At 38.7% G+C, this 72,089-nt stretch overlaps 1 long non-coding RNA gene across 1 annotated transcript; it reads left to right on the forward strand.

Annotated features, from left to right (window-relative positions):
* Positions 1-28,107: 28,107 nt before the first annotated feature.
* On the forward strand, positions 28,108-44,276 carry LOC105876571 (uncharacterized). Its single transcript, XR_001156555.2, has 3 exons — positions 28,108-28,464; positions 39,106-39,198; positions 44,138-44,276. It is a non-coding gene; the product is annotated as an uncharacterized LOC105876571 (long non-coding RNA).
* The last annotated feature ends 27,813 nt before the right edge of the window (positions 44,277-72,089 follow it).

Consider the following 72,089-nt stretch of genomic DNA (forward strand, 5'->3'; position numbering starts at 1 on the left):
GTCATTTGTTGCATCTTCTGGCTTTCTCCATGACTACTCATTCTCTTGGGGAAGTTTGTAATTTTCAAATGAGCTTATCCAAGTGACAATTGTTTTCCATGGGCATCTCACTGGTGCCCTGGGTTGGGAAGGTATCCTTATGGGGTGAGTTCACATTTGCCTCTGCAGGGCTGAACCAATTTTTTTTTTTTTTGAAACAGAGTCTCGCTTTGTTGCACAGGCTAGAGTGAGTGCCATAGCATCAGCCTAGCTCACAGCAACCTCAAACTCCTGGGCTCAAGCAATCCTCCTGCCTCAGCCTCCCGAGTAGCTGGGACTACAGGCATGTGCCACCATGCCCGGCTAATTTTTTTCTATATATATTAGTTGGCCAATTAATTTCTTTCTATTTATAGTAGAGATGGGGTCTCACTCTTGCTCAGGCTGGTTTCGAACTCCTGACCTCAAGCAATCCGCCTGCCTCGGCCTCCCAGAGTGCTAGGATTACAGGCCTGAGCCACCGTGCCTGGCCTGGGCTGAACCAATTTTGATGATAATTTCTTGGTTTGGGTAGGGCCTCATGTGGGCAGGGCCACCTCTGATCACACATACACACACACACACACACACACACACACACAGTAGGGATTTGATGTTCTGATTTCTTAGAAATAATATATATTTCTATATATTTATAGAATATAAATATTCTATATATATATATATTTCTATATATAAATCTCCTTTTACCCACCTGCTTACAATGTGCCCCTAAACCCAAAGGGCAGGTAGGTCAGTTTCTAGTCTTAGCTCTAGAGATTTCATAGCTCCCAGATTTATTTTTTAATTTATTTTATTTTTTTAGAGACAAGATCTTGCTCTGTTGCCCAGCCTGGAGTACAGTGGCATCATCATAGCTCCTCAAACTCCTGGGCTCAAGTGATATTCCCACCTCACCCTCCCAAGTAGCTGGGACTACAGGTGCATGCCAGTATGCCCAGCTAATTTTTCTTATTTTTTGTAGAGACAACGGTCTCGCTATGTTGCCCAGGTTAGCTCCCACATTTAAACAGGAAAAGCTTACATCTGAGGCCTCAGTTTGGTTCAGAGGCTGGATGGCCTCTCTATTTGTCCTTCTGTTCAGAGCTCTGGCACCCAGTCCTGGCTTTGTTTAAAATGTGTCTGAGAAGTTTCTTCCCTCCTGTGCACTCTGGCATGCCTTTGAAACATTCCATTCTTACATGTTATCCAGAATTTTCATGTTTTTGAGAGAGTGGGATGTTTTTTTCCCCACTAGCTCAGTTCACCATATGGACTGGAATTCCAGTTTTGCCATTTGAAAATGAAACCTTGCCTTAAGAAAGATAAATTAGAAGGAGATGAAGCAAGTGATGGCTGTTGTTGGGTGGGTGAGCTCCGGGGTCCAGCATCTCCTGAGCCTGGACTAAACAAAAGAGAAGTTGTCCACTGTGGAGGTATGACCCAACAGCCCGACAGCTAGCAACATAGTGACACTCTGTCTCTACAAAAATTTAAACATTAGTTGGGTGAGGTGGTATGCACCTGTAGTCCCAGCTACTAAGGAGGCTGGAGCAGGAGGATTGCTTGAGTCTAAGAATTTGAGGTTGCAGTGAGCTATTATTGTGCCACTGCACTCTAGCCTGGGCAACAGAAAGAGATCCTGTCTCTACAAAAAAAAAAAAAAAAGAAAGAAAAAAAAGAAAAAGAAAATGTCTGGTAACAATGGTAAAAACATATTTTGGTCTCCGTCTCTTTCCTCTTCCTCTTTCTAAAGAGGGTGAGAGGAAGGGGGAAAAATTGGTTAAGAGCCTGGCTTAGCATAGCCAAGCACAATGATAGCTTCTAGGGAAAAAAAAACCTAGGCATCTTACATTTCTAACAACGAAGAAAAAACAAAACAAAATATGCCAGTTAGTATTTTGGTAAAAAGAGTGAAGGGCGGCTCTTTGTATTTTATTATGAAAGGAAAAATCTTTTCCACGTAGCCTATCTGCATGTACTGCCAAGGTGGACACAGGGCAGAAGGGGCAACTGTGTGCAGAACACACATCCCTGGGGGAGCAGGAGCCCAGCTTGTAAAATCGTAGCTAGAATATTGGAAAATTTCAAGGAAAACGATGATGTTAACTTAGAAAATCGCCTCAAGTCGGAAATTTGATGTGACTCTGGGGATTATGAAAATGAATTCTTTTCATATATGATTATATGGGGAAGAGCCTGGTAGGCTCGTATTTATATTTTTTGGTCTGCTGAGAATGATATTGTATCATTACATGTTCTCTCTCTCTCTCTACCAATCTCTTGATCCCCCTATTGAATAATCTGAGTTAATTTTTCAGGGAGGAAAACAATGTTCAAGACAAAACCATTAATGACTAAATCAATGTGCGCATGCATTAGCTTTTATCTACCAAATTTTCAGGTCTTTAGGGGCAAGCAATTGCATGGCGTCTCCACAACACTGTATTTACTGGCAATGAGACCTCAAGTGAGCCATGTAAGCTGTCTGTGCCATGGTTTTATTAGCTACAAGATATGAATAGTACAGTTCCTACATCATTTGATTGTTGTGGTAATGTAATGAAATGACACGAGTGAAGTGTGTGTGTCGTGGTGCCTGATCCGTGAGCTCTGACATGTGGCCTGATGTTTGTAAATGTAGCACTGGACCTTTCACTCAGAGGGCCACATCTCTGAAAGCTTTTATCATCCTACTTATATGAGCTTTCTAGGGCTACTATAAAAATGTACCACAGACTGAGTGGCTTAACACAACAGAAACTTATTGTGTCACAGTTCTAGTGGCTAAAGGTCTGAAATTAAGGTGTTGGAAGGTTCTACTCTCTCTGAAACCTGTAGGAGAAAATCTTTCCTTGTTACTTTCCAGCTTCTGGTGGTTTGGTGTCCATTCTTGGTGTTCCTTGGCTTGTGGCTGCAGCAATTCAATCTTTACTTCTATTATCACATGGCCTTCTCCCTGCCTGTCTCTCTTCTTATCATAAAACATCATTGTATGGATTAAGGACCCATCCTACTCCAGTATGACCTTATCTTAACTGATTACATCTTCAATGACCCTATCTTCAAATAAAGTCACACTCAAAGATACCTAGGGGGTATCCTAGGGGTTAGGACTTCAAAGATTCCTAGGGGTTAGGACTTCAATATATCTTTTGGGGGACACAATCCAATTCATCACACTACTTCATTTTATGTTGATAAAATGACCATGAATGTTAGTTCACAATCAAATTAACTGTGAAAGAGGAGGTTGTTTAAATTGCTCAAGATGATGGAAGATGGAAGTTAAGTTCTCTGCTTCACAGCTCTTTCCCTAAAATCAAAACCTACCTGCAGTTATCTAACTATAGATAAGTGAAGAGCAAAGGAAAGGTCAGTTTTTTTTTTGTAAGCAATTGCTTGATTTACATATATTTACACATATTATGTTGATTTTAATCTTGACTCAGTGCCATGGCAAAGCAGCAAACTAGAGATACAGTAAATGGTATTATGAATATAACCTGGTACTGATAAAGCAGACCAATGTGACATTGAAGGCTTTTGTCAAGTTGTTTGTGTAGGGTTTTTTGTTGTTGTTGTTCATTTGTTTATTCAACCAAGAAGGAAAGAAAATTTTCCCAGCAAAAGACTACAGAGGGACTCCAACAAGAAGAGCACATTTTGGAATCTTGATGAGGTCAGAACTTGGTTACAACGTCCAAAATTGCCAAAGCTCACATACAGGAGAGCAGCGTACACGTTTGACTGGCAAGTGACCTGTGCAGTTCCAAGACTTGTTATGGATGAGGATATAGAGGTGCGCTAAGGGGCTTTTCTGAGGTTCCCAAGCAGAGCACAGTTAGAATGCTGGACTGCAGACCCTTTGCTCAATTGATCCTCTTGTGCAACTTCTATTTGGGACACTCCACCAGCCTCCTGCCTGGCCTGCTGCTTCTACGACCTCATGAAGCTTTCTCAGTTCCAGATCTTAAATTAAGGTCTCTCAAATCCCACCTCCTCAGAGAAGATGTCATGACGGATCAACAATTATTCTATCATCCTTGTTTTATAGTTGCAGGATATTTATTGAAGAATATCTGATTTCGATTGATTATACTCTGTAGGAATTAACTTCATTATTTGGAATTCAGTTCAAAAGCCTACAGAAGAGCAAGAAGAACTATGGAACATATTAATTAAGCAATGCTTATGCACTAGTCATTGACCTCAGTCCTTTTTACCCATCCTTAGGACTCCCAGAAACAGAAGTGTTTTACTCCCATTCAGAGATTAGAAAGCAGACTCAGAGAGGTCTGTCCAAGACTTCTCGGAATGAAACCACTCAGTCTGGAGTGATCTTAGGATCATCTTGGCTCTTAAGTGTCTCTTTTCTCTTCTGGAAACTAGCTAGTCCTAAGGCTCATGTTGATCATGTTTTGTGTTTGTTTCAGTCGCTCAGGTGACCATGTGTCTAGAATGTGTCTTAGCTAAAAGAATTTAAGTATGTCTCAGGTGCAGTGACCATGCTAGCTGCTCTCAGAGTTCCATCTCACAGGGCTGCCCGGTTGCTCCTGAGAAGGCATCTCGCTTGCAGACAATCAACTCCAGAGGACGTGGTGCCTACTGTTATAAATCTCTGCATTTTCTAGCTGTATAAATACAAAAATGTTCCAAGGAAAAGCACACAGTGTTTTTGAAAACCAAACTTTTGTGCAAAAATGAGGTTTTCCAGTTTTCTCTGTGTTGCTGGCTGCAATTCTTTGGAAGTTAATTATTCCACTGAATGATTGTTAGCATAGAACATCAAGGCCATCATGATCTCATCTTGCGCGGTCAGCATTTCTATTGAATCATAGATGTGGCATTCACAGCCTCAAACCATTTTTGTCTTTCTGGCATTTGCCTGGAAGACTAAGTTCTGCTGCTTGTTTTAATCATCTCTCTCTCTCTTCGACATGTAATTATTCAGATCTTCCTTTTTGTGGAAAGATGAACAGTGGCCTCTATGCTGAGCTGCTCCAGCCACGTCTGACAGTGAGGGAAGGTGGTAGCACGTGGGAGTTAAGTGTTGAGCTCTGGGTCCAACAGAAAGTCGAATCCCAGCTCTGCTTCTTTATTGAAAATTGCTGACTTTATTTTGGGCTTGGTTCACCCATTAGTAAAATAAGGCTAATTTGTCATTATACCTGTTTCTTAGAGTTTTAGTGAAGATTAAAGGAGGTTGATGGGGGAAAAACTGTTTTTCCTCTTCCGTACTCTGATAACACTTCTGGTCCCCAGAGCATGTGGGGATGTCTCCTTTATCAAGGAATTTTCCAATTCTCTGCAGACACCAACTGGGTGTCCTACAATTCAATTCAATTCTGACACTAACAAGAGTTGGTGCATATCCCACAGGTTAAGGGCTCAGTCCCTGAAGACTGCCCCCAAGTGAGATGCCAACAGCAAGAGGTGGGTTCCCCAGCCTACCCACAGCTTCAGACCTACCAGTGACAAACTGGAGGTTCTCATGACCTCCTGATTACGTTTGACCATTTGCTAGAATGGCTTGCAGAACTCAGGGGGACACTTAATTTATAGTTACCCATTTGTTATAAAGGATACAACTCAGGAAGAGCCAAATGGAAGAGCTACATAGGACAAGGTATGGGGAAAGGGGCGTAGAACTTCCACGTGCTCTCCAGGTGTGTCACTCTCCCTGAACCTCCATGTGTTCAGCAACCAGATGCTCTCTGAACCCTGTCCTTTAGGGTTTTGCTTTTTTGGAAGCTTCATTATATAGGCATGATTGATTAAATCATTGGTTCTTGGTGATCAAGTCAACTTTCAGCCCCAATTGAGGCTGAAAGTTACAGCTGTCCAAAGACATGGTCAGTTTCCACAGGGCTGTCTTAAGAAATTATGAATCATATTTATGAATTAATCTTGAATTCAGTTCCAGGAACACTTAGTGACCATTTCTAGGACACCGGGCACTCTGCTTGGCGCTAAGAGTAGAGAGGTGGCTAATCGTGAACCCTGCTCACAGGAAGCTCACAGTCCACAGAGGAGATGGCTACAGAAACAGGGTTGTAAATGGTATTTGCAATGATATAGGGTCACAGTAGGTGCAGAAGGAGCACCAGTTGGTTCTGATGCAGCTCCCAGGGAGAGATCACACACAGGAAGGGCACTGAGTCAAGACCCGACTCCTCCGCCTCCCCCTTGGCTAGTGCTCCATCCATTCCCACCACATTTGCCTGGTAGACATCTCTTGCTGCTCCACACCATGTCAGTGTCCTAGTTCAGATGCTTTGGCCTGGACTAGTGCAGTGGGCCCCGTGTGGTCTGCAGACTTGCTCCTATCCAATCCATTGTCAAATAAAACACAAGTTGGGACTTACTAAGGAGAGACTTTATTCAAAAAGATTATTGAAAGGTGGGGATGGGGGGGCAGGGAGGAAGGACCTACGGCAACAGGGGGAAGGCTCTGACCATGAGATCTGCAGGCATCACAAGGGAGAGGAATACACAAGGGTAGAGAAAGAACCGGCTGTGAGCAAGTGGGATGGTTGGGAATGGCCTGACTGCATAGTAGACCCGAGGACGTCCTGATGCCAGCCTGTTCTCAGGAGCACTTTCTAGGGAAGGCTGCAAGCTGGGCCAAAGGTCAAGGAGATGGGGGAAGGAGAGAATCTTCCTCCTTCCTCCTAGGGCTCAGGTAAGTTCCACATTGTCACCATCTTCTGCCCAGCTATAAGAAATTTCTTTCTTTCTTTTTTTTTTTTTTTAGACAGAGTGTTGCCCCAGCTAGGAGAGTGCCATGGCATCAGCCTAGCTCACAGCAACCTCAGACTCCTGGGCTCAAGCGATCCTTCCGCCTCAGTTTGGGATTACAGGCTGGGAGTAGCTGGGACTACAGGCATGCGCCACCATGCCTGGCTAATTTTTTTCATATATTTTTAGTTGGCCAATTAATTTCTTTCTATTTTTAGTAGAGACAGGGGTCTCGCTCTTGCTCAGGCTGGTTTCGAACTCCTGACCTTGAGCGATCCGCCTGCCTCGGCCTCCCAGAGTGCTATTGTCAAATAAAACACAAGTTGAGATTACAGGCGTGAGTCACTGCGCCCGGCCAGAAATTTCTTTCTGACCGCAGGTATGGTCGTATGGTCAAGTGACTCTTTTTTTAAACATAGCTCAGTGGCTCTCATCGCAGGACAAAGTCCATTCTAATTGCCTTTGCCTGCCTCTCTTGCCGTACCTCCAGTCCTGCACCCCAGCAGCACCAACCTGCTCGTTGTGTCTGGCCTATGACGTTTCTGATGTCTGTGCCATTGCCCATGCTGTCTCCTCTTCCCCTCCTTTCTACTCGATTACTCCCAAACTCCTAGTTATTCTCCAAGTCCCAGATGAGGCAATGTCTCTAAGAATTGGGTATTCTCTTTGTGTTCCTGCAGCATTCTGAACTTACAGCTCTTTGTTCACTTAGCATATTGTAATAATCATTTTCTTACATCATTAGCATCAGGGACTGTATTATAAACCTTAACAGCTAACATTTATTTAGTGGGTGTCTACTTCTTTGCCAAGTACTATTAACTCAATTACCTCCATTTTTCAGACAAGGAAACTGAGACTAGGAAGAAAATCAACTTGTCATTTATCATTCGAAGACTTCACATTGAATAGAATGGACATGCTCTTGTAAGGTTACTTTAGAATTGCATCTCTAGAGTTCTGTAGGGGTGCCTTGTGCCCTAGTGGTGACAGGATGCTCGAGCACGGAGGGATTGCGGTGCTCATCCAGTTCATTGCCACCAGGGTACAGGTATTGAACCTTGGGAAGGTAGAAGACACAGAACTTACTGTGCTTGAACAATATTGGTTGTTCCAGTTCCTGTTGAGGGTTTGTGATGGCAAGTTTATACTTCATCAGCACTGTAATATTCAAGCTAACGTGTGTGTGTGCAGTAAACACAGCCCTAGAAAGTTGATATCTTGATTGACAGTTCTGAACAGCATTCAGTGGCTACTTGGCTTTCACTCCCAAAGAAAACTTCCCCGTGTCACAGAGACTCCTCCCTTGCTGGTGCTCTGATAGTGGCAAACTATGGACTCTGTGTCCTTATTTATGGCAGACAAAGACCTTCTAAGAAATGCAGTGGTCATAGCTTGTTATTTCATTCATTCACTCATTCAATTAATTCTTTATTCATTCCTTAGATAACTTGACCAATACTTACTAAGTACTTAATTTGTGCCAGGTACTATCCTAGGCTCTGGGGATAAAGACAAAAATGGGGCACGGTTCTTCTCTTCAAGGAATTTACAAGCTTCTAGAAGAATCTGTCATACAAACAAATAAGCAATGAAAAGATACCAGTGGTAATTTAGAAATAATGTTGAGGAAAGAGAAGGAATAAAGGAGCTTTGTCAAAATAATACTTTTGTCAAAGTATTATTCATGGTAATTAGTGACCATGGGCTCCCTGATTAATCTAGGTCTCATGTCACTCAAGTAATTATAAAGATTGGAGCCAAATTACCAATCGGATTCTATTGAGAGGCAACATGATTCCATCAAAACGCTATTATGATTTTGCAGATTTGTCTGTGTGTATAGATTGCACATAGAGCAAAAAACATCAGGCCCTGGGTTAGACAGAGAACATGGATGCTGATGTTGGAGTCTGAACATAGTGCATGTCAGAGCACCAGCAATGAAACATCCACATTGCCTTGCTAAAATACCATCATAGAAACCAAAGGGCTTTGTTTGCTTTCCTTCTTCATCTCTTCTTGCAAGTGGTTGACAAGATAAACTCCGAAAGATCTTCTTAGGAGATTTTGTTTCTCATTTTTGTTTTCTGTCTGTTCCTGTCCCTCCACACTCTTGTCAGGGCTGTGTGGACCTGGGGCCAGCTGCCTTTTATCCAAGGGAACACAGAAAGGCTGCTCTCTGTGATAGAAGGCCTGGGGTTGGGGGGTGGGGAGAATATCAACTTACAAAGGAAATACTTGTGAAACTAAAGTACATGCAAATCCAGGAAATATTTCTCTTTCCTCATGTAGTTCTGATTCTAATGAGAACAGAATATGGTAACTTATTCCAGCTGCTAGTGCTGTCCTTGTCCTCTCTGCTGTGCTGAGCTGGTGAATCTTTGCAGCACTCCTCCAGAGACTGGGCTCAGGACCTGCACCACATACTAAGGCCACTTCCTTTTCTCACCAAGTGAGGATGGTAGTAGCTTTCTTTCTTTCCCTGGGGATAGGTTTATATTTGCAAAATCCAATAAAATTATCAGTTGTCCAATTTGGGGGAAATTAAAAAATGGCAATATAGTATAATATATAATATAACAATATAAAATATAATATTGACATGGCAGGTTAATTCTTTTCTTTTCACAAGGGCACCAGGGTGGAGGGTGGATTGTGTCTCAAAGCCAGATAGACCTGGGAATTGATGGATTTTCTTTTTTTTTTTTTTTTTTTGAGACAGAGTCTTACTCTGTTGCCTAGGCTATAGTGCCGTGGCATCAGCCTAGCTCACAGAAACCTCAAACTCCTGGGCTCAAGCAATCCTCCTGCTTCAGCCTCCCAAGTAGCTGGGACTACAGGCATGCGCCACTATGCCTGGCTAATTTTTTCTATATATTTTTAATTGGCCAATTAATTTCTTTCTATTTTTAGTAGAGATGGGATCTTGCTCTTGCTCAGGCTGGTTTTGAACTCCTAACCTTGAGTGATCCACCCACCTCCCAGAGTGCTAGGATTACAGGCGTTAGCCACTGCGCCCAGCTATGATGGCTTTTGTACTTACTAGCTAAGTGTCCTTGGGTTAATTTCTTAACCTCTTTCCCTCCTACATAATATAACACCATCTACAGTTGTAGGGTTAAATGTGGATAGAGCCCAAGAATGTTGCTAAACACCACTAAATGCCAGTAGCATACCTCCGCCCCCAAGTTGTGACAATCAGAAATGTTGCCTGGGTGTCAAAATCATCTCTAGCTAAGAATCATGGTTATAGAGAAGGGAGCCTTGGTCTTGAAGAGTGGAAAGTAGGTTCTTCTAGTTATTTCACCTACTAATTCTATATTCTGCTTTTCTCATCTTTAAAATGTAGAGGTTAAACAAGGTGATCTTTAAGGTGCCTTCTACCTCTAATAAGCTGTGATTCTATGGAAGGAAGAAATACAGATACCAGAGATTCAGGAAGGCATGGATGAGTAGGGGGAAATTGGCTAAGATAGGGAATGGTCAGCAAGGTTCTGTATTTCTGAGCAGACAAAATTGTGAGTCCATACCACCAACTGGACAGGATTGCCCACCAAAGATAACCAGCTAGGGAGCAAAGGGTCAAAAATCCAGACAAGGAATCAGGACTTCTATGGTGATGATGATCTTATGGTTATGGCAATGGCAAAGCAACTAACATGTTTTTAGCACTAACTGTGGGCCAGGTTCTCAGGCCAGACAGTGAGCAAAAGGTCATCACGTAGCAGGGCTGGGGAGGAAGGGTAGGAGTCATAGAGAAAAGCTGCAAGAGCCAGGCTGCTCTCAGATAGGAGCCAGGAGAGAGCAAGAGATTTGGGACTTTGGCACATGTTTTATGGAAGGAAATAATGACACAAGGTCAGTAGGAAATACATCCTTGCTGATGAAAATATTAATGGTTCATTATTAGAATCCAAGTGGGGTCATTTCTAATGGAAATAGAAGAAAGGGAACAGTGATAGGTAGGGAAACCTAAAGGTGCCAAGAAACAACAGAAGTGGTCAAACGACAAATCAGTCTCTGTAGTTGGAAATATTTCCAGGTCTTAACTCGTATTCTTTCTCTCTTAGGGACATTTTATTATTACATTACATTATATTTTATTTTGAAAGTTAATGGGTGAGGGAAGTTTATTTTGTTTGGGATTTTAGAATTAACCTATAGTTATTTATCAAAAATTTAACATGCTTTTGGAGATGTGCACACATTTTACATTGTCCTTTGTGAAGCCAGCCCAATTTCTCTTGAGTGCTGAGCAAATTAATCTCATTCTTAATTTCTTGCTTCATCAGACCCTCTTTGCTTGGCTTTCTGGAAGATCAGTATGTCAGGCTGGAGTTGAGATCAGTTGCCAAGGAGAAACTTTGTGGTTATATATTCTCAGTGCGCACAATTCATGCTTTTTTCAATTAATGACCAGCCTGCACATCCTGAGAAATCTTTCCACAATGTCCATCTTGGGCGAAAATGTTCACTACCATCGGCAATGTTTAGCATCCCATTTCTAAGTTAATTTTCACTGACGTCTGTGTTAGTTATCGATTGCTGTGTAATAAATTACATCCCAAACTTAGTGGCTTAAAACAACAAACACAGGTTTCTCACAGTTTTTTGTGGGTCAGGAATTTGGGAACAGCTTTGGCTGGGTGATTCTGGCTCAAAGTCTCTTTTGACATTGCTGTCAAGAAATTGGCAAGGTTGGCCGGGCGCGGTGGCTCACGCCTGTAATTCTAGCACTCTGAGAGGCGGAGGCAGGCGGATTGCTCCAGGTCAGGAGTTCGAAACCAGCCTGAGCAAGAGCGAGACCCCCATCTCTACTATAAATAGAAAGAAATTAATTGACCAACTAAAAATATATATAGAAAAAATTAGCTGGGCATGGTGGAGCATGCCTGTAGTTCCAGCTACTTGGGAGGCTGAGGCAGGAGGATCGCTTGAGCCCAGGAGTTTGAGGTTGCTGTGAGCTAGGCTGACGCCATGGCACTCACTCTAGCCTGGGCAACAAAGTGAGACTGTGTCTCAAAAAAAAAAAAAAAAGAAAAAAAAAAGAAAAGAAATTGGCAGGGTCATCAGTAGCCGAAGGCTTGAGTGGGGATGGAGGACCTACTTCCTTGATGTGTTGCTCACATGGCTGTTGGCAGGAGGACTCAGTTCTTTGTCACATGAGTGTCTATGTAGGGTAGCCTGAGTGTTTACAGTGTGTGGCAGTTGTCTTGTAAGTTTTCCCTTTCCCGTGCTCCCTAGCACATGTCACCAGATGATGAGCAGAGTCCCTATCTTGTTATTCTTATTATTACCTCTAGGAACTAGTATGGTACTTGCAACACACAGCAGGTGCTTCATAAGTTTTCTCTGAATCGATGGCTAATAAATTGTTCCCTTGTGAGACAGTTTTCCTCCTGACAGCAGGGTCAGAGCCCCAGGGCTATCCTAGCACCAACAGAGAGTGGATCCCCTGCAAAAACTCAGTCTCCTTCATTTTTCCCTAGAGTGACAGCCTAAGAGCTCAGCAGACTCTGATGACCATATGCAAAAGCAGGGCACTTACCTGGGTAAAGAAAAGAGACAGACAGAACTTGCTGTCTCTGGTCTAGAACAGCAGCCCCCAACTTTTTTTGGCAGCGGGGACTGTTTTCATGGAAGACAGTTTTTCCACAGACCGGAAGGGTTTGGGGATAGTTTTAAGATAATTCAAGTACATTATTACATTTATTGTGCACTTTATTTCTATTATTATTACATTGTAATATAGAATGAATTAATTATATAACTCAACTCACCATAGGTTGGGGATCCCTAGTCTAGAACATTTATTCATTCATTCAACATATATTTCCTGAGTGTCAGACAATTTTCTAGGCACTGGGGACACAGAAGGGGGAAAAAAGTCCCTTTTTTCAGATATCTTACATGCTAATGTAGAAAAAAAGACATATAGTGTCAGATTTTGTTGTTGTTGTTAGCAGATCTTGCTATGCAAAATCCAGGAGTTATGTCATTTAGCAAAAAATGAATATATAATTTATTCTTTTTTTTTTTTTTTTTTTTGGAGACAGGGTCTTGCTTTGTCACCCAGGATGGAGTGCAGTGGTGTGATCATTGCTCACTGTAACCTTAAATTCCTGGGCTCAAGCTATCCTCCTGCCTCATCTTCTTAAGTATCTGGGAGTATAGGCATGTGTCACTATACCTGGCTATTTTTTTTTTTTTTGTAGAGATGGGGTCTGGCTATGTTGCCCAGGTTGGTCTTGAACTCTTGGCCTCAAGGAAGCCTCCTGCCTCGATCTCCCAAAGTGCTGGGATTATAGGTGTGAGCCACCATCTCTACCCCTAAAATTTATTCTTATAGGATGCCTGGAACAAAGAAAAATTATTTGACTCCCCTAATGTAGTGGTTCTTACCAGCATGCTGTTTATGTATCGACAGATGTGCACATAGGGACTTTATTTCAAGAGAGTTTGTAGGGATACAAAAATCACCTGAAAATAGCTAATGAAAACAATCATGAATTATACTTGACTATTAGCCTAATAGTAATAGTAGACTAGCTTAAGTAAGTAATAGGGAGGGAAAAATAAAAACTCAACCCAATAAATTAAGAGTAATTTTTCTTCCATAGTAAGAGAAAAACTGGGATATTTCCAGGGGCAATTGCAAGGGTTTGCACAGTAGCATAGATGAAATGCTAGTATAGTGTGGCTAGGTGAAGCATTAGGCATTAGCATTTTTGGAAAATAATTAAAACTAAAGAGAGTTAGTAACAACAACAACAACAACAAAATAGTAGTAGTATTAGCCTTTTCCCTGAGAAGGACATTGGTGATTTTTAGTATCACTATTTCTTCATATCTCTTACTCTATATTTCTAGAGTAATAGACAAGTTGCACAATTTCAAGGGGTGATGAGAGATGTTATGTCTCTGGCCACAGTGAACCTGTATACTCAGAGAAAACCTCTCTTTCTTTCTCTCCATACTGTTGCCATCTCTCTCTATCTAAATTGTCAATTATTCTTTCCACTTTTTAATTATGGTAATTTATTGGTACAAGTTAGGGAATATGGAAGCATTTTTATTAGCAGAAGTAAGAATAATCTTTGGATAAATTTTTTTAATGAGGCACCACTTTCCCATAATACTGTTAACATAGTCAGTTGAAGTTCATCTTATGTGTTTATACTTCTCATTATTGAGCAGTAACTCAGGTAGAAAAAAAAGGTTTTGTGGGTCTTATGCTAGGGGTGCTTGAAATACTAACCCATCGAAACTACTTTCTCAGAATAACAAAGAATAACGAGTTTTGGCAAGTGGTAGAGAAAAGAAAGCATTGCCATTGGTTTTAATCCAAACACAAATAGGAAATATATACATTCTTCTTCTTACATTTCTACAAATGCAACCTGAAAAACCAAGTATGCTAGTTTAAAAACATGTAGGTATGCATTTTGATTTGATAGTATGGCCAATGAAAGAAAAACAAGCACTAAATGTACAGATTTAGAACTCATGTAGTTCTAAAATACATTTCAATCAGTTTAGCATTTCCCCTGTAATTCACTGATCATACTAAAAAATCGATATGAAAAAAGTTAGCATTCTCATAGAAATAGTAACTAAGTAAAGTGGCATGGTCTACACTAGCCATGAAAGCAATATTAATGCTTTACTATCAATATAAAGTGTCTCCTACCTTCATGGCAATTCACTAAGTTAAAGCTTTCAGCTGTTCAGCAACAGAAGTCATTTCAAGTCAAAAGAGGAAAAGAGCATTTGCCTAGGCCTAGCTGAATTATGCTACTGGGAAAAAGGTTTTCAATCTTTCAGCTAAAGCCTGCCATCGCAGGCTCTCATGCTCTCGCGCTCTGCCTCATGTGCTACTTCTACAAAAATGGCCTCTGACTGTATCTTTTTGGTTTTATCTTCCATTTTCTCATCAAGCCTCTCATACTTTCGCCAAGCTGAAGAATTTTTTTTTTTTGCCTCTGTCTCTTTATTAGTATGTTCTCTTTTGCTTAAAATGTCCATTCCTTCATCTCCATTTATGAAATCTTTTGCAGACATGAAGCTCACATCCTCCACTGCATCCTTTAGGTCTCTCTTGGTGCTTCCTGTCGAGCCTGTTTCCTCTCTTTCCTGAGAAGCAAGGCTGCTGTCATTGCTTACACAATGCCTCGCCCAGAGTGCGAGGCTGTGAGCTATGAGCTCGCCAAACATTGATTGAATGAATTATATGTGGGAATGACTGTAGCAGGGGCGGCATCCACAGGGCTTTTGCATCCCCTGTGGGATAATATGGGAGAAAAAGGAACAAATCCATCCTGGCTCAGAGGAACAGTCAGAGTAGAGGATAAGCTGCTGACTCAAAAAGCCCCAAAGGTACAATATACAGTGGCTTGCGACAGACTGAAGCTTACTTTTCTCTCCTGCAACAATCTATCTGATTGAGGCTGTAGGGCAGCTTTGGTCTAAAGAGTCATTCAGGGGCATAGGTTGCTTCCAGCATTTTCCTTCATTTCCCAGGGTACTGGCTTATATCTCAGGCATGCCTATGTCCAGTTGGCACACAGAAATAATGAAACAAGTCCAGGGCAAATCGTTTCCTGTTAACCAAGTGGAGCAGAAGTTGCATCCATCACTTCTGCTTGCATTCGTTGGTGAGAAATTGAGTCGTATGGCCATAATTAGCTGCAAGGATGGCTATAACATTTAGTTTCTAGATAATGCCCTGGAAGAAGAGGAAAATGGATTCGGCAAGGAGGACACTAAAAGTCTGCTTCGGTCAATAAGTAGGCCTCCAGCCCAGAGAGGATTTATTGAATTTGGAGGGGTTCATCCTACCCCAGGGGCCCAGAAACCCCCTCAATCAGAACTCCTTGAGAGGAAAGAGAAAATGGCACATGTAAATGTTGAAATTCAGTTTCAAAAGGAGAGAAACATTCAACAATATCATGAAGAGATGTACTAACACAAAGATAAACTTGACATGATGGGACATTCTTCATTTTTGGAGGTGAGAATGGAGAAAGTCAGAGAAGGACAAGGAACAGCAAGGATGAACTGCATTTTTTCTACCACTACATGCAATGTGGAGCCACTTGAGGAAGGCCGAGGATTGATTTAAATCCCTTTTTTGCAACCTCGACCTGTTTGAAATCTAACACCAATCCACGGAAACTGCTGAAGTGGAGAAAGTGGAGGACCAGTTTGTGTTTTTTTCCGGAAAGTCATGCAGAATTTAAAAATATTAAAATTCTGAAGGCTTAAGCAGCCAAGTGCATTGATAGAGAGAAAGGAACAATTTAACCCTTTGCACTCGCTTGCTTTTTTCTCGATTCCTTTATTCTACTAGGGATTTAATTTTTTAAATAACCCAGATTTTACAAAGCACTGCAGTAGAATAAAACACTGGAGTTTCTTTTCATACAAACTTATTTATTTGGATTTTTTTATATTTCAAATTATTGATACATTCAAAGAGTAATTTTAATCTCTATAATTTTTGCCAACCGACATCCAAGTGCAAATCGACATTTGAGTGCGAAGGGTTAAAGAATTGTAAAGGAAAAAGAGAATCCAAGTTACCCAGTGACAACCCATTTGGGAGTGGCATTTACACTGAATGACTTAGGCTCTGCAATGAAGCCAACAGAAATTTCCCCTGTGGACATTTATTGCCTATGGTGGAAGGTGAGAGCATTTTCAGAGTGCTGTTTTACTGATCTTTTTATAAATTGCAAAAGCAATCCAAAGAGCACTAAGAGCCATATTTTTTTTCCTATGGAATATAATAAAATCTGTAATAGCTTTACCTAAATTGTGGTTGCTCAGAGAACGTAAAGTGCTTCTATTATTACATCTGCAGGAAACCACGTGAGGAATAGGTACCCAGGGATAAAACTTGGAGAAGGAAGCCATATTTTCAAAAAAACCAGTTTTTATTCCTTTTGAAAGAGAAACTACATAACACATAAAATATTTCTAAATTATAAATGATTTCCTTACCCTAAAAATGACTGGAAACATGGAACCAAAATTCTAAGAAACTAAAAAGATCAGAAATATGCATACTATAATAAAATAAATCAAAACTAAGGCAAAGAAATGGAGATTTTGTTTTTGATATGAAATAGAAATTATTTTAAGGGAAGATTGGAGAGGCTGACCATGGAAAATGATAGTTTTTAGGAAATAAATGTATTCATGTCATTGACACATTACAATACAAGAGGCAGCAGTTGTAGGAAGCAGAAATTTAGGGGAAACAATGATTTCTGGACTCGGTATGTGTTTCCTGCTTCTGCACCCTCTCTGCTGTTGTTTCTGTCTCCTGAAATGTCTTGTTCACATCCTTTCCACATCTCATTCTCTTCTTTCTTCCATTGTCTGTAAATTCATCATAACTTTGCCCACAGAGATCTCAATCTCCTCTGAACTCAAAGTACTTATTATTTGTGACGTCCACTTGGTGGTTAGGATTTGTTCATGGTGTTTTATTTAGATTAGAAGAGCTTGTCCGGTCTCTCCTGACTGCCTGACTCCTTCCCCGGTCCCATCCTCCACCCATGGAGTCAGGAGCTAGACGGAAGCTGGGCTGCACTCAAGGAAAGATGAGGGTTAAATATTATATGGTAGTGACTGTGGGGAAGGAGAAAGATACGTTGAATTTGAGATACTGAGCCTGTCCACTGAGTGTAGATGTCTATTTATTTTATTGAACAAACACTGATATAGAGCTTACTATGTGTCAGGCCCTCTTCTTAGCACTGTACAAATAATATCTCATTGAATGCTCATAATGGCCCAAGGAGGTAGGTACTATATTTCCCTGGTAATATACACTGTACTCTCTAAACCTCATTCACGGAAATCATTTAGTGTTATTTTCCCAGCTGGTATGTGAGTCTGGGATGCATTCTCACCATGCTGTAGGAATGGGCAGTGGGCAGCTTAATTCTTACCATGATCATCCTCTCCTGTGTTCCCATCTTCAACCGCCTAACTTTCTTGAGACTGCATTGCATATACCAAGTCTCAAGGTGGCCAGGAAGCTCTTGTGCCTGAGCCAACATCAGGCTTCTAGGAAGAAAAGAACCAGTACTATTGTCTTCTCTGTGTAATCTTCCTCTAATGTGCCCATGCCCCCGAATTCTCTCCAATGCTGTAGGAATGGGCATTGGGGGGCGATTGATTCTTATCACGACCATCCCCTCCTGTGCTAGGCAAAGAATTCTTTTCTGACCCATTGGGACTTTTTTTTTCTTCCAGGTAGTCTTCCAAAGACCTTCTTGACCATAGTGGATAAGAGCTTTTGGAGTCTGACTGCTTGTGTTCACATCCAAGCTTGACTGCTTAATAGCTGTTTGACATTCTTATGTAAAATGAGAATAATTACTACTCACCCAACTGGTTGTTATAAAGATGAAATAAGTCAATTAAATGCAAATAATTTAGAACAGTGCCTGATCCAAAAGCTTTTTAGCTATTATTGTATTCTTTATTATAGTTTTATTACATTTGTCTTGTTGGAAACTCAATTTTAAACTTTCTTCAAAATATATTATTACTTATTCTTTATACCTCTTAAGCCCTCTCCAGACTACAGAACCCCAGCTATCCTAAAACATGCATAGTGAGAAGCACTGAAGGAAAGTGGGGAAGTCTATTATAGACTTTGAAGCTAACCTAACGCCGTCTTGGTCTCAGATCTACCATTTACTGACTAGGTGTAGTTTCCCTACCTGATAATTAAAATAATGACTAATTCCTATACAATAGGGTTGTTGAGAAAATTAAATTGTATATATATACCTGTGCTCATAGATATGTGTGTACATGCATGTGTTTATGTGCATACATACACACGCACATATCTCTATATAAAGTAAGCAGTTAATAAGCAGCAGTTATCTCATGATATAATGAGGTTGACATTTATTTTTCCATAGCCCAAGGCCAAGAGAGAATCAATATGAACAAAATGAATACACTAGCTCATTACATAAGGCTAATGAATTTAGCTGTGTGAACATCATTTTTAGCTGCAGAAGATGTCAGATCAGTTAGCTCTGCAGGAGACCTCCAATAAGTGATTTGGACTGTAGGATAGTTTTTAACCATCATGCCATAGAAGCAAACCTTTCTGTTTAAAGTGTGAAGTTGGCAATGTAACCAAGCATTCATGCTGATTATAGATACATTTTTAGATAAAGAGCTTATAAAATAAACTTTATCTTACTGTTGAAAGGCTTAGTGTAAATGATTTAATTTTCTGCTCTTCGAGCCTCATTAAATTATATTGTTTAGCAAGGAGTTTGCTGCTAACTAGAATTTTTTCAGGCTAAATCCTAGGAAGTGAAAAGTCAGTAATTTATTCATCTTCCTAAAGATGATGTCATGCTTTTCCTTTTTTGTACAGTCTGTTTGGCAATAATCACTTTTCTAAATTGTTAGGAAAATGGAATTTAAATGAATCGAAGCATAATTGCATTCACTGATAAGAATATATTAGGTTGTAGTAATCTACCATTATATTGCATATTTAAAATTAAATTTCTGGTGGCTCTAGGAAATAATACACCTTGAAATGAAAATAGAAATATGTACCTATCTACTTATTAATCAGTTCTGCTCAGAGCCAGAGGGATCTTGAGGTTACAGACAAGGGTTGTTATCTTTGGTTGTGGGTTTGCTTATCTGCCAGAAGCTTAGATACCATAATGTACCCACAGTTTTCCCTTTATTTTATCTTATCTTTTTCTGACTTTAACTTCTTTGATTTCATAGCAATAAATGCAAGACAGGGGGCATTTTCTTAGGCAGGTATTATTTTATTTGTGTTCTTTATGTGAAAAGATACCCTTGAGATGATTTCTATTTGATAATGTTTATAATTCCATATCCTAGTTTATCACTATCCCTGCTTCTCAGCATTTAGGTATTCAATAAGTGCATTGCCAATGAAAAATTTAGCAAGAGTGACAAGAATAGAACGTTGGATATTGGATTTGAGGGACAGTGAAGACGGAGGACAAAAGGAGATAAAAGAAGGAAAAGAACATGATCCCCTGTACAGGATTCCTCATTTTATTGAACGTTGCTTTATCATACTTTGCGGATATTACATTTTTATAAATTGAAGTTTTGTGGCAATCCTGCATTGAGCAAATTTATTGGTGCCATTTTCTATTGGTGCATGTACTCACTTTTTGTCTCTGTGTCACATTTTGGTAATTCTTGCAATATTTCAAACTTTTTATTTTTATTGTATGTGTTACAGTGATCTGTCATCAGTGATCTTTGATGTTACTATTATAATTTTTTGGGGGGTGCCATGATCCACACCCATATAAGATGGGGAACATAATCAATAAATGTTGTGGATCTGGCCGGGTGTGGTGGCTCACACCTGTAACGCTAGCTCTGGGAGGCTGAGGCGGGAGGATTGCTTGAACTCAGGAGTTTGAGACCAGCCTGAGCAAGAGTAAGGCACTGTCTCTATCAAAAATAGGAAAAATTAGCTGGGTGTAGTGGCACATGCCTGTAGTCCCACTCAGGAGGCTGAGGCAGGAGGATCACTTGAGCCCATGAGTTCAAGGCTGTGGTGAGCTATGATCTGGCCACTGCACTCCAGTCTGGGTGACAGAGCAAGACTCTGTCTCTAAAATAAATAACAAGATAATAAATGTGCTAATAGATTGTTGAACTTGTGTGATTTATAAAGGCCAATTTCTTTGGAATGTTATAATAATATCAAGATGTTTATTACCTGGCAGATATTCACAGGTGTAATTCCCATTTGGAGGCATGCACACTGATGGTCACAGAGCAACAAGCGTCTCCTATTGAAGAATACAATTGAGATGTATAAGGCATGGGCATTTCATGCTTGATTCTTTTCTCCATGGAGAATTCTGAAGAGGACATTATTCAGTCATTTAAATGCTTTTACAAATTACCATCTTTAGAAAAAATATCATAATGCCAAAATATTGTGGTCACTCTTACAAGCATCAGTAAAATTGTACTGTATGATCAATATCTACTTTCCTTGTAGTATTTTCCTTCTCTGAATCCCATGGCAATTCCTTATTTGGAATCATCTGTGCAGCTTTCTAATGACATGGTGACATCTCCTCATTTCCAGGTAAAATTACACAATATAATTTTCTGTGGCCATCTGTCTGGATTGAAAGGAAGCAGACTATGTGTCAAGATGCTTCGGTGTTTATTTGGGAATAAGAGTCAAGACTTGGGTAGATGGCATTGTCTGATTCACTCAGCAGAACATGCCACCCTGGCTGGATCCAAGGTGGGAATAAATGTCATAGTAGAAATGAGTGTCCTAGTGTCCTTCCACCTTTCTTTCCTGCTTCTTCTTCCCTTCTTTTTACAGTGTGTCTGTTGGGAGGGATCCAGGGTGTCATATGGACAACGACTGCTTCACACCCTGGGGTTCCATGGCCAGGGTTGCTGTCTGCTCCCTGCTGTCTTTCAAGATGGTCATCTCAGCCAAGTCCTGTCTTATTATTGATTTCTTCTCTAGAGGAAATTGAAGCTGAAATAACCACTGAAAAGTGGTTGCCTGGAGAAAAATACTATCTTGCCCACAAAATTGTATCTTGTGTAGCTTGTGAGAGGGCAAACTTGGTTCTTCTAAGGAAAACACTTGAGTCCATTGATTGAACTCCAAAGTAATTCATTCATTCAATCAACAAAATTTTTGATTGCCTAGTAGGGGTGAGGAAATACTGTTCTTGTCCATTTTGAAAAGTTTTGATGAAAACCCATCTACTTTCATTTTCCTACTTAGACAGCAGCGTGGTTTAGAAAATTATAGTGTACATAATTTAATGTACATAACTTTAGTTCTAGACACCATGAAATATCACTTCTTCCCTTACTCCAAATATTTAAGGAGTATTTTATAAACAAGCTGGCAAAATCTCAACTTCTCCTTTACGTTTAAAGATATTCTCCAGATCTGTATGAGTACTAATAAGTTTCAATCCACAGGATGTTTTCTTAGATACACTTGCCGGTAGAGGAGTTTATGCTGAGTCATATTCTCACACCAAATTTCCAGTTCACGTGTTTTATCAGAGACATGACAACTGGCTGGAATAGGGGGAAGAAAGGTAAGAGATTCCTCTACGTGAGGGAAGCCAAGCGATCCAAAATGGAATTAAACCCTTGACTTCAATAGCTCTGAGTTCTGACCGATAGAGCTAACTACGCTGGCCTTGGCCCCACTGAATTGGCTTGTGTGGGAAAAGTTAGTTCTGGCACTCCTTAACTGAAAGATTTATTAGCACACAATGGACACATTCTCTAGACCATGAGGTAATGCCCTCCTCTTTACATTAAATCATATCTCCATGTGCTTCTATTAGTGCCTGTCATTCCCTTTTTATAGCACTCAGTAGTCCCATTGTGTCACATAGTCACATATTTAATGTGTTTTCCTTTATTAACTGTAAACTCTAAGAAGGCAAAGACCCCCAGCCTTGGCTCACTGAGGGCAAGAATCCCAGTGTTTAGCACAAGCACTCAATAAAATTATACAGAATTTAGTTAAAATAAAAAATTGGGGCCAGGCATGGTGGCTCACACCTGTAATCCCAGCAATTTGGGAGGCTGAGATGGGAGGATCACTTAAGGCCAAGAGTCTGAGATCAGCCTGGGCAACATAGCAAGATCACATTTCTCTCTCTAAAAAAAAAGGCTATTTTATAGGCATGCATGACTCATAATTATTTAATAATAATAATCATCTAAATATTGTTACCTTATTCTACTATTACAAATTCATAAAAATTGGTTTGGTTGATGAGGATTTTAACTACATAGAACATTAACAAACGTACTATGCATGGAGTATTCCAGAAACGACCCTTTTATGTAAATGCTCGATATACAAGGAAAAGTATCTTTTAGACAGAGATGTGTTTGTATACAAAAAAGAGAACAGATTCCTTTTCAGAGGTAATTTAAGGATATATTGCCCATTGCCCCCTGTTCTCTATTATCTATTAGCATTAGCTCCAAAACACAACCTGCCCAGTGACATTTGTGACATTGTACACACCTGTCAAGGTGAAAGATCAAAGGTTTATGAATCCTTAATGATTGCCTTATCATTTCAAATGAAGAGAAGGCAGTAAGTCATAATTAGGCTTTTAGCTTTTCAGTGTCACACAGAAGGAGGTACCTAATTCTCATTAATAATAATATAATTTCTGTGTTGAAATGCCTACACACCAAGATGCATATTTACCTGTGAATACATGGTCTCTAAAACATGAATATATGTGTAAGATATAGATTTGGCTGCTTAATAGCTGTTTCTTCCAGAATATAGAATATAAATGATTTAGCAACAGCAGAGGTTGTGGGTTCTGAGGCACAAGAGCACCTTGAAGATTGCTCTGGAGAATTTTTTCTGAGGCGATTACCATTCCATCAGCCTCTCATTGGTGCCTGTTATTTCTACAATGATTAAAATGAAATAAACATGTTCCAAGGGGGTTTAATATAAATGTATTAATGGCATTGCCTGAAAGTTAATTAAAATTCTGAATGTTAATATGGTCATAACTGCTACTAACATCAATTCAATGGTGGATTCTGCAGTGAACACAGCATTAGACTCATTCTCTGTCCATCGGGGTTGCAATTCGGACGGGTCACAAATTGCAAGGCACGGAGAAAGGAAAGGAATCACTCAGCACTTTTGACAGACCAGAGTGCAATAATCCTGCACTCAGTATCATTCAACTGACCCTGGAAAATCTGGAGGTGACTGAGGCTGGCTCCCAAGAAAGGTGAGGTTTGATAAAGGATTAATATGGGGGAAAGGAAAGGAAACAAAGTGGTGAGCTCGTTTATTTCACTAAAATGCATATAAAAAAATAAAGGAAAGTAAGAATATGAGAAAAAAATAAAGGACCTAATAAAGATTTGTGCTTATCTAGGTTGAAGAAAATGTATGCACTTAAAACAAAATATGTAGGCCAGGGAGGAAGTGCGAATAGTCTTGGAAACAAAAGGGCTACTCATATTTGACCTAAAAGTCAGGGGAGGAAAATGTAAGCATAGTTATATGATCACAGAAAGTGAAATTACAGACACATTTTTGTTGGAGGTGTACGAAGGAAACCTGGAGTCGGAAGAGTGTTCTAGTCCCAGGTGTGCTGTTTTCTGACTGTGTAATTCTGGAAAAATCATTTAACTTCCTTTAGTTCAATTCAACAAAATTTTTTGAACTGTGTGGCTTGCTCTTTGCAGGATTCCAGAAACACAGAGATGAAATACTTGCCCTTGAGGAATTTATAGTGCAGTGGAAGAGGCTGCCCTAGATATGGACTGAACTCAATTTTCCTCAGCTGTGAAATAAAGATGATATGTATAATTTTGGCTCAACTGGGATTCCTAGAAGGTTAAAGATAAGTTTGTGCCAGTAAAAATAATGGTTCAGTAAAATTACTATTTGAGATCCGTGTGAAGTATATTAAATTTGCACAGGAATTCTAATTTGGAGGTTTGGTTTCATTTAGTCAGAAGAAGGTGGCTTACATCTGTAACCTCAGCAACTTGAGAGGCTGAGGCAGGAGGATCTCTTGAGATCAGGAGTTCGAGACCAGCCTGGGCAGCATAGGGAGATCCCATCTCTAAGAAAAAAATTGAAAAAAAAAGAAAGATTTGGGAATAACTTACCAGACATCACATAATCTTAATTAACATAACTGCCCCATATTAGTCTGTTTTGCATTGCTATAAAGAAAGTAACTGAGGCTGGGTAATTTATAAAGAAAACAGATTTGTTCAGCTCACAGTTCTGCAGACTGTACAAGATGCCTCGTGCTGGTGTCTGCTTCTGGTAAAGACTTCAGGATGCTTCCACTCAAGGTGGAAGGTAAAAGGGAGGAGATGTGTCACATGACCAGAGAAGGAGCAAAGAGAGGGAAGAGGTGGTGCCAGGCTCTTTTAAGCGATCAGCTCTCGCATGAGATAATAAGATGAGGACTCACTCATTGTCGTGGGGAGGGCATGGAGCCTTTCATGATGGATCGATCCACCCTCATGACCCAAACACCTCTCACCAGGCCTCATTGGGGATCAAATTTCAACATGAGATTTGGATGGGCCAAACACCCGAACCAAATCATGCCCCATGAGGAAAGGGTAATTTTCTATGCAAGGGTGTGTGTGTTTGTGTGATGGGGGGGGGGTTGTCTCAGCTGGAAAGGGACTGAGATTTGAGAATATCTGTTGGCAAAATCAGGCAGGACCTTTGTTGCCCAGGTAGCTTATTTACAGCCACCTTTATACACAGGATCTAAAGAGCTTCCTGGGAAAAGAAGTTGAGCTGTGTCTACAAATGAGTATCAAGACCATATAAGCCTTATCTGGAGACATGAGAGAGATGAGGTGAGGAGAGACAGCATTTAAATCCCAAGGTACCCTGAGAAATAAATCATCCTAAGGAAAGATGGTTTGGCCATGGCATGAGTAAGACCTGAGTGTCGAAGAGCATCCTTAGTACTGCATGTAGCCATTACTTAAAACCATCCTGGTGGAGAGGTGTCAGTTGGAACAAAAAGTCTGTGTGTAATTCTGCAGTTCCTAAAAGTCTTGTTGTGAGACTTTTCCTATAGATGTGTCGGAAGGGAGGATGGCCTTTAGCTTTTCATTTGCAACTTCTAAGTCATCCCAGAGGCACCGGTTTGGATGGATCCGTGGAGACAGCACAAGTAGCCATATTGCAGCAGGTGAACTTTGGCCCAGAGCTGAGCATCGAACGAAGATGGCAGCACAGGTGAGTGGCTGCCTAGACGGCGCATTGATAAGACTGTGGTAGCCTATCAGAGCAAAGCATCGATCACAGTAATGAGAGGTGAGCGCTGGTCCAAGATGAGTTGAAGGTACATGTAAAACACCCCTCGGCAGTTCCCAGAAACTCCAAAATTGCAGAGAAACTGAAGGGTGACAAAGGTGATGGGCAGATAAGACCTTGATATTAAAACTCTTGCAGTAGAGTTGGCATCCATAGTGAGTGAGACCAGAGATGGTCTTGTCACTTTGAATGAGCTCAGCTGATCTTATCTGAGCTCTGGTTTAGCACGTAGCTATATTTTAAATTCATCACTGCTTTCCCATTAAAATCAATTAATTTATTTGTGCTAATCATACAGGTACTGTTAAAGGACTGATGCCTGCTATAGATGTGAAATTTTAGAAATTCACTAGTTTGGGAATATGTGTAAAATATAAGGAATTGGAATTAAAGATTACAGAGGCCTTTTTAAAGGCCCTGGTCGTATATAAAATATTCGGCATGCATGTCAGAAAGGAAGAGATTGTGAATACAGGCCATAATTTTGTGGCATAAAACAGCAGAGAGGATTTATTCTTTCATAATTCTGAAAGTCAGAAGTTTGAAATCAAGGTGTCGTGAGGACCCTACTTCCCCTGAAGATGCTAAGGGAGATTCCATTCCTTTCTTCTTGTAGCTTCTGATGGCTCCAGGCATTCCTCGGCTTGTGGCCGCATCATTTCAACATCTGCCTCTGTGGTTACATTGTCTCCTCCATGTTGGCTACCAAATCTCTACTGTGTGTCTCTTATAAAAATACCTGGCATTGGCTTTAGACCCCACCTTGATAATTCAGAATGATGTCTTTATCTCAAAATCCTTAACATTTACAGCTTCAAAGAGCCTTTTTCCAAATGAGTTAACATTCACAGGGGCTAGGAATTAAGTTCTGGACATCTTTTGGGGGGACTACCATTCAACTCACTACAATGCAGAGTTCATTCTTATCTATAGACACGCAAATTCTGTCTTTTCCAGTCAAGGTTTAGTTAACTTCTCTACCTCCCACCCCCTTTTTAAAAAACCAGGTTTGCCCCTATTTACACATTCATTTCAATACCCCTGATTTATAGATGAGTTTGCTTTTTGGATTCTCTTTTGAACTGGCAATGACATTGATCTGGCATCCTGGTTGACTGAGTTAAATAAAATCTTTAACATGTATTCATTTCATATCAACATAAAAGTTGTGACTTGTTTTTTCGATTATTGTGTCTTAGAGGTAGCTACTAGAGGAAAGTGCTGATTGAAAAAATGTAAGTTTATCACTTATTGATTGATTATCTTTTTCTTTCCATTAGGATATAAAGTTCATAGTAACAAGTGTTTTTAACTGTTTTGGTCACTGACTTATTTCTAGTACTGAAAAAAATGCCTGACGCATACTAAGGAAGTTATAACAAATTTTTTTTTTTTAGTGAATGAAATGTTTTATTAAAAGAATCTAGTGTAAAACCAATAAAAGAAACTCAGGAATATGGTGGGAAATCATGCCTATTTTCCAATCTTCTGTGTGTTTTTCATAACTTTCTCACTATTTAATTAATGTAAACACAAATTTGCATATTTTTCTTTGTTACCTGTGATAGAGTATCAATTAGGACAATATTCTTTCACAGCCAGAGAATATAATCTCAATCCAAAAATTTATTCAGATGTGAAGGAATTTTGAAAGCTTGGTTAAATATATTCTAATGTGTCATCATGCCATCCAAAATAATAAAGAGTATATATCCTAAAGTCATTGTAGGAGATTTGTTTTTACAAGTTGATACCTTTAATATACAATCTATACTCCAAGTTGATGAATCTTGAATTATTCACTCTGAGGAACTCTTTATCAAGTTGAGTGTAGAATAACATAAAATTTTTGGCAAAGTTTGGATTTGCTCAGGATACGTTTAAAATAGACACAGGGCATCTTTTGTTCAGGGACAGTCTCTGCTCCCTCTTTGTGTTCCAAATCTATGGCTCTGTTGTAGTCAAGGTTACGGTGACGCATTGTGAGGCCAGTGAGAAATACAATCCCAGCCCTGAAGTTGTTGGAAAGAATACAGATTTGTAAAACACAAATTAGTCTCCAAGATATTTTAGTGATGCTTCAGGTCATTCACTAACGACCTGATGTTTCTGTAGTTTGAAGTTTCTGGAATTATTAGCCCAAATCAATGTTACTCTATTATTTTCCAGCCAAACTGTTTTTTTTTCTCTGAATAAGTCAGTTGCCTATGTAAGAATAGACTTTCTAAATATTCACGTAGAGTTTAAATAGCTTTCAGGGGAAGAATGCAAGAGAAAATCATGGTTTAAAGAATATGAAAGCAACTGATATATTTCTACTGGAAATTTAAGAATCTCTACCATGAAATTATTTCTTTAATGGGCTGCCAAATGAGTTGAGACTGGAAGGAGTGGTAGTTAGGTGACTTTAAGTATTTTGTTCCTATTGATTAACCAAAAGAACTGTAAGGAATATTCCTATAGGAATATCTGGTTTAGAACTAGCAAATCCTCTTAATTGGTTGAGGAAATACCACCACAAATTAATCTTAGTCCACATTGCTTGTCTCTACATACTAGCTGGAAACTTCTTTATTTTTTTTTTTAAAGCACTCTTACTTCTGTCAGAGAGACCTTAATAGAAGTATTTCAGACTGCTTCATTCTTTATCTTTTTGATTAAACACACACATGCACATGCACACGTGGAAGGAATCTGTAGGAAACTAATTGACCATGGTCCATGGTCATCTTATTTGGGCTTAAAGAATGGAAGAGACTCCATTAGGAAGAGAATGGAGCAACATGAATCTGAAGAAAGAGGAAGGACAGGTGAGCACTGTTCACGAAGCATGGAGACAAATTAGCTAATTAACCAGAGAATCTGTAGTTTCTACCCCAGGGAAAAGCTCTTTGGATACTAACACATGAGCCAACTGAAGAGCTTCTGGGGACAGAGATGTGAATAAGAACTCAAAAGATGGTCAAGTTTTACCAGTAAACATTTTAACATGTGAGCATGACTGATTAGTCTCCAGGCTCCACGGATGGGGTGGGTGTACCCCGGTAGGACTTTTTGGCAAACATCAAGTGTTTCTTGATAAAAAAAAAAATCTTTTTAGTTACAAGCTTTTTAGCTGAGAAGAATCTAGTAAAAGTAGGATAGAAAAGGTATGGTGAAGGTTAGGAATAATGTTTGTTTATTTTTGAGACAGGGTCTTGCTCTGTCACCCATGCTGGAGTGCAGTGGCCTGATTATTGCTCACTGCAGCCTCGAACTCCTGGTCTCAAGAGATCCTCCTGCCTCAGCCTCCTGAGTGGCTAGGACTACAGGTGCATGCCACCATGCACGATTATTATTATTATTATTATTATGTAGAGAGGGTGTCTAGATATATTTCCCAAGCTGGTCTCAAACTCCTGGGCTCAAGGGATCCTCCTGCCTCAGCCTCCCACAGTACTGGGATTATAGGCATAAGCCAGTGCACTCAGCCTTAGGAATAACGTTTAATGTGCTCTGTTAACACTGGACAAGGCTGTAGTTGTACTTATTTTGCTATTTTTATGTGCCATAATGTCCATACTATTCATTTTTAAGAAAGTAATCAAAAATTATTTTAACAATAATACATAAGCAAATTATTTCCCCAGATATCATAAGAAAAACAGGAGTTGAAATAGTCATTTTAACTATTTTTTCCAAACTCCACCTCTTATAGATACAAGTTTATTATGACTCAGTGTACTTTTTAAAAAATTTGACATACAGTAAGCTTCATCTTTTTGGGTGCATAGTTCTATGAGTTTTGACAAATGCGTCCTTACAAATGAGTCCTGTGACTACAAAAAATACAGAACAGCTTCATCACTCTCCAAATCCTATCCTGCTACCTGTTTGTAATTGTCTCCTCCTTACACATTTAACCCCTAGCAACTGCTGATTTGTTTTGTATTCCTATAGTTCTACCTTTTCCAGAATTTCATAAATGCAATCATTCACATACTACTCATTTTTTTTTTTGCCAGAATCTTCAAAATCTCAGGGAGAACTATATACTTTTTTAAAAAGGAAAGAATAAGTCAAGGATGCCATACCTGCCAAGTAGAATAGACTTGTTATATTGATATTTAATAATTTCATGAAACTATATGAAAGGAATATTAGTTATGATTCCAAGACCATGAAATCTCATCTTGGCCCCTGAACGATCAGACAAGATCATGTACAACAAATGAAAATACAGGAATTCTTGGCTCTAAAGGGGTGTGGAACTGAGGCTCTCTCTGAAACGAGAGGGGACAGTTATTCTGGAAGGGCAAGATCCATTTCCTATTGGCTTCTGGTTGAGCTTGTCATAGAGTTAGCACCTGATGAATGGATGGCCTTTGGAACACTCAAATGTGCATTCAGGGCACATCTATAGATGAAGTTGGTCACTCCACCAAGCCTCTGGGTGGAATCCACTGCTGTGGCTTTCTTGATGGGTTTCCAGGACATGCAGATCACTACCAGGTGGTCCCAGTGGAGAGGACTGCTAACTCGTCAAGGGGACATGAGAAGCTGTATTCCCTTCTGAAAACCTTGAAACCAGTTTGGTTAAAAGTCTCACAGTTTTTCTTTAACAGCAGACTCTTCCCACACAATGGCTTTTTCCTCTTCTCTGCCAAACTCCCTGCATTGTTGAGGGATCGAAAATGATCTCATCAAGGGAAATAATGGTATTAAAGTGGTCCTTAGGGTCCCATGCAGGCTCAGCCCACGATGCTGGATGCTGACTTCACTCAAAATAGCACAGCCCCGCGGTTATTTGGTAAATGGTTTTTGTACGATGACGATATATTGATCTTTTTTAAAAATCTCAGGTTTTGACTGTCTAAAGGGCTGCAAAGTAATCTTTTAGTTTAACCACAGCTAAATAGGCTGTCTGGGGTCAAAAGGCATATCTTGATGGTTAATTCTCACTGTTACATTGTAGGTACTTCTAAGACTTGGAAATAGTCTATTAAATTCCATTAAAAAATGTCTTTGAATCCATTAATATTAGGGGATTGTAAATACATATAAATTATTTAAATACATGTAGTAAGATAATATCTTGAAATATTAATGTCTATGCTTTATTTTTCCCCACTTATTTATGCATGGCCTTTATTCTACTTAACTAAGAAGTAAGATTGTATTACTGGGAACATAAGATCAAGAAATAGTTTGCCCTCCTCCTCCTTTCTCCTCCTCCTTTCTTCTCCTCCTCCTCCTTTTTCTCCTCCTTCCTTTAAAATTATCCAAGTCATACTGTCAATAATCAGCAGGAAGAATGACCTGAGTTAAACAAGCCCCAGCTGTTAGGAATCAACACTAGATTTGGAGAGAACTAGAAGAACCAAATCACTCCGCTCACACTGGCCCCCTGTGTCTTTAGACCAGAAGTGGAGTATCCAGGACGAAGTCGAGGTTAAGCAGGAGAGAACAAGAGTTAGGAACGTCCCTTAGAGGAGATTGGAGGGGTGGGAGATGAGAGGATGGGGCCTGGCCAGACACCGTGCGAATAGCGGGGTGCAGTAGGGAGACTGCTGAGGACCTGCGGGGGGGGGGGGCTGAGCAAGGCTGCAAACCCTTCAGAGCATGTCTTCTTGCTTTGGGGAAGGCTCCACGAGTCTCTTCACTGTAAGAGACTCTGATGATTCTTGAAGATCTCAGGCACTTTGTGGATGCCCCCACACATATTAATGTCATCTCAGCACTCCAGGACACATTTAAGGCCCCTACCACAGAGGGTGGGCATCCTTGAAACTCAGGAGTGGGAATGTGTAAATGCCAACCCCAGAGCCTGGATGAGACTGGCTGGCAGTGAAAATAGCGCAGAATGAAAGACAATTATCCAGCTTTTAAAAACTGGCAACCTAATTACAGTATCCACATGGGATACAGTGAATGTGGTCATCACCAAAGCACCAAAAATTCAAAATTTATCTTTAGTGCCTCCTGCCAGCCACCCCAATGTTTATATGCCTTCCTTGGAGCCTGCCTCCCATTTGTATCCAATTCACAGCTAATTACCACCCAATCCCCTAAAAGAGGTGTCAGCTGATGCATTTAGAGGAAGGATTTGCATTTTTTAAAAGTGGCAAGTTAAAGATCAGAAACTTTCCTTGAACTCAAAGGGATGTCTCATGATGGAATTGAAAGTTTTAGGTTGCTAGATAGGAAAACTTGATGGAGTCCTAAAAAGGAATGAGCTATTGATGCATGCATCCAAATAATTATCCCAAATATATATGATGCCATTTATATATATTTTAGAAAATACTTGCTAAATAGAGAAATGGAATGCAGTCAGTGGTTTCTTGGAGTTGGAAGGGGACGGGAAGGGGCAGGAGGAAGGGATTACCAAGGGGCACAAGGAAATGCTGGGGGAATGGATGTGTTCAGTATCTTAATAGTGGTGATGGTTTGTTTCATGGGTGTGTACAAATATCAAAAATATTAATATCAAAATGTACACTTGAAATCGTGCAGTTTATTGTCATAAATTATAATTTAATAAAGCTACTAAAAACAAACAAAACTTGATGGAGTAAGGACCCAATTTGCCTTTCCTTGAAGATTTGCCCACTCCATCTGCTCATGAAGTCACCCTTGAGAACAGAGTTATGTTTCCCTGGAGCTAGTGAAGCTGCAGAGGTAAAGTGACTTAAGGAAGACCACACAGTTTGAGCTGCTCCTGCTGTTACCCTAGAGCCACAGCTCTGTGAAGCGCTTGGCTGTTCTCAGATGGGGGAGGTTTGCAGAGCTATCCTTCGTTTATCCTAGAAGTATTGCCTAGAATGAATGAAGCACCAAGTGGATTCTATTAACCGAAGGTATTGTGGGAAAACACACTTTATCATTTAAAGTAGAGCATTAGACATGGCCTCTGCAGCTAAATTAGTAAGTCCTAGTGATTTATCATTCACTTTTCTTCTCTTTGTAATATTTCTGTGAGCTGCTTAAACAGGCATTCCTAATTCAGCCTTGAAGAGAGGAGAGTTTCCTAACCACCCTTTCCTGTGTGTTTAGTGCCTTGTTTAAAGATGCTAAATTCCCTCACAGAGAGAGAACCTACTTCAAAAGTGCTTGGGGTCCTGGAGACACCACTTATCTTTAACATATTTGCATTTCAAAGCTCTTTAACAGGCACCTGCCACTTCTCACCCTTTTGCCCTCTTTCCCTGCGCCTCAGGACATGGAGTATTTGGCTGTGATAAAGGCCACTGGCTGGCCTGTGACAGAGCCCAGAGAGGACTTGAGGCTGCTTGGCCTCCTGCCCAGTACTCTTCCCCACTTGGAAACTCCGCAAGAGCAGCCACATTCAACCGGGAGGAAGCTTTCCTGTTTGGGCCATGTTAGGTGTTTGGGGCCCGGGCTCACTCCCTCCCCATCCCTTCCCCAGCTCCTCCCTCATGCTGGAGATTGCTTTATTTATAAGCAAATCCTCATTTTCAATTATTCAATATCTCAACATCGAGTTGAACATTCTCTCATTTCATGTATGAATTGTAAAATTGGACTGCTTAGAATATTTTTCATTAGTGATGCCCTAAATAAACATGTACTGGTTAAACATTTCCATATTAATTATCAGGAATTACTGTGATTCTGAACTGGAATTATAATGAATATCAGCCTCTTCCTAACAACAAGCTAAAAAGGTCTGTGCAAATAGTTAAAATAAATATGTGCAAATAGTTCAAATAAATCTCTGTAGTCTTTCCATCCCAGAGTCATTTTTCTGCTCACCTCTACAGATCTGTCAAAAAGAAAAAAAAGAAAAAGAAAAAAGTCAAACTTCATCAGTATCTGAGATGCTCCCATAGATTTAAGCCCCTGAGCAATCCCTTCCTCCCTCCCATAAAATTGGATTAATCCATGCCTGAAAGCATAGCCCGGTTTCCTTTGCTTATTTTTGTCCCAGAGCATGTCTAATCTCTCTGCCTGTCTCTTCTCTAATCCTGTTTATAGACCTTAACTCCCTGAGGTCAGGCAAGGATGTGGTGCAAATAGTAATTTAAAGTGTCCTGAGATTATACTACTGCCTAAATTCTTAATGTATCTTTACTATATTTTGAGCTATCTTCTTACTTTTGTAATGAGTTTGTTTGATAACTCTTTTCTGGGAGAGAGCAAAGCAACCCATCAAGAAATCCACGAATAACCTCCAAGAAGGCACCAAGCACCAGGGTTTGGGGAGTGGGTCTCCAAGTGGAGAGCGCAGTGGCTGGTCTAGGCTGTAGCACAGAAGGGACTGTGCTGAGGAGCCAGATGTAGGGGCTGCCTGTGTTTAAATCCTTGTAGCAGGGAGCTCTTTCAGGAATATTGAATCCTTCTCCTGAAACAAGGGTCTTACCCCAGCTTATGTCAGGGGGAAGGAGCAATATGTTGGTTTAGGGCAGCTGTCAAAAGCGACTGGGCCCTGGGAGGAGGTGCAGAGGAGGATTAGAGCTGAGTGTGGGAGGAGGGAATGGAGTAGGAGGGGATTTAGCTGACACAGTCTGATCCTGGTCACCACAGAGTAAATCAAATACTTTTTTTTTTTTTTTGGTCTTTTTATCAAGACCTGTAAAATTGCTGGTTTGATATTCTCAGAGTAAACAGATCATTTTTCATCCACTCAGGGATGTAAAGTTATGCTTACTATTTATACTAAATATACATTTCATGGGTAAAGCAAATATCCTCTTTATGTTGTCTGCCAAAGGAAACAATCTCTGAGCTAAGCAGTCAGCTGAGAGGGTTTCCTTTCACAGCGCTGATAACCAGCCAGTTCACTCTAATATTTCAAAAGCATAATGAATCCCATGCCCCATCGCTAATATCCAAAAGCAGTTCTAAAACCAGCACAATTCTACATGGACTATAAGCTATTACAGAACAAATGCTTAGCTGGACATCCCCAAAATAATAACAACATAAAAATAAAATAATTTGGGGGTCAAAATAACACAGAAGGCATTTCTTAAACATTTTTTTTTATTTTAAGAAGCAATAAAAAGTATTATTTCTTTCTGTTCATGAGAGTTATCTGACAGAATTTTATTTTAGTAGGCTTCACAACTAAAATCTTATTGTATGTCAAAGAATTTCTAATGATATTAACTCCAAATGTAGGCAAAAGTGTTAAATATGTGAAGTTTTTTTTAAATGAGGCTTTCTTAATTCAACATTTGATAACTAACTTTTAAAATCTCTGACATGTTGATTTTCATAACTTTTCTTTAGCTATCAATGGTCTCTTCCTAAGAAATATGGCAAAATAACTAATCTCCAGGTTTTAAGCCATAGGATTTAGGAAACTGGGAAAATCTTTTAAGGTTCCGAGGTATGAGCGGTGAAATTTCAGGCATAGTAACAGAAGGTGGAGAAGCTACTTTGGAACAAGGACCATTCCATAAGCACTCACATAGGCATGGAATAAGCAAACAGCCTGATTCCAATTTGATTGTCTTTTTATTCTTTTAGTTCATTTTTTAGAGGGTTTTTCTATTTGTTACAAAACTTGTTACACAAACACATGATTACCTTTTTATATATTGTGCAAGAAACACAAGAGAAGGCAAAACCAAGATCATCCAAGGGAGAGAAGCCTGGAATGGTAGCCAGGAAAGGTGTATACATTTGAAAAGGAGATATTAGATACTTGATATTTGGATATCCTCTCCCACCCCCACCCCAGACTAAGAACACAGAGATCACTTTCAGGATTGGACTGCATTTTGAATGGAAACCTGACTAATTAGATTGGAATTCAGCCTCTTGTCTACCCAGACCCCAGAGTTAGCTCTTAGTTACTAGTGTGACCATGAGTTTGTCAATGACCTGCATTGAGGCCTAATATTTCACATCTGAAAATGCAGATGTTGAGCAAGTTGACCTCTAAATCCCTTTTCAGACCCAGCCCATCAATGTTGAGTATGTGATCCTGATTGGATCTCGTGTGCAAGAAATTCGGGACAAGTGGTATGTTGGAGTGGACTTGCAAGGTGACACGTCTTTCCAACTCCACCTTCACTGACATCACTTTGGGATCTTGAAATCAGCCAGAGCAGGAGTATTTACACCGCAGAAATTGGCAGACTCTACAAATCAGGGTTCCACCCTGCCTGTCCCAGGAAAGATTGTTAAGTATTTACCAGAACACATTGATTAAGTTGATATATATGTTAAGCACTTAGAACACTGCTGGGGCATTATAACTTCTATATACGGGTTAGCTATTTTTGAAATTCATTTTAATAGGAAATTATTACTTTTAAACTGATGATTTTCAGTGAACTGACAAAAGTTAAAGGTGATTTTGAATTGGCTGATGCTCCACCTTCTCTCCAATGTCCAGTCTTACTCCTGTTCATTCTTGCTTTTAAATCTGCATGACCAAATCTGACACTGAATTATGTCCTGACTTGTATTATTCTCTAATTTTTAATGTATGAAATATGTCTCTTCAACAAGATAGCACTTTCTCTGAGGGCAGTGGCCACATTTTCTCTTTGTATGTCTCAATGATTGAGCTTATATAGACACCCGACTGTCAAGGCTGTTGACCAATTATTTTGGAAATTCAAGGAACGAGGACGGTGAAAAGGAGGATTTCTTATCCCAAACGACCTGACTCCCAAGTTCTCTCAGGTTCTATATGTTTCCATTCCATTCTTGCTCATTTTCTGCCCTTTTGTCTGCACTCTCACTTGTCTTCTCTGTCTCTTCACCTAGGTTGGCTACTCACAGAGGGCAAGGTTTTCATTCCAGTGTCTTCTACCTTACAGTTCTTCAGTGCAAAATATCAGAAACTAACTTTAACTTCATCTAAAATCATATTTATTGAAACAATATGTAGGATCTTAAAAGCTAGAAAGGGAGAGCCAAAGATCCAAGCTTGGGACACACAGTCACGGCCCAGAGGCCTCTGTAGCAGGAAGCAGTTGAGAATGTCCCATGGGCACAGCCACTGGAACCTGTCAACTCCATCTGCTTCTTCCATGTCACTCTGCTCACAATTCAAAAATTCCAGGATAGAGAGTGACTGGGAGAACTTAGGCCATATGCCCACCCTTGCCTATACCTGGAAATTGGGAAGAAATATCTATCAGCCTTTGACAGCCCTTTAGCTTTTTTAGAGGGAATGAAGACTCCTGGGTTTACTGTTTTCACCAAGGCTGCACACATCTTTTGAGAAAGGGGCATAAAAGCTGAGCAGCTTCCAAAATGACAATTTTCCATTAAAGGAGTCAATAAATATTTGATGCTTTTGTTGATAATAAATGAGCAACTATAGGTATTAAGATCTTTTTTCAAATTTATTCAGTAGGAAACAGTATGTTTCCATACACTTTGATGTTATCTTTTTTTTTTTACAGTCTTCTATTTCTTATATAAAAAAACTAAAACAATTCATATGCCAAATTACAGAATGGGAAGATAAAAAATATTTTCGATATAATCCTATTTTAACAGAAAATAACTATTAGAGGCCTCTTATAAATCAGCGATTTCCATATCCAAATTAGGCGTGGCTGGACAAAAAATGCTGAGTACAACTAGCCTGTTGTCTGGGACCACAGTCTTCATTGCATGGGAGAACTTTAATGTGCTTTCTATGTTTATTACTGAAATTATGTCCCCAATAATACCTAAGGTTTTAGTGAATACCACAAAGAGCCTGCTGTAGTGGCTCATGCCTGTAGTAATCCCAGGACTTCGGGAGGCTAGGGTGGGAGAATTACTTGAGCCCAGGAGTTTGAGACCAGCCTGGGCAACATAGAGAGACCTAATCTCTATTATTATAAAAAAAAAGTGCTGGACTAATTGAATCCATTGCCAGTAGTTCCATAGTAGTTTTCCTAATAGCATCATTCCCTCCTCCCTGTACTGTGCATTGAGTCCAAAGAAGATTTTAAAAATGATAGTAGGACAATCCTTTAAGAGCCAGGCATTGACAGGCATTTATTATCATTCATTCGTTTTTTCATGCATTTACAAACATTTATTGAATATCTAGTGTTTTCCTCAGCATTGTGCTAGGCACTAGGGATAGAATAGGACTAATACAATTGGCCCTCCATATCCATGGATTAAACCAATGTTCAAAAATATTCAGGAAAAATGTCCACAAATTGCCAAAAAGCAAATTTGCTATATGCCAAGTACTACAATGAATTCACATGAATGGAGTGATGTATGGACATTTTGTTAGGTACTGTAGGTACCTAATGATTTAAAGTATATGGGGAGACGTACATCGGTTATATGCGGGTGGGGAGAGGTTCTTGGAACCAATCCCTCACAGATGCCAAGGGACAACCGTACTTACCCAGTACACAAGTATAGCCACATTGGTGGTTTACAACCAGCATCCATTCCAATTGGTCAGAGCCTGTCTCATACCAATTGTTAAATATTTTGAGTATCATCCCTGGATATAAAGATGAATAAGATCCAGTGAATTCTTGCCCTCAAAAAGATCACAGCTTGGTAGAAGGAATAGCCACATAAGCAAATGAAAGCAATATTGCATGACAAGTGACATTCTTCAATTACCCCTCTATTTTTATTTTGGTTTGTTTCAGGTTTCTGGACTTCTTTACATCTTTAATTTTCATTGTAAAAATTAAAAGCATCCAGAAACAAAGTAAAAGTATGCTATATTAATGACCAAGACATTGCTGGAACTCTCTGACCTCGTTCAAGGCAAAGTCTCTCGCTCTAATAAATTCTTGGAAATGGTTTATTTTCTCAGGGCTTGTATATTCATACAAGCATAACTAATTGCATAATGAGAGACAGAGACAGAAAACAGCAAATTAGTAACTATGTTCCTTCTTATCACCAATTATTTTCTATGGTAGATTTTCCTGCAACTCTAAAATTAAATATCTCCTGAGAAATTACGAAGTGCCAGGCAATAGATATGGGTGGGGGCTGAAAATGTAAACATTAAACAGATATGGCTCCTTTAAGGCACTGCAAATAATTTAGTATGGCTAAACGCAGAGAAAGTGTGTTGAGAAAACCGAGTCCCAGAGAAGTTAAATAATTGGCCCCAGTTTGCTAACTCTTCACCTTTTCAAATAATTATTTAGCAATTAATTTTGGGAGTATGATGAGTAAAACCTAGTCAATACAAATCAGTATTTTTTTTTCAGCATTTCATTTTCCTTCATCCCTGGCACTCTGGATTTCTTTGAGAGGTGGGATAAGGCTGGATTAAGTGTTACCCCATGCAAGCCAGTATCTTTAAATGTGATCTGAGCTCAGTTAATGAACGATAAAGAAAAAAAAACACCTACAGCATGTTTTTAGCCTGCTTTGTTAGAATGACGACGCAGTTGTTAGGATTCGGCTTTTCATCTTTCCTCTTTCATCTGGGGCCAATATCATCCTATACGCACACAGACCTCTTTGTATCTTACGGTTTGATTATGTCCATGTTTATTTTACAGGCAACTGGAGCCCATGGAGTAACCTCGTGGAGACTCCATGTCCGTGTGATGTACATTTTTAAGAAGCTGATGGTACAGTCAGAGAGCATGTCGGTGAGCAGATGGAAGCTACTCGCAGTTCCAGTAGCAACATGCCAACGTGAAATTGTAAATGCTGATGTCCAAAGAGGAGTTTGTAAAATGCAAACTCTGCCTATCTCATGCACTCATGTGAAAAGTCACTGGGGGAACACTAGATTCTAGATAAGTCATTTGAAGCGGAAACTGCCCCTATCTTTAGCAGGTCATTGGTCAGAGGTAATGAAATGCTTGCAAATAAATTTCGGGTTAATATGTTCTATTTCAAATCCCACTGAAAACAAATTACCTTAGGATGCTTTCTTCTATATCACAGCTCAGCCTTGGAGTGAAATGTTATCTTCACCCCTACAAATAAAGATAATTGGTGAATCTCCCTGCTTTAAATCTCTGGAGACTTTTTTGCTTGCTGTGAAAAAACAACAAGCATTATTGAAATGACTCATTGCATGATAATATTTTAAACCTTATTAAAATTCTACTTTCTCTTATATAATAATATAGGTAACTGATATTTAATTATTTTTAAGATAATTAAACAAGAATATTATTGTTTTAAATCAGAACATTCATATTTTAAGTAACGGTGATCAAAAAGCCCTTAAGACCTTGTGAAATGACTTCCCCGTCTGTTACTAGAATCTTCCTCATGCTATCTCTTTCTTGTACAAATGCAATTTGACAAGTATCTATTTAATGCATATTGCTAGGAATAGTTAGAAAATAACAGGGAAAAGAAGAGGGAAAAGAGGAGGATGGTCACACCACGAATTCTGCTGAAAGGCTGTCATGGTCTAAACTCCAGCTCTGCCACCTTTGAGCTGTGTGATCCTGGAGGCATTCCTCGATTTATCTGTCTTACTGTCTCAAATATGAAAGGGATATAATAATTACTTTGCAGGGTTTTTTGAGGAACAAGAAAATTGATAGTTACAAAGCACTAGAGCAGTGCCTGACATACAGTAAATCCTGTCTGAAGTCGTAGTGGTCACAATAATACCATCCAACATTTGCTGAGCCCATGCTCTGTGCCAGGTGTCGTGATAATCACTTGGTGTAGATTAGCTTCTTTAGCCCTTACCACAATCCTCTGAGGTTTGTATTATCATTATCCCCATTTTTCAGATGTAGGAACTGAGGATCAAGGCAACCAGGTAACTTATTTAAGGTCATGGAGGTATAAGTGAGTCAGCAGCAATTTGGAATCCATGAACCCTGAGTCTAATGAGTCTGCACCCTCCCTGAGCTTCAATTTAGTGAAAAGTATATAAAATAAAAGTATATCAATAGTAAACACTTTAAATATTTAAATACATAAAATAGGTATTTAGGCTGATATAAATTGTGTGTGTGTGTGTGTGTGTGTGTGTGTGTGTTGGAGGGAGGGAGAGAAAGAGAGAGAGAGAACAAATTTGCAGTACCGGCTGTTCAATTATGTCTTCTTTATTAAAACAAGACTGTTATAATCAGAAGCATGAATTCAGCCCATCTCTAGAGTCTATAAGAATTGACACATCATTAGAATGAATATTAAAGAAATGTTAAGACCCATATAAAAATTAAGCATCTTCCTGATTTAGCCTTACTGATATTAACCACCACATATTTGATCCACGTTTTTCTTTACTCTGCCTTTCTGTTAGCTGCGATATTGAATGTGTAGAAAAGCCAGTTTGCTTACTCTGAGCTCCCTGGGGATTTGTTCAAGCCGCAGCCACCTTAATGGAATTGAAGGGTTTTGGTATTTTATATGACCAGTATTCAGTTTAGTATTGACTGGTTGTTAATTTTTTGTTAGTATTCTCATGCCTTAGAGAAAGCTTCTTTACCCCTTTCAAGAGGGAGACTTGACTTTTGCCCCCAAAACATCTGATACATGAAGGACATGGATTCCTCCAGTGCTCTCTGTACCTTAAATTGGAAAAGAACATTGACCGCCTGTCCCCTGCTGTACACACACATCTGCATCCATCTGGGCTATATTTCGGCAGGGTTTGACCATCTGCCTTAGCTTTTAGCAGAACCAAAGCTCAGCTTCTGCAAAGGTTCTAAATATAATACAGGTGCTCTAAATGTATTACACTAAACTGCATGATTCCACAAGGGGATATGTTGTCTTTATTTCATAGATGAAGAAATTTTTGGAGATTAAGTCACTGCTCAAGGCTAATAAATGCCCAAATCTGGTTTTGAATGAAGGTCTGTGTGACTCATGTTTGTCTATGTTGAAGTAAAATATGAATATAATTTAAATACCAAGTAATACCAAGAGACTTACAAACAACAAAACAACAGTTGCTGCTCCCCTCTCTGCATGTCCTGGTTGTATTCCCATTGGCCAACATTTCCAACCCCCAATTGTCTCCAGTGGCATTTAACTCCACACTTTTAACACGCTTCATGATGGTTGATTTTATGTGTGGACTTGACTGGGCTAAGGAGTGCCCAGATAGCTGGTGAGAAATTATTTTTAGGTGTGTCTGTGAGGGTGTTTCTAGAAAAGATCAGCATTTGAACTGAGAAAAGAAGATCTGCCCTCACTGGCGTGAGCAGGCATTTTACAATCCTCTGAAGGCCTGAATAGAACACAAAGGTGGAGGAAGGGCAAATCCCTTCTCTTTTTGAGCTGGACATCCATCTTCTCCTATCCTTGGACCTTAGCACTTCTCATTTCTTGGGCCTCTGGGCTTTCCCAAGTGGAATCACACTACTCGCTTTCCTGGGCCTCCAGCTGCCGGTGGCAGGTTGTGGGACTTCACAGCCTCCATAATTGTGTGAGCCAATCCCCCACGATAAGTCTCTTTCCATATATCTCTCCATATGCTATTGGTTCTACTTCTCTGGAGGACTCTGCCTTACACATGCTTATACCATTGTTTCTGTTTTAACTTCAAATTAAAATTAATTAAAAATTACATGAGGAACAAATAAACTTACATTCTCATTGTAAAGGATTCACACAATACAAAGGCTCATTTACTAAAACAGTTCCCTTTACTTTCCCCAATTCTACTCCCCAACCCATTTTTAAACTTTTCGTAATGAAAAGTGTTAAACAAAAACAAATGTAGAGAGAACAGCATTTTGAAGCCCTGTAGCCATGCTCAGTAACTTTCAATAGCATTGTTTTCAGAAATAACAAGATATTCCGGGCTTATCTTGTGCACATTTCTTTCTTATCCCAGACCTGAAATCAGGCAATATCTATTGACTTTTTTTTACATAGATGAAGATTTTACTTTCTTGTGTCATTTCCTGTACATTAATAGCTATATCATAATTTTGGATTAAATCAATATTCACCAAGGACATTATTATGGCCCCATAATATGACTCACACATGTATTAAGATTTTATTTCTGTTCTCCTACAACTTATTATCTTGTCCTTGACCTATTTATTGTTCTTTTCTTGGTTTGCTTAGTTTTCTATGCACCTTATTCTATACACTTATTCTTCTCAAGTCCTCCAGATGTTGCACCTGAATGTTTAATGGCAGCACAATTCACTATTGCAAAGATGTGGAAACAATCTAAGTGCCCGTCAATTCATGAGTGTATTATTAAAATTTGGTATATGTTTACAATGGAATATTACTCAATTATAAGAAACAACAGTGACCTAGCACCTCTTATATTTTCCTGAATTGAGCTTGAGCCCATTATCCGAAGTGAAGTAACACAAGATTGGAAGAATAGGCTCCACTTGTGCTCACCATCAAATTGGTACTGACTGATTAACGCTATGGTGCTCACCTGGTAGTAATATTCTCCAGGGATGGGGTAAACTCACAACTATAGGACACGGTGAGCATTGTGGGGGGTGGGGGGAAGGGCATGTCTCTAACCACACTAGGGAGTGGAAATGATATAAAATGTAACCAAAATGTTTGTACCCTCATAATACCTGAAATAATAATAATAAAAAAAGTCCTCCAGATGTTTCTTAATGAACTTTTTCTCACATACAAATCAGAAAATCTATCACCTCCATTTTAAATTTTTAAATATTTTTCTGGATGTTTAGTCATTCTGTTCAAATATATACTAGTTGCTTTCTTAGCCTATTGTAAAGCTATTGTCCTGGAACTTTTTGTTTTTCTGTCTTCAAGAGGATTCTTTTTGATGTTCTTCAATGTTGAACCTCCTTCTTTTCCTCTTGGATGTCATGTCTTCCTTCTTCTTGGTTTATTCCCTTAACTTTGGTGGAGAATAGCCTCCAGTAAATTTCTGAGAAAACTCCAGCTCTAGAGTTTCAAATACCTTGGTGAAGTTTCTAAGAACTTGGATGTCCTTTTTAAAAAAATAGAAACCTATTGTTCCCTGACTCAATATCCAAGATCTCTCTGAAGAATATTATTTTGTTTTCTCTCTGAGGAGAGATATTGGATATTACTTACATGGTTGCTGCATATATGTCTGATAAATAACATATAAATCAAATTATTGTGAGTGTTAACAATTGTTTAAAAAATATTGTCAAATGTTTCTAATTTAGATAAAGAGAAATCTTCCAAAACTAACTTAATTGGTCAGCCTATGTAGAAAAAGATTTCCTATCCATGAAAGAAGCTCTATTGTTTTGGTAAGGTGTGGTTCAAAAAGAGCAATTATAAAAATGACAATGCCATGACCCATCACAATTTCTTTTTTGATGAGAATGTGGTTGGTGCACCATACCAGTGATCCATGGATTCCCTGCTTGATTACACAGGTCTGGTTAAAGCCTGCAGTGAATCAGTGCGTATTGTTCCTGACAGGCTTTAATCTGGAGATGTGTGATACAACACAGCCTCAAAACTCTCTGTGACTTACTAAGGGGCCCATATCAAAGGGAACGTGTCCTCATGATCATTTAAAAATGTCTACCAGTTTATATCTAACAGATAATAAAATGTACCCTGTTCCATGCTGTGATTTTTTTCTTTTAAATTTTTCTTACTTTTATCTCCTAGGACATCTGGATGCTCTGTTTACTTGAAGAACCACTCTTGTGTCCGTGTCCACAATCAACTTGATATTCCAGATCTAGCTGCATTCAAAATGGCAGATTGGTTTTATAACTTTGAACAAAAATTAGTTAAATGAACCATTCTGTATTGATAAAATCTCCAGACTTGATCATTGTTCAGTGTCTTTCTTGATACTCTGGATTTTTTCAGCTTCCTTTTCCAACATGTAAATCCTCATTCTCAGATAATTGCTTACTCCAGGAAAAGCAGTTCCTTATATTAATTTTTTCTCCATTTATATGACAAACTTCTTGAGAGATCAGACTTTTTTTTTTAAAAAATGGAATTGCTATTTTCTATCAAGCAAAAATCCTAATTGCCAATTTCCTTTTCCCATTTCGCACTCCCTACTGACTTCTTCTTTTGATATATATGTATATTTTTTAACTTCCGAGGCCTTAATTTTGTAGACAAAATAAATGTTTTCTCATATGAGCATAGCAATGCTGGTGTTCATCATCATTGTGTAAGAATATCCCATCAGAAATGAGGAAGGTTTAGACAGTGGGAGTTTTCAGTGCATGTGTGTGTGTGTGTGTGTGTGTGTGTGTGTGTGTACTGATCACAGGTCTGCACCTGGTGAGCCACACCAATCTCTTAGTTACTTGCACAGTACCCAGAGGTAAGAGCTTGCTTCTGATTACAGTAATGCTAGCCATGGCTCCTCTGTTTCTGTATCTTTTGAGGAGGCTCCAGAGAAATCTGAATTTGAATCTCAGCTTGGCCACTTACTAGCTGTGTGTCCTAGTTGACTTACCTATAATACTGAGATTATATTTTTTTCCCTTAACCTAAGAGTGATGTGAGGACTAATTGAGGTCATGCATGTAAAGTGTTTAGCACAGCAACTAAAACATTAACAAACTCCTAATATTTGGTTAAAGAAATATAGTAATATGCCTTTTCCAGGCTATTTTTTTCTGAGTATAGAGTAATATTGAGAAAAGACTTAATTGGACTCTTTTTTTGGTGACATTTTCAAAATAGAGCAGTAAATTATCCAAGTTGTCAGAGACTACTAGCTCTAAAACACTCTTCTCATGGAAAATAAGTAGAAAATTCTGAAGGCAAAATGGAGTCTCAGGGTCTTGCTATATTGCCCAGGCTGGTCTCAAACCTTTGGGCTGGAGCAATCTTCCCACTTTGGCCTTTCAAAATGCTGGGATTACATGCGGGAGCCACTGCACCTGGTCTAGGATATATTTCAATATCACTCTCCCTTGTTTACTGTCCAGCTAATGAGCAGTGGACAGGCTGAAGAAAGACCAGCATAAAGCAGAAAAATAATTTAGTGAAAAATTCAAGAAGGGGCCAATATGCATTAAAAAATTGAAAGAGATTTTTTTGGACCCATGTCCACTGGGACAGAAATTCCATTTGCCGATACCCTCTCCATATCCGCTTCTAAAAGATTCATGGCAGTTGAGTCCAGTGACCCACAGCAGTTCATGCTGACCCTTTGAAATTCCCATAAGAGTCTGTAAATTCTGTCTATTCTGAGAGCAGCCAACCATTGCTAACAACAGACCTATGGCATTAGTGGAACAGCTTTAGCTTTTTGCATTGGCTGGATTGAAGAATAGGGTAAATATAATAATATAAAAATGTTACATGTTCTTCTGACTTGTTTCATAATCAATAATGCCTAACAATTATTGAGTAGTTAATATATGTTGGGCATTTTTGTAAGCACCTAAGATGTAGTTTTCTGACTTTAACTCCTTTTTACGGAAAAAGTTTACAGAAGGCTGGAGGGGGTAGGTAATTTTGCCAGGGATCATTCAGGTAATAAGCAGAGACAGAAATTTCTATACCAGTTTGATCCTATAGTCTCAAGCATTGAATCCCTGGACCATTTTAGTTCTGGCAAGGGTGTAGTGAGAAGTGATTACTAGCAGACCTAAGGAATTGTCCCCAATCAATTTCAACATAAAACATCCAGAAATACTCCCTTCTCTTGCCATAGGTAATCCATGTGATAAGCATGGATGGTAAACAAGTAGTTATTGTTATCTAAATAACAATAGGTTATCAAAATAATTTCTGATAGTTTAATTCTTTAAAAGACCTGGTATATCTTATTAAGCATGGTCTCTAAGGTGAAGAGCTCTACTTTGTCAATTGTTGCAGAATGGCTATTGTGTTAGTTTTCTAGGTGGATTTTCCCATTTGTGACCACTAGATGGCGCATGGGTTAAGCAAATGCCTCAAATCTTTTCTTTTTTTTTAGCTATTTAAAAAAAATTTATTTTTATTTTTTTTGAGACAGAGTCTCGCTTTGTTGCCCAGGCTAGAGTTAATGCCGTGGTGTCAGCCTAGCTCACAGCAACCTCAAACTCCTGGGCTCAAGCAATCCTCCTGCCTCAGACTCCCGAGTAGCTGGGACTACAGGCATACGCCACCGTGCCCGGCTAATTTTTATATATATATATATATATATATATATATATATATATATATTAGTTGGCTAATTAATTTCTTTCTATTTATAGTAGAGACGGAGTTTTGCTCTTGCTGAGGCTGGTTTCGAACTCCTGACCTCTCGAGCAATCCACCCGCCTCGGCCTCCCAGAGTGCTAGGATTATAGGCGTGAGCCACCGCGCCCGGCCTCAAATCTTTTCTTGACAGCAATTACCCTGAAACGGAAGAAAAATTCAGCAGGGAAAGATAAATGTGGAATTTAGACTCGGTTGAAGACAGTAACACCCTAAACAGTGACTTGCCTGGGAGCCTGGGTTTCTAGTTCCACCCTTTTTCCTCTTCTGGGGATTCAGAAATTGATACCCCAAAATATGGCTCTTTGACATGCTGAACTGAAGAAGCTTCAAGGTCTTTTCAACCTGCCAAAGATGTTGAAGTCCTTTTCTGTGGCTAAAATCCAAACTCACAAAGGAGAACAGTTGCTTTTTTTTCCTGACCCTCCCTGTAAGATCAGGAATGTAACCATACCTGAACAGAGCCTTTTACAACATAATGTCTCTCAGACTCATTCAAATTCCAAAGAGAATTATTTACCAGTTAATCTCTGTACCCAATCCATTTACTCTCCCTAGTAATACTTTATGGCCGCTCAACAGAATTCCTCTTCTCATCCTTCCCATAACCTGTTTGCCAGGATCCAAACCCCCATCTTCTCTGTAACCTCAAGGTGCTATATGAGCTTCTGTACCTGACTGGGGGGTTAGGTCTTCATTCAGAAGGCTCCTGTGAGTACAGATTAAACACACATGCCTTTTCTCTCATTAATCAATCTGCCTTGTATCAGTGATATTTCAGTGAAACTCAAGAGGTCCAAGGAGCTTGGCTTCTACACTTTAAAAATAAATATTAATAGCTTCTTAATCTGAATTAAAAAGTCAAAAGCTGTGAGTTTGATTTTTTCAGAAAACTATATCTCCCGTATTGCCACCAATGTTGGCATTTTGAAAAAGATATTGAGGAATAAATTCCAATGAACCAAACAACTGCTTTGGTCTAATTGTAATGTGTGTTTTCTGGAACCAACTAAAATCTGTAAATAGTTATTACTTCCTAATTTTCCTTAATTAGTCTGTAATAAAATGGTCATGAATAGCCAGTTACCATTTTCTAGCAATCATCTAACCAACTAATATAGTATTCTACAATTCAGGGTAGTTCAATGAATAGGACAAGAAAATTCTTAGAAATTCCATGAGAATAAATTTTAAAACCAAAGAAAGGTTATTTATTCTTTTTGGACTTTCATTTTTTCTTCTACAAAATGAAATAGTAGATCACCAAGACTCTTTGCAGACATCCTTATGACATCTAAAGAAAAACAGAACTGGTGGGGCACTGTGGCTTGTGCCTGTAATCCCAGCACTTTAGAAGGCTGATGTGGGGAGGATTGCTTGAAGCCAGGAGTTTAAGACCACCCTGGCAATATAGCAAGACTATATCTCCACAAAAAAATTATTCTTTAACATAATAATAAAAAAAGAAGAAAAGAAAAAGATAACAGTATGGGTGCTTTCACCTACAAACACACATAGGTACAGATATACTCTCATGTTTTGTTCTAAAATAGAGTTATGCTGTGTTAAGTGTATATGGACACATTGTTGTATTTGTTGATAAGAAGAAAAAACCTCATTTATACAGAATGGATGGTAGTAATTGGAATTAGGTGTTGTGCAACAGAATACTACCATAGATTGTATTTTTTTCAAGTCATGCATCTTCTTTTTGAGGCAAAAGATGGTGAAGTGATTATAATGTGAACTTCTAGGTTAAATTCTTACTTTTCACCATATGAGGAGTTCTTTACGTTTTTTCCTTAGAAGTATATTTGATAAGTCTCAGCTGTTAAACCTTAAAAATATCCGGTTGGCATTTTTATTTTGGACTAGATCCAGATTAAAATACCAGTTTTTTAAATTAAAAACAAAATTAGGGCCAGGTGAGGTGACTCATGCCTATAATCCTAGCACTCTGGGAGGCTGAGGAGAGAGGTTTGCTTGAGGTCAGAAGTTTGAGACCAGCCTGAGAAAGAGCAAGACCCCATTTCTACTAAAAATAGAAAGAAATTAGCTGGACAACTAAAAATATATATAGAAAAAATTAGCCGGGCATGGTAGCGCATGCCTGTAGTCCCAGCTACTTGGAAGGCTGAGGCAGGAGGATTGCTTGAGCCCAGGAGTTTGAGGTTGCTGTGAGCCAGGCTGATACCACAACACTCTAGCCCGGGCAACAGAGCGAGACTCTGTCTCAGAAAAAAGAAAAAACAAAACAAAAAAAATCCCAAATTAGATATGACCCAATTAACAAAAACACAGATGAAATAATGTCCACAAAACAGTCCTATTATCATGACGCATTTCCACACTTAGATGAAAAATGTTGACCTAATACCCCTTCAATTTGTAGCTGTAATGGAGCCAGGGTGCTTGCTTTGCTCACGTCTTGACTGTGCTGACATTCTTCATCCTGACTTTACTTTCCTTGTATTTCTTTAATGACTCTGCACCTCCTTGCTTCATGAAGAGGGTTGAGAAGAGCAGGAACGACACTGAGCTGACAGGGGGCGCCAATGCTGCACAGATGAGAAGCAGTCCACTGTGGGCAAGGTGCTCTCCTCCCCTGTGAGGGGTATTGAAGAGTAGACTCCTGTCTAAAGACACGCCACTCCTTTGTGGGTAAACTGCAAAACCAAATTTGGTTTCACTGCTTTCACTCTACTGAATTCTATAAGCAATCGCTGCATTCACTGTTTTATGGCCATTCATCCTTTTGATGATCATGCAACTGCCAAAGTATGCAGGCACTAAATGGGTAGCTGGGGTGCTTTTTTGAAGAAACAAGCCTCTGAACAACAGAAAGGTGGGATGTAAAATGTAGTTGGTAGGTAGAAAAGGGATAGGAGACCAAAGAGCCATCTGTGTTTCTTCTCTCTGAAGTCTTCAGATGTTTATTCCTCCCTCCCCCTCATTTCGCATTCAGCATCTCTAAAGATCCAGTGGAGCCACTTTCTGCTTAATTAATCATCAACTTCTCTTCAATCCATTCATAAATGGCTCAGGAAACGCCCAGCCTCAAGTTGTGCTGGATAATAAGTTTAGTATAGAGCATAGAAAGTATTTAGTACAAGCTTTTAGGCTACATTAATGTCTACATATGTTGACCCAAATAAGTGACGGAGACAAAAATCTTAATCAGTGGAGGTTTAGTAACCCAAATTGAGGACTCACCCAGGAAAAACTTGAACTACAGACAATCCTATGGTTGTTTTTCTGAAGGGGGACTTGGAAGGAAGACTCAGCATTTAAAGGCATATGGGGAGAAAGGAAAAGGCAAGGTGGGCAAAATGTTCCATTCTTGTGAGGCCCAGGAAATCTACATTTTATGTAAGACAAGAGAACGTAAGAAGAGAAAAAGAGACTGAAGGAACCATGAAGTGTGTAGATGTCCCTGAAAAAGTGGAAGAATATCTGATCCTGTCCTGTCTCCTGTTCTGTTACCTACAAATATAAACTTGTAATTCATTGTCAGTGTGGAATCAAACAGTCCCTAATTTTAGGTTCTAGACATAGTTACAGTTTGCATGTCATTGCTTATGGGAAGTCAGCAAGGAATTTCCTTAATGAATGATCTGTGGGGCCACTTGCTTGCAGGTGCCTGAGGACTTTATCTTCCCTTATTCATTTAAGGAGTTGAGGGGAGGTGGCCTTGAGATTTTGATTTCCTTTTTACACATAAATCGTTATTCACTCCCTGAAGAGAGTTTTATTCCTGGAAAGGAATCAATCTTTAATTGAAAATATAAAGAAAATTTGATTGTACTATCATCAATCACTTCATATTAGAATACAATACTTTATTTCCAACTAAAATTATCAATAATTAGGCTCTGTCTCTTTAAAAGTAATTTTTCAGGAAAAAAATAAAAGTTAAGGTAAGATTTTGGAGTTGGGAATAGTTTAGCACCAGTACTTGGGTGTTGTAGATAGAAGATGAGGGAAAAAGAGGATCTTTAGATGCCCCTTAGAGCCACTTTCTCATCTTAAATCTTCAAAGGAATAAATTTAATCTATAAGTGAAAACAAGTTTTCCAAGAGCCTGAAGGCAATTAGAAATATTTTGCTCTAAAATATGGTATTTTGACATACTGGATTGACTAAAAAAGCCTCAAGGTCTTTCTCTCCCTCACCCTAACCCCTCATCAGGTCTCCCCAAATCTTTGAAGTTTCTTTATCTGCCTGAGATCCTGATCCACCTAGAAAAACAATTTCTTTTCCTCCCCCTCTGTCTTACCTCAATATCTATTACAGGAAGGAAGATCAAGAATGCAACCAGACCTGGTCCAATCCATCTTAAAATAATACCTATGTCTCAGGTCATTTACAAGTCAATCTCTTTCCTTCATCCATTCATTCTCTCAAGTATCTGTTCATCTATTGCCCCTCAACAGAATTATCTATATTCCTCATTTCCCTGTCCCCTCCAAAATGAGGTTATCAACTTTGGGACCCAATTGGGATATTGGGTAATCACTTTGTGATTCTCCCCATATACATGGTAGATTTATTTATTTATTTTATTAATCTTCCTTATTGTGAGTTGATCTTTCGGCAAACCTTTTGGGGGCAAAAGGGAAATTTTCCCCCACAAGCCTTTGCATGTCACCCAATGTGATCTGGCTATGTATGCAATGTCCCCTTTTATGAGAAAAAATAAGTGCTGGACTCTACAACATGGGTAAAAATGGGAGGATTTTTCCTTTTCTTACAGTCTCTTGGGACCATAAGTCACTATAACTCACTCAGAGCCTCCAAAATGCAAAGGATTGATCTCTACATGCTGGGTAATTAACCAGGTGATAGGCTCACTCTATTATAATGCCATTGAGGAGGGGTTAATACAAAATAACAATGACAACTCAAACTTATTAATATTTGCATAGGAAAAACATAGCATTAGTAAGAAAACAAATAAAACACTGGCTAATCAAAGAAACACCTAGCAGACCAATTCTTAAGAAAATCATCTGGTAAGACTTGGAGATGTCAGTTTATAAGGACTAAGCAAATTCCTGTGAGCTTTCCTATCACATTCCTTAAGGTATGCTAATAAAGGGTTATTTCCTCTGGCCTATTTCTGTAGGGCATATTGTTATTTGGCGGGGAAAGAATAGCCCCAGAAATTGAGCACTAAATTAGATAAAATAGCTAGTTTCTTGCTTACAGTTGGTTAAATGGAAGACATGTCGTTGTGAAACTTTTGAACCCTAAAGGATGTGGATGATACATAGATGGGAATAAACCCACTGGTCACCTTACTGTCTGAGGTCTGGATGGTTATCTTTTAATTTCTTCCATCTATTTCCTTGACTTCCCAGGTAAAAGGAGTGAGGTCTATAAAGAAGATGCTTCACACAGTCTCAGTTGTTGAGCAATCTTGAACTTAGTATCTCTAACTTGATCTTAGCCTCTCAAAACCAGCATTACTTACTTTTAATAGAGCTTTGATTCCCCTACTTTAAAAACAAAATACAAGTGAAGTATACCAATAAAATGTGTAGAAGCCAAATGAACATTGCAGAGAGACTGTAATGCTTACAATCCTTTTTCACTACAGTGATATGATTTTATAAACAGGAATTTGTTTTGTGGATGATCATCACTTTGAATATATTAATTCCATTTTTTTAAAAAAATTCTTTATATCTCTTTTATCCCAGTTCTGGCATTGAATATTACCGAAGTTTGAGAAGATGTCTGGGCAAATCACAAACCACAGAAGCATCTGTGACCTATGTTCTCTAAAGAGAGATTTAGGAACTCAGTATTTAAGGGGAGAGGAGACACAGAAAGAAAAAGGAGGAAGAGTGTGGGCAGTTAGGCAAATGGATACATTCTGGTGAGACATTAGTGCCCAGGAAATCTACACTTTACATGAGATAAGATGAATGTTTACAGAGAAAAAGGGAGTAAAGGAAGAATTAATTATGTAGTTGTCCCTGGGTAGCTGGAGGAATGATTGATCTTGACTTGTCTCTGTCCTGCACCTAGGAAGACAAACTTGTAATCAACATTATTAGTGTGGAATCCAACAGACTTTAGTTTTAAAAGCTAGACTTAGCCTGCAGACCTAAAGTTACAATTTCTATGTCCTTGTTTATGGGAGGCCAGCAAAGAATTTCTTATGAACAATCTGTGGGGGCAGTCCTTGTAGACATCTGAGGCCTTATGCCTTTCCAAGGGGATGTGGCTCACGAATAATGACAGTGACAGCTATTCATTTGCATGACTCAGCCTCCAGGTTTGACCTACTCTTTTGCATAAGGAGTTGGGGGGAGGTGTCCTAAGATTTTTATTTTCCCTTGCAACATAAATATTTCTTGCACTTTTTCATTCTAGTTGTGATAAAGACATCTTTAATGAAGTATATTTTGAATCCTGATAGAAATTGTACTGGTAAACATCATAAGTTTCCTTAGCATTATAATATCTGAAGATAATTGGTAATGTTGGCTTTATCATTATCAAAAACGTGTAAGATCATGATCACATATGGTAACACTGTACCAATCATGTAAAACACTTTTTTTCCCTTTCAGAAATTTCTTCTCTATGAGTTTTGCCACGTAAGACGTGAGGGATTATCTTCACTGATTACTCATCATCAGCAATAATAAAAAGATTATATGAATATTCTGCTTGGAGATATGCATGTTATTAATATACCTTATAGTTGTTTGGTAATTTGTTTAGCTTAACAGGGCAGTGTTTAGATTTATCATCTCATTCAGTCCTCAAAAGATATTTTCTTTTACACATGAACAAGCTGAAGCTCAGAGAAGTTGAAGGGATTTTTGCCTAAGATGTGCAGATGGCAAGTGGCAGAGCCAAATGCAGAATTGCTATGGCCCTAGCTCACGTGCAGCAATTGGGGTTTGTGGAGTAAGTGTAAGGCATAGCTTCTGCCTCTAAGGAACTTGGAGTTTACCTGGGAAAATGATTGATGCCATGAAAACAGCCTGTATGGATGGTAAACATAGCACGCAATCTTGGGACTAGACAGATTTTGCAGTTCATCAAAACCTCTCTCTTTGAGTTATATACAAATATGTGTAACACATGACTAAAGTTATATGTAAAAGACAGAAAAACTTTTGACTGATCAATGTTGCTGTCACAGACATATATTGTCAAAGGATCCAAGATAATTTGAGATAGAAAATGTCTTCTAGGTTAGACCTGCCTTTCCATGAATGTGTCACATGCATATTACAATGTGTCCCCCAACAGCCATGGGACACACAGAGGAAGCCAGGTTGTGTCCTTGAGAAATGCGTCCAGTTTCACCTCCTAGATAGGCCTCTGGAAGGCCCAATAAAATGATGCATGAAAGGTACATTGAGTGAACATGCTGCTACAAGTGACCTCAGGCTTTGTCCTGTGTAAAACCACTAGTCAGTGGTTAATATTCAGCTGTGCTGTTAACTAGAGCACAAAAGTGAGGAAAGGTTTGCAATCTGTTAATGTTTTCTTAAAATCTTGTTAAGTAAGAGCTAAATCCATCATTAATGGGAGCAATATAAATTAGGTGCCATAATTAGCAGTACAAATGTGTACCTTTGTAAAAGGTTATCTTCTATGTCTTTTTTTTTCATTAACATAATTGTGTGTTTTGGATAATTGTAGCCAAGGGGGGGAAACAGGTAGCTGCAAAAGAACTACTGCTTAGTCAAACAGAAATCTGTGTGCTCCAAATAAGCCATGTGATTAATTAGAATACTGTTGAAGTAGTTAAGGTTGTTGGATGGGAAAAGAGATTGGGGCAATTTACAAACAACTTTTAGTATCTTGCCCTCCTTGGCAATTGTATACATAAAGCACATTCACAGAGTTTGGCACATAGTAGGTATTCAAAACACCGGCTAGTTCTTATGAAATTAGTATTTCTGATCACCGGAGAATGTATATCCTTCATCTTTGATCTACTGTAGCTTCTGTCCTCTAGGAACCTTTCATACTTCCATGTAGCCCTGTCCTGAGCACATGCTGATGCTGTTTACGACTTGTCTCACCCCTCAGACTTTTTTAGACATTTTTTAGACAAGTACCATGAACTATTCCTGGCAACTACTGCATCATCCGATAATACATACTTAATAAATACCTGTTAAATGTTTACATTTAATGTTTACATTTTCATTTTTCCCTCTGTTTATTAAATTTCATATTGACCATCTGATTTCAGATAATCAAACAGAGTTAAAATTGAATTTGTTTAGAATCTTTCTAAATTTTATTGCCAGAAATCTTGGCATCCTTCAAGACTCTTTCTGGTCCTGGTCTGTCCACTGCTCTTTCATCCAATCAGTAGTTAAATTACATAGATTCAACCTCCTTAATAATTCCTTAATTTGCCCATTTTTTTCCCATCCCCACAGCCAGTGTCTTAGTTAGTTATATCCAACTTGGATAATTGCTATAGTCTTCGAACTAGTCTCTCTGCCTCCATCTAGTCTGTTCCCCTTCAGTTGGTATTCCAAATTAAAGTCAGAGGCCATTCTGGAAAACAAGTCTCATCATGACGTTGCCATTCTTAATTCATTCAGTGGGGTCCCTGTAGCTTTCAGGGTAAAGTTCAGACTCCCTAGTTTAGTACACATGTCCTTTCAGCCCTCAGATCTTATGGCTTTCTTCCCCCTCTCACTTCAGTTGTATTAAACCATTTCCTATGTCTTAGCTTACTTAGCACCTTTAGATCTTTCTCTGCCTGAAAGGTCTTGGCCCTCCTCTCACCTCTTCTCCCGTCACTAAATTCAGCTCATTTCTCAAGGTTCGATTCGAACTTTGCCTCCTCTATCAAAATTCTCTGGGTCAGCCCAGGAAGATAGAGACGATCTTTCTCTCTACTTAGTGCATTCTCACTGCTTGTATGTAATAGACACTCAAGATTGTATGCCTACCCATAGGATGTGAAAAATATAGGTGTCAAATTTCTTTTTAATACAATTCTAGCTATTTTAATTCAAACAGACATTTTCATGATCTCAAGACTTTCCAAGAAGTATGAGCACAGCTGGGTATACAGTGAAAGTATTAAATTAATACCCATTGGCTTTTATGAAAGTAATTTGTTGAAGTTGTGATAATGTATGTTTATTACTAAACGCTGTGACTATCATTCATTGGCAAAAGCAGATTTTAAATGTGATTCATATTCAGTTTAGTTTAGATGCAAGGTAAATAGGAAAAGAAAGAAAATGCTTTATCTTCATTTGAAGGTACCCAAATACATCATTTTATATTTTAAATTGGTTTCATTGAGCATTCAGTAGCTACATAAGCATTTCTATAAAAAAGACATCTGCACTAGAATGTTCATAGCAGCACAATTCACAATTGCAAAGATGTGGAAACAACCCAAGTGCCCATCAATACATGCCCATTCTAAACCCAAGTGCCCATCAATACATGAGTGGATTAATAAAATATGGTATAGGTATACCATGGAGTTCTACTCAGCCACAAAAAACAATGGTGATAGCACCTCTTGTACTATCCTGGATAGAGCTGGAGCCCGTTCTACTAAGTAGTGAAGTATTCCAAGAATGCAAAAACAAGCACCACATGTACTCACCCATCAAATTGGTACTAATTGGTCAACACTTAAGTGCACCTATAGTAATAACATTCATCGGGTGTTGGGCAGGTGGGGGCGGAGAGGAAGAGATGGGTATATTCACAACTAATGGGTGCAGTGTGCACCATCTGGGGGCTGGACATGCTTGAAGCTCTGACTCGGGTGGGGCAAAGGCAATATATGTAACCTAAACATTTGTACTCCCATAATATTCTGAAATAAAATTAAAATTAAAAAAAGAAACATAGATAAATTATAAAGAATAATGATTCAATAAATCCCATGTACCCCTGCTCAACTTAATTAAAAAAATATTGCCATTACCTTTGAAATCCTGTAGTTCTCTCCTTAAGCCCATCATTTTCTCTCCTCTCAGGTGAATCACTATATTGAATTTTTATCATTCTCCTATATTTCTTTTTTTGTGAAACAAAGTCTTGCTCTGTTGCCCAGGCTTAAGTGTAATGGCATCATTGTATTTGACAGCAACCTCAAACTCCTGGGCTCAAGTGATTCTCCTGCCCCAGCCTTCTGAGTAGCTGGGACTACAGGCATGTACCACCACATCTGGCTAATTTTTAAATTTTTTGTAGACACAGGGTCACGCTATGTTGCTCAGGCTGGTCTCAAACTCCTGGTCTAAAACAATGCTCCCACCTTGGCCTCCCAAAATGCTAAGATTGTAGGTGTGAGCCACTGTGTTCTGCCGCATTTTCCTATATTCCTTTGTAGTTTACAATCTGTTGATTTTGCATGTTTTTGCACATTTTAAGAGAAGAAGTCATACAACGTGTATTTTTCTATTCTAGGCTTTTTTTTAACTCAACATAATATTTCTGTGATACCACCATGTTGTTTCATGTACTGTGATTCAGTAATTTCACTTCTGTTGTATAGTCTATTATTTGAAGATACCAGACTTTAAAAATATAATCCATCTTATGGTTGATAGATATCTATTTTTTTTATTCCAAGTTTTTGCTATTATAAATGGATATTCTGTGAACTTTCTAGTATATCTCCTACTATAAGAGTATACTTATTTTCCATATGTCTGATATAATTCTATAGAAATTAACACCATTCTGGGGTAAGCAACTGTTGCCCACAAAATTGAACTTATATGATAATAATGCATATTTAGGTATCACTTTGTGGTTAGAATTTGGATGACCATTGTAAGCTAGGATGGTTTTCACCCATCTCTACCTACCATTTGAGGCACTACACACATTCCAGAAACTCTTGTGTTTAAAGGAATTATCATGTTTAACCATGTATTACAATAGCTGATTCATGTCTGTCTCTCCAACTAGACTGGAAGCTTTGGGGATAAGTTCAGTAGCTCTCTCATCTTGATATCCTTTGTATTCTATGTTCATAGTAGGTGTTTAATAAATATATTTGAATGAGCAAAGTAGTAGGTACTCCATAAATATCACACGACAATAGAATGAACAGTGTTTATCAAATGTTATCATTGTTATGTTGATCAATAATTTTTGTTATGAATGTTCTACATATATCCCCTCTCCCAACTGCTCCTTTAAAAGACGAACTAATGAAGAATAGAATCTATGTCTATATATCCATTTTCCATACAGCATTTGGAAGCAGCATACATTTAGAAACTTTTTCCTGACAGACAACTTGAGAATACAAATGCAATTTGTAACTTTACTTAATAAAAACTCCAGGGACTTGAAGTTATACAAATACCTAGATATCCTGTTGCCTGCACCATTTTCCCACACCCAGGTGCTTGTCTTACTTCCGACTTTTCTCTGAATTTGATCATATTTCCTTATCCCTCCCAATCCTTCTTACCCCTACCAGATATAATTTAACCTGCAACAACATTTTATTTTATTATTTTTTCTTAGAGACAGAGTCTTACTCTGTCACCCAGGCTGGAATGCAGTGGCATGATCATAGCTCATTGCAACTTCAAATTGCAGGTCTCAAGCAATCCTCCCACCTCGGTCTCTTGAGAGGCTGGGACTGCAGGTGTGTACCACCATGCTTGACTGATTTTTCTTTTCTTTTGTAGAGATGGGGTCTCAGTATATTGCTGAAGCTAGTCTTGAACTCCTGGTTGCAAGCGATCCTCCTGCCTCGGCCTCCCAAAGTGCTGGGGTTATAGGCGTGAGCCACCATGTTTGGCTCTGCAACATTTCAAACACTTCTTTGAAGTCTTTCAAGTTTTTCCTCATCTTAGAGGATGAAACAAAGTCCTGAAAAGTTCTCATGTTGGATGACATTGAACAGTCGCTGGAGCTGCTCAAGTTCACCTCCTGTGGCAACGTGTCTCATTTTGGGTTCTCAGACCATCTGCCTCTGACTCATCTGTGGCGCTGGTTTAAACCTGACCTACTGAGTCAGCATTCCTGAGAGTGGGATCCAGAAATCTGTGATTTCAACAATCTCCTCATGTGATTCTTATGCCTGTTAAATCCTAATAACCCACTCTCTTATAAGAGTAATAAATTCAGCAGGCGGGGGAAGCAGTGACATAGGGGGACACATTCTGGCTGAATGTGAGACGAAAGCACATGCCAAAGAGATTCGGAATGTTTTAAAAAGATATATATATATATATATATATATATATATATATATATATATTTAACCTACATTTAAGTATGAACACTTGGAAGAAATGTATGGCAATCTTTATTATGGGCAAATCCTTCCCAATCTCCTATTTTCTCTCTCACTGGGCAATTTCCCAACTTCATCATCCTTCCCAACCTTCCACCTGTCCTCTCCCTGGCACCTGAATGTGCCTCTTCTTTAACAGTGAAAACTGAGGTTACCAGGGACACAATCCCTCAGCTCCTTGCTGTGATACCCAACTATGCATTATTATCAGGTAAGTTCAATTTTGTGGGCAACAGTTGTTTACCCCAGAATGGTGTTAATTTCTATAGAGTTGTATCAGACATATGGAAAATAAGTATGCTCCTATAGCAGGAGATATACTAGAAAGTTCACAGAATATCCATTTATAATAGCAAAAACTTGGAACAAAAAAAGAGATGTATCAACCATAAGATGGATTTTATTTTTAAACTCTGGTATCTTCAAATAATAGACTGTACAACAGAAGTAAAATTACTGAATTACAGTATATGAAACAACATGGTTATATCACAGAAATATTATGTTGAGTTAAAAAAAAAGGCTAGAATAGAAAAATACACGTTGTACGATTTCTTCTGTGCTGTAACACTTGGTGGTGCTTGAACAAGCCTCCCCCTCCAGTGCTTCTCAGAGGGCTGTCTCTATCCCCAGCTGAGGTCAATCCACTCAAGTGTGTTCTACGCTTTTCATCTCTACCACTTCTGGGGCCAAGCTTCAGGCATCTTCATGACTCTCTCATATCCCCCATCTCTGAAGAGGGGAAGAAAAAAAATCTCTGTCTGGTCATCCTTATCTGGCCATTATTCTATTTTTTTTTCTTTACTGTCAAGTTTCTAGGAAAAAAAAAGCTCTACTGGCTGTGGCCACTTTCATACCTGTAATTCACTCCCATACAAATAATCTTGCCCTTACTAACCCCCCAAGCCTTGCCTTGCACCCAAACAGTTCTTTTTTTGTTTGTTTTGTTTTGGAGACAGAGTCTCGCTCTGTTACCCCAGCTAGAGTGCCGTGGCTTCAGCCTAGCTCACAGCAACTACAAACTCCTGGGCTCAAGCAATCCTCCTGCCTCAGCCTCTCGAGTAGCTGGGACTACAGGCACGTGCTACCATGCCCTGCTAATTTTTTTCTATATATTTTTAGTTGTCCAGCTAATTTTTTTCTATTTTTAGTAGAGACACTCTTACTGTCTCAGTCTTACTGAGGCAGGTCTCGAACTCCTGACTTTGAGCCATCCTCCCGCTTCAGCCTCCATAGTGCTAGGATTACAGGGGTGAGCCACTGTGTCTGGCCCCAAACTATTCTTGCCACGATCACCAATCACCTTCTAAGTACAAGATCTAGAGGATTCCTTCTAGTCGGTGGTTCACTTGACCTGTGGTAGCTATGACACTGTTGCCTGTCCCTGTTTTGGAAATTTCTTCTTTCTTGGTTTCCAGGGCACTATACTCCCCTCATGCTCCCTTGCTTTGCTGACCCTCGTTCTCTCACTCCTGTTATTCCTTCTTAATCTACTTTGTGAAATATCAGTTTTTTCCAGGGTTCAAACTTTTGTCTCTTCCTATATTCAATCAATGTTTTTTGAATATTTACTGGGTACCCATAATAAAGATTTTGGATTTTACTCTGAGTGAGATGGAGATCTGTTGGAAGTTTTTGAGGGACAGAGTGAAATGGGCTGACTTCATTTTAAAGGACTCACTCTTGTGTGCTTGGTGGAAATTAAACCATAGGAGGGCACGAATGGAAACATGGAGACTCACTGGGAGAGTGCAGATGAGAGGTGAGGTGGCTTGGATCAGGGTGGTTGCAATAAAGGTACTTACTTAGAAGTGGTCAGGTTAAGGGTATATTTTGGAGACAGACTCCAAAAACTTGCCAGTGACTTAGATATAAGGTGTGAGAGAATGAGAGGAGCCAAAGAGGACTGAGGGCTTTTGGCTTGAGCAACTGATAGAATGAGGTTGCCATTTGCTGACTTGGGCAGGCTTATGGTAGAATGTCAAGAGTTCAGTGTTGGGCATTGAATTTGAGATGCCCACTTGGAGACTTGTGTCCTCTTTTCTTTTGGTTCTACATTGTCTGGGCAATCTCAGTTCCATTTGCAATTTTAATAATAAGCTAGATGTGGATGATTTCTAAGTATATCCAGCCGAAATATCTCTTCAGAGCTCCAGACTCATATATCCAGCTGCTGACAGGACATCTGTGTGACCCACAGGCATTTCAAAAATTAACATGTTCAAAATTTGTGTCATTACCTTCCCCTAGCAAAAGTGTGTCTTCTTTAGTGCTTCCTGTCTCAGTAAGTAATATCCCCATGAGCTAAGCTGCCCGACAAGTATTGGGGGTCTTTCTAGACATCTCCCTCTTCCTTGATCATTCATATCAATTCCTCTTTTACCTTTTAAGTGTGTCACAGGTTTTTCTCTGCCCTTCCCTCTCCATTTCCTCCACAGCTTCCTTAGGTCAGAGCAGTGTCTCCCATCTGTGCTCTCTCATGGCCTCCTCACTGGGCTCCCGTCTCTCTTCCCCTCCCCCCGCAGCTCTCATTATCATTAATTCAGTCTCCACAATGCCTTCAGCACATCTTTACAAAACAAAATCAGATTATGTCAATGCTATGCTCAAAATATCTTAGTGCCTTCATATGCCCCTGAGAGAAATATTAATATGTAAATTTGTTTTCATGAAACACAAGGCTTTGCCATGAGTACTCTTACTTGCCTCTCTAGTTTCTTCTGCCACCGCCTGCTGTTTTACACTCAGCACAATACATGTCACGTCTCCATCACTCTTAACTTTGCCAACTGCTTGGGACACCCCCCCCCAACACGTCCACACCTCTTGTTTTCCTGCTTAGCCATCTCTTACACATCCTCCAGCTCTGAGCCCAATTCTTACCTCTCTCGTGACTCTGTCCATGATTCTCACAGCAGACTCAGGCTCCTTTCCTCTCTTCTCCACCCGCCTCTGTCCCCCAGGCTTATGCATATCTTTATTAAACCAAATTTCTTGTGGTATTAAAATCGAGGGTTTGCATGCCTATCTTCCCTCAAGATGATAGGCTCCTTGACAGCAGGGTATTTATTGTTTGGCATGCAGTAGTAACTCCAAACATATTTGTTGAATAAATGAAAGCACAAATGGGTAAATGAATTTGATAGATGGGACTATAAAATTATCTTCATAAAATCAGAAATTTTTAAAAAACCATGTAATTTGAAAATTTATTGAAATGACTAATACTCTATGTCCTAGTGGTAAAGACAGAAGTGAAAGGAACATAAAGTCTCAAGTATTCAGTCTTGTTTCCCACAGGCACATGTACCAGATGTCCTCATACTTCTTTTTTTTTTTTTTTTCCTGCTTTCTGCTTTAAGAAGGAAAGGGACAGGACAACATAACCCACAGGAAATTTTCCATGACATTAAAGAATATCATGAAAGCTGCTTTGCAGCTGGTGAGATGAATGAAAAATAAACTCAGTGATTTAATATAAACTGTCACTTGCTTCTGCAGAAAAGAAACATTGTACAGGTGTTTACCAAAAATGGTCTAGCCCGATGGGTTCTATATGGGTTTCTGCAAACAGGACCTCTCTCTGGTTCATCTTTGCTTTCCTGACGCCATGTAACACAGGCTGTGCGTATAGTAGGTGCTTGTTAAATAAACGAAGAAAGTAATAATCTGACCAATGGTTTTTAGAGGCATTGGACAAAATAATTTGAAGGGTATTAGATATTATCCCAATCTCTGGATTGTGTACTTAAGTTATAGGGATGTTGTTCAGAGTCCTTTCACTGCAAAAATACCAAGCAGTCAATAAAAATGAAAAGATAAAGTTTGCAGATGCCATTAAGCATGAGAAGGGAAAACAAATCGAATACTACTCTTGTCTCCTCTTTGGTTGCCAAAGGTATTTTGAAAGTGAGGCTTCTCGTGTGGTTAGAAGCAGCGTGTTCTCGAATCACGTGCCTGCAGCTTTGCTAAGTCACGTTAACTGAGGCTTAAACACTGTAACTGGGGACAGAGGGGCGGAAATAACTGAAGCTTTCATCTCATGTGTTTAATCAAGAGCCTGTCTGTTTTCAGTGCCTAACTCAGGTGTTCTCCTTTGTATTCATCACAATCTTTCTCTTATCCAACCACTTCTTTTCAATTCTTCTTGGAATCTGTTCTTATGCATTTACTTGATAGACATTCATTGAACACCTGTTCTGTGCGGGCACTGGAGACACAGCAGGGTTGCCTGCCATCCCTGGTCTCAGGGAGCAGGCAGTCTAATCCTGCAAGAGCAATGATGAGCAAGTAAAACGCGGTGTGCCAGGTGGGGGTGAGAATTACGAAGGGACAGCAGGCAGGGCCAAGGGGCTAGAGGAAGGAGAGCTCTTTTAGACTGGGTGATCAGAAAAGGCATCTCTAAGAGGCAGTGTTTCCATTCATTTTATCCTGTTTTTCACTTTTATCCTCATGATTGCCACAGAGCCTAGCTTAGGTGAGTCTGATGCTGATAGCTATTGTGGTGGGCTTGGCCCTGTTGCACTATTTTCTGTTTTCCTTATCCTCCCTGCTGTGTGCCCTGTGCGAGTCTACACAATAAGTAAATTCCTCTGCATGCCTTCACTCCTTTGTGAGACTGCAAAAAATATTAAGAAGCAATAGCCAAGAGTCTAAGGGCCCAGTGTACACACACACACACTTTTTTATGCCAGTTAAATAAATATCATGAAGATTAAATGAGATAATGCTTTAAAATATTTAGTGCAGTGTTTGATACATAGTAAATACTCAATAAACATTAGATATTATTTTATTATGATTAATGGCTTTATCATTAAGACACTTATAAAAATATTGCTGGATCTCCAATTGTTTGAAATAATCCCATCCAGACATCATATTCTGCAAGGTTTGCTGGGTACACAGCTGTGGTAGGTGCTGTGGGGAGCAACAGGGGTGCTAGGGAAGACAGAGTCCTCCTTCCTCTTTCAATTACAAGATAGACCACACTCACCACTGTACAACTGCTGAAGAACACTGCTATTTACAAAGCAGTCTAACCAGAAGCACGAATTAATGCATCCAAATTGAAAACCCAACCCCTTAAGGAAGGATGATCAAAATGTTATCTCCTAGACTATTTCATCTTTTAATCATGGCTCTCCTTCTTAGAGAGAGGCATAAGTCCTGGAAGCACAGTGGGAGGGTGTTCTGTTATGTACCACTTTGAAAATGGGGAGAGTCCTTGCCTGCTAGAGAGAGAAGCACTCAGGGAAAATTTTGGTTAATTAAAAGTACCTCTAACTTGCATAACTCCGCTTTTCTTCTTGGTTTGACTTTTGCCATTGCATTTGGGACAGTTCATTATAGACCCAAGAAGATAAAATTAACCCTGTAGGATTCAAAAGTCTCAATCCTATCTGTTGACTATGGTCTCTAGAATCTTCAATATAGTTATAAGAAATGGTGGTATGGTGAACTCACCAAATAGAGGGGCTATATTCAAATAGGCTTACTCCAGAAATTTCTGAAGCCAATTAATTTCTGAAGCTAGGGGCAAAACTTTGATTTCTAATTCAATTTCTTCCTAGTACCTATGTTCTAGGTTACTGCTGCTATATAAGAAATCACCCCATGCCTTCATGACTTCAAGCACACAAGTCTTTTCTTATCTTTATAGCTACTTGGGGTTGGCTGGGTGGTTTTGGCTCATTTGCTCATGCAGTTGTACACATGGCTGACCTGGAAAAGTAGGGGGGATCCCCTAGCAGCTGGGGGATCCCCTCATGTAGTCTCAGGACTTCTCTATATGGTTTTTCCATGTGGGCTAGTTTGGGCTTCCTGGTAGCATGGCTGCCTCAGGGCAGCTGGGCTACTTACAGGGCACTCAGGGCTCCTGCATTGGTATTCCAGCTCACATGGGGGGAGCTGACCTAGTCTTGGGCATCCTGTACCTCACTTCAGCTTGAAATGAGTCACAAGCCTGCCCAGATTTAAGATTGAAGGGGTAGATGCAAGGTCCTAGAGGAGCATTAGGGATGGGAAACTGTGTTGTGGCCGTTGTTGGAAAATATAATCAGTTGTAGCCTGCTAACAGCAAGTTACAGGGGCAGCCCTACTCTAAGAGGCTGCCAACTTTCTCATGGAACGAAAATGTGGTTTCTAGAATTTGTAGTGAGAAACTAGAAATGAGGAGCCAAGAGGGACTGGATATGAGATCAACTAAACATGAAAGGGAAAATGAGAACATCTGGATCTGTTAATACTTTTCTTTATCTGTGCAATAAATTCTTCATGTTTTCCTGTCATGGAAGGTGCACCGTTTGTACATACACTCACTGAATTTACCAAATTCAGTCCTACTTCACAACTTTTATCTTGAAAGTTGATGAAGATATCTATTCCCCATGTTCTGTTAGCAAGAGTGCCCAAAGTGAGTAACTCTTCCTAGCAAAGAAAATCTTCTGTTATGACCTGAATGAAGTATAAACCCACGGCCAAGTCAATAGCATCAGTTGATTAATCTAAAGTGATTGAATAATATACCTGTTCCTTTTGAAGTATTGAATGAAGGTGTTCTGTTAAGTTGAAGGCTAATTTATGCTGCTCATTAGTTATGGTTCTTCTTGAAAGAGGCAGGTTGTACTTTGAAACATTATCAGGGTCTAAGCATCCTACAACTTAAACAATGCATTTTAAAACAATTTCTACATCACTGAATGGCTTCCCCTTTTTTCTGAGTGTATAAGCTACTTTATAAGTTACTTCAGTGGTATTATTTCCAGGTCTTATTGCTGCTTAAAAGAATTGTCTTTGCTTTTGCTTTCATCTTATAATTTCTGTAGTGCAATCTTTCATGCCTCTCCCTCTAATTTAAAATATTTATGGTCCTTATGAATGTTATAATGCTGACGAGCATTGAATTTCTTTGATGTTGATATTGCAGCATCACGATGCGAGCAAATCATCGTATCTTTAGCAGAAACAAGATAATATTGGAATTCCCAATCCTCATTAAAAGTCTGTTTTTTTTTTTCCTTCAGCGTTCTCTTGGTCTTCTTTGATGTAATGGGCTCTTAAACAGACGGAATTTAAAAATACTGTTCAGCTGTGCAACTGTTCACAAATTCCACTTCAAACAGAAACACAGCACAGCATCGTCAAAAGCTGATAACAGACCGGTGTACTCAACCCCCATAAACTCTTGCCAACCAGCCTTGTGCAGTAGTGGTGCCAGTCAGGTGGGGGAAGTTGGAACTAAACCATGAGCATAGCAGCCGTCAATTTAGCCCTTATGGCTTACTAACGTTCTAATTGTGCCGGTCAATCTGGGAGGATTATTTCTCTGAAATTTATTTTATTCTTTAGTATTTTATTTTATTATTTTAGCATATTATGGGGGTCTTTAGTATTTTAAATACGTTCATTTTACAAATAAAAACATAAAAGATGAACAAAAATGTATTAGTAAAAATAAAAGGATTTTTTTCTGTAAAATTTGGATTCAATCAAAAGGCTGCACTTAAGGCTGTGGGTTCTCCACCCCTGGGTTAGCCCTTGTCTTCTGCATCTCTAGAAAGACATTTAGGGAAGGACTAGAGAAAGGATACACTCCAAATGAATGGAATAAGTCGGTCCTTACCTGTGGGGTAAATACCTTGGACTGCATGGTTGTCTCTAGAGTCTTTGAGCTCCTGCAGCAAATAAGCCCTGTGGGAAAAACCCTTATTGCAGTTTATCTAGCCAGGGCTACATCCAATTAGCAAAACATTTCACAACTTCCCACCTTCTTTTAAAGAGAAATCCTGGGCGTTTTCTCCAGTGGCCTGCCTCTGACAATGACTGCATGAACTTCCACTCTGAATGTTCACATTGACCCAGCTACTAGCACAGATGGTTTGTAGGATGTTTTTTCCTGAAGCCTACACTGTCAGATATTTTCTCAAAAAGAAAGTGAAAATATCAAGAGCTGTAATTTCTTTATTTTACTTTATTGAAACTAAATTATATGGAGATCTGGATAATTTGTTTTTTCTTTCAGATTTGCCTACAGTTACAGTTAGAGTGTCAAGGCAGACTGGGAAGCAATTTGTTCTTTTGTCACAAGGCAGTTAGGTAAATGCAGGAGAAGCCCTTAAACCACTCTTCAGTCACTGCTGAGTAAATTAAGCATCAGTGGTATGAGACCATTCTGGGTTAGACTGACAGGTTGCAACTATCTTCAAGTTGAACTTAAGGGTAATACTGGATAATACTGTACTTCATCAAATACCACTAACGATTTTAAAACCAGAAATCATTTGTGGGGCTCCACTTCCTCCAAATACCTCCCTCTTCATTTGATCCAGAAAAGAAATTGGCTTTTTGTAACTGTTACTCAGACCTCAAATGCACAAAAAATAAGCCAGCTTGACAACAGCGGACGAATGACAAATGTTATCTTTGGCAACCAGATCTTCGGTGCTAACGTTGGATAGCAGTAAACAGAGTTGGCAGAAGAGTTAAGTGACCGATGTGAGGGTGAATAATGGGAAATGATGTAAGGGATGTTTCTGTCCAACTTCAGAAACTTCAGTTTCAGAGACATTCAGGATGTTTGCACATTTCCAGGGAGAACAAGCGAAATTAGAACACTTAAGTCAAAGAAGCATCTAAAATCCGATGACTCATTGTCTCGCTCACTTAAATAAATGCTCTGAACACAAATATGTACCTTCAATGCACCTAAATATGGAACTAGGAAAAGGAAATAATTTCTCAAATAATGTAACCAAAGGGGTAAGTGGTAGTTAAGAACTTCTTAAAGGTCTTCATTTTTAAGAAAAGATGCTGTTGATTTAGCCATTTAGAATAGCCATTAAAAGCCTAGGCTCAGTAACGAAATTGATGTGGTCAACATAAAGATTGTGTCAGTTAGCTAGCAGTATGCCTTTGGCAGGTTGCTTAATTTTTGTTCACCTCAGTTTCTTCATCTGTAAAATGGGAATATTAATAGTGTCTATCTTCTGGGAAGATACTTCTGGTAAGAGTGGATTAATTAAGATAGTATGTTCAAAGCACTTAACAAAGTGCCTGGTACATGGTGACTACTCAATAAATGCTAAGAGTTATAATAATAATGATGATGATGAGTATCATTTGGAAAACTAACTTCCTTAGGATGCCAATACCTTTAATACTGGATGATTCCATGTATTCTGTGTATCAAGAAAACAATCTCATTTATGATAGCATCAAGAAAAAATACTTAGAAATAATTTAACCAAGGGGATGAAAGACCTGTACACTGAAAACTACAAAACATTAATGAAAGAAATTTAAGAATACACAAATAAAAATGGAAAGGTATTCTGTGTTCATGGATCAGAAAAATTAAACTTTCCATACTACCCAAAGCAATATACAGATTCAAAGCAATCCCTATGAAAATTCCAATGGCATTTTTCACAGGAAAGAAAAAAAAAAACTCCTAAAATTCATATGTAACCACAAAAAACTTCAAATAGCCAAACCAATACTAAGAAAGAAAAACAAAGTTGGAGGCATCACACTTCCTGATAGAAAATTATATTGCAAAGCTATAGTAATCAAAACAGTATGGCATTGGCAGAAAAACAGAAATATGGAAAAATGGACCAAAAATAGAGAGTCCAGAAATAAATTCTAGCATACATGGGTAGGATTTAGGATAAGGGCACCAATAGGGCACAATGGGGAAAGGATAGTCTCTTTAATAAATGGTGCAGGAAAACTGGATTTCCATATGCAAAAGAGTTAAACATACACAAAAATCATATTTAAATGGATAAGAGACTTAAAGTTCAGCTCTAAAACCATAAAACTCCTAGAGGAAAACATAAGAGAAAAAAAGTTCCTTGGCATTGGCCTTGGTAATGACTTTTTGGATATCACACCAAAAGCACAGGCTACAAAAGCAAAAATAAATAAAAGGGATTACATCAAACTAAAAGCCTCTACACAGTGGAAGAAATAATGAACAAAATAAAAAGGAAATTTATAGACTGGGAAAAAATATTTGCAAACCACATACCTGATAAGGAGTTAATATCTAAAATTTTTATAAAGAATTCTTACAACTCAATAACAGAAACATAAATAACCCTATTAAAAAATGGGCAAAGGACCTGAAAAAATATTTCTTTAAAGAAGACATAAAAATTGCCAACAGATATACGAAAAGGTGCTCAACATAATTAATTGTCAGAGAAATGCAAATTAGAACCACTATGATATATCACCTCACGCCTGTTAGGATGGCTATTATCAAAAAATCTAAAAAGATAACAAATGTTGTTGAGGGTGTAGAGAAAAGGAAACCCTATTACATTGTTGGTGGGAATGTAGATTGGTGTAGCCATTATGGAAAAGAATATGTAGGTTTCTAAAGAAATTAAAAGTAGAATTACCATATGTCTCAGCAATCTTTCTTCTAGGTATACACCCAAAGAAGATGAAATCACCACTTCACAAAGATATCTACACTTCCATGTTCATTGCAGGCTTATTTATAAGAGTAACTATGGAAATAGCTTAAATGTCTATTGACAGATGAATAGATAAATTGTGGTGTATATATATATCACATATATATAAAATGAAATATTTTTCTGCCTTAAAAAAAGAGAGATCCTGGCATTTGCCACAACATGGATGGACCTTAAGGATATTATGCTAAGTGAAATGAGCCAGACACAGAAAGATAGAAAGACAAATACTGGATGATTTCCCTTATATGTGGTATCTAAAAAATATACAAGAGATAGAGAATATATACAAATATACAGAGATACAGAATTAAACAGTGGTTACCAGGGGAATTGGGGGAGGGAAGGGTGTGAGGAGAGAAAATGGGGAAATGTAGGTCAAAGGATACAAAATAGCAGATATGTAGGATGAACAAATTTGGAGATCTTAATGTGTAATGGGGAAAGCATAATAAATAAAATTCTATTTTACTAGGGATCTTTGTTAAATAAGCAGGTTTTAGCTGCTCATGCCACATTAAAAAGTAACTATGAGAAGGTAGACATGTTAATTTGCTTCACTATGGTAACCACTTTACTTTCTATATGTATTTCATAACATCATGTTGTAAACTTCAGATATACACAATAAAATTTTTTTTTGAAAAACATAAGTATTCTGTGAAATGAAATATTCAGGTTTAATTTTGATGTTCTTATGACCTTAAAACAATGACAGGAACTATACTGGCAGGTTTCATTTTTCAAATGAATCAGGCTATTGTCTAAATATGTTAAAGCTGGCTAAAAGATTCAGCATATGTGAAAACCCCAGGCAAAACCTCAAGGTCAAAGACAGAAAATATTAGACTATAACTCTGCAATGTTCCTGGACACAAAGCAGGCATAGCACAGATATATAAATTAAGGAAAAAATTAAGAATAAATCATTTCTGGGCTTGAAGGCCTTCTGTCCTGAGTGCAGATTCAAGGACAAAGAAGTCAAGATACTTTACTGTAATGCTTCAGAGCCTTAATTATCAAACAAGAGTGTGATTATAGCCCATGTTTTCCTTGGAAATATTTCACATTTGTCCTTTCCCCTCTATATCCCTTGACACTACCCTAGCTAGCTCCTCCATCCTCTCATGCCAGATTACTGCCATGATCTGTTTACCCTTACGTGAGACTGGTCCTATTATAATCCTAACTTTGAACTAAACCCTTGCTTTTAGGAAGCTTCTAAAGCAATTGGTAAAATCTTTCTAAAACCAAGTCTTTTATATCATCCTTCTATTCATTAAGATTTTCTATTACCTCATACATTAAATTTAAAATCCCTTTCTGGTTTTCAAGATTGCAAAGAAATTTTTCTCTTTTCTTAATGGGAATTATATCTATATAGCTTTTGACATATAAAGAATTATATATTGTAAAAAATACGGTATCTATAAATTCAAAGTAGTTCAAATCCAAATTCCAACAAGAAATGCTATGGAATTTGACAAGCTAATTGTAAAATTCTTCCGGATATAAGACATGAAAGAATAATCAAGAAATTATTTTTGAAAAATAAAGACCAATTTGATCTTCCATATATTAAAGCATACACCCAAGTTATAGTAATTAAAATAGCATGACGTTCCTGCAAAAATAGAACAACAGGCTGAACCCAATAGGGAGTTCAGAAACAGAACAATATATACATTGAAGTTTAGTAAATTATAAGGCAGCATTTCACATCAGGGTAGAAAGTATAAACTATTCAGTAAATGATTTTCTGTCAACTGGTTATTCATTTAGAAAAAAAAGGTAAATTATTTAAATTACAATAGATACAAAGTGAACTCTAGCTACATTAAAGAGTTAAATAAAATAAAGTGTTAAAGAATTCAGAAAAAATATGAAGGGATATCTTTATAAAATTAAGATGAGGAATGTCTTTTAAGCAAGGTGCAAAATGCAAATACCATAAATAAAAACATTAAAGTAATTAAACTCTGTACAAATTACAGAGTCCTGTACCATAAGAAAGTTAATAGTCAAAGAAGAGACAAGGAGAAAATATTTGTAATATGTAAAGTAGATGATGGAGTAGGATTTACACTATATAAATAACTCTTATAAAACAATAAGTAAAAAACTCAATGGTCAAATGGACATAAGACAAGTACAGGAAAAGGGAAACAGAAAATGTAAAAAGAAGTTCATCTTTATCAGCAATGAGGAAATGCAAATTAAAACAAATGTGAGATATTCTTTTTGCCTCTTTAAAAAGGCAACATAGACAGAAATGGAAATTATCTAAGTATTATATAAGGATGTAGAGAAATGAAGAGTATTCAAATGGGTTAAGTAATTTTCCAGGGAAATTGGATAGTTTTTTATTAAAATCATTAACTACAGTGCAAAAATCCTCCCTCATATGTACAAAGTATTATTTATAAGAATATTTACTTCAGCACTATTGGGAAAAGTGAAAATTGCTAAGCACTTAAGGAAACTGATGAATAAATTATGGTACATTCATATGAAATAAACTAAGTAGCAGTTGAAAAAATAATGTAGATCTAAATTGGGAGATGAGAAAATAATTTCAAGACATATTAACTTAAACATGTTGTTAACCTTTTTAATAAATGAACAGTATGAT

The sequence above is a fragment of the Microcebus murinus genome, chromosome 7 (assembly GCF_040939455.1).
Source record: "Microcebus murinus isolate Inina chromosome 7, M.murinus_Inina_mat1.0, whole genome shotgun sequence".
Taxonomy (NCBI): Eukaryota; Metazoa; Chordata; class Mammalia; order Primates; family Cheirogaleidae; genus Microcebus; species Microcebus murinus.